This window comes from Ambystoma mexicanum, chromosome 1p, assembly GCF_040938575.1.
Source record: "Ambystoma mexicanum isolate Mex_15411 chromosome 1p, UKY_AmexF1_1, whole genome shotgun sequence".
Taxonomy (NCBI): domain Eukaryota; kingdom Metazoa; phylum Chordata; class Amphibia; order Caudata; family Ambystomatidae; genus Ambystoma; species Ambystoma mexicanum.
The window spans coordinates 4,717,482-4,789,570 of record NC_090921.1 but is presented as its reverse complement, the minus strand read 5'-3'; the positions used below and the strand labels follow the sequence as shown (position 1 = coordinate 4,789,570).

The 72,089-nt window shown below is 45.9% G+C and overlaps 1 long non-coding RNA gene and 4 other non-coding genes across 5 annotated transcripts; 4 read left to right on the top strand and 1 right to left on the bottom strand.

Moving 5' to 3' along the window:
• Window positions 1-10,587: 10,587 nt before the first annotated feature.
• On the bottom strand, window positions 10,588-11,813 carry LOC138563732 (uncharacterized). The gene is made up of 2 exons (XR_011299715.1): window positions 11,561-11,813; window positions 10,588-10,974 (listed from the first exon to the last, which is right to left on the bottom strand). It is a non-coding gene; the product is annotated as an uncharacterized lncRNA (long non-coding RNA).
• Window positions 11,814-31,770: 19,957 nt separating this feature from the next.
• Window positions 31,771-31,841, top strand: TRNAG-GCC (transfer RNA glycine (anticodon GCC)). The gene has a single exon. It is a non-coding gene; the product is annotated as a tRNA-Gly (tRNA).
• Window positions 31,842-52,736: 20,895 nt separating this feature from the next.
• TRNAG-GCC (transfer RNA glycine (anticodon GCC)) lies at window positions 52,737-52,807 on the top strand. The gene has a single exon. It is a non-coding gene; the product is annotated as a tRNA-Gly (tRNA).
• Window positions 52,808-58,906: 6,099 nt separating this feature from the next.
• TRNAG-GCC (transfer RNA glycine (anticodon GCC)) lies at window positions 58,907-58,977 on the top strand. Its single transcript has one exon. It is a non-coding gene; the product is annotated as a tRNA-Gly (tRNA).
• A 6,113-nt stretch (window positions 58,978-65,090) lies between these two features.
• Window positions 65,091-65,161, top strand: TRNAG-GCC (transfer RNA glycine (anticodon GCC)). Its single transcript has one exon. It is a non-coding gene; the product is annotated as a tRNA-Gly (tRNA).
• The last annotated feature ends 6,928 nt before the right edge of the window (window positions 65,162-72,089 follow it).

The following is a 72,089-nucleotide window of genomic DNA, read 5'->3' as shown; positions in this document are numbered from 1 at the left end:
GGCAGGCCTTGGACAATGAGCTTCTTTCGTTGCAACAAGGTAATCAAGACCTTTTGGCTTATATTGCGTCTTTCAACAGACTGATAGTGGAAACTCAATGGCCTGAGGACAAAAGGATTACGCTGTTTTATAGAGGTCTACGTGGAGAGCTCAAAGATGTGTTAGCCCAAGTAGTGAATCCCCCTCAAGATTGTTCGGACTATATAGACTTAGTTGTTCAAATAGATCACAGACTGCAGAACAGGAAGGCCGATCGTTCCAAGTTTGATGCTCGAGTATTTTCCAAACCGCCAACTCCTTCCAAAGGAGTAGACTCCGGGGAACCCATGCAAATAGGGGGCCTGAAAGGTCCTCTAACACAAAAGGAGCGGGAAAGGAGAAAACAGTTGCAATTATGCCTCTATTGCGGAAACTCAGGGCACTTTCTTCGAGACTGTCCGGTGAAACCTGCCAAGAAGGCAGTAGGAGCTGCAGTTACCAAAGTTACAAACTCTGAGCAGGGAAACGACCTCGCCCGACAAGAATAGAGGTCCTCTTGCCGAGCGTGAAAACCAGTTCTGTGGCCTCGCATTTCGTGATACCTATGGTCCTCATTAGCCCTGATAATCCGGATCGATTACATGCAATTGAAGCTTACGTCGACAGCGGTGCCATCGGCAATTATGTGGATCATGAAATGGTTTTGAGGATGAATCTAACTCTTTGTCCCAAGGCTGTAAAGGACGTCATTACTACGGTGGATGGAACGGAGATAGCCTCCGGACCAGTAACGCATACCACTCAAGAAGTGACGCTAGTAAGTCAAGATGGACACCATGAGAAGATCGTGTTCGATGTGATCAAGGCTCCTCAGTTTCAGATTATTCTAGGAATACCTTGGTTAGAGAAACACAATCCTCTGATCGATTGGCGAGCAAGAACGGTCCAGTTTCCAGAATGTGTCTCTACTTGTCACCCTCCACCTGGTGTTGCACTGGCAGCAATTTCTTCAGAAACTCCCCAGTTACCTCCCGAATACCTAGAATACCAAGATGTTTTCCGGAAGGATCAGGCTAACTCTCTACCTCCTCATAGGTCTTATGACTGCCAGATAGACCTGATACCTGGATCTACTCCTCCTTGTAGTAGAATTTATGCCCTCACCGAGCCTGAGAACCTTCACCTTCGACAATACCTGGATCAATACCTGGCAAATGGGTTTATTCGTCCTTCCAAGTCCCCTGCTTCTTCAGCTTTGTTCTTCGTTCCAAAAAAGGAAGGAGACCTTAGAACTTGTATAGATTATCTCTCCCTGAACCAGATCACCGTCAAGAATAGATATCCGTTACCTTTGATCCCTGAACCCCTGGACCAAGTCAGAAAAGCATGCATATATACAAAGCTGGATCTTAGAGGAGCCTACCACTTGGTACGAGTAAAAGAGGGCGATGAATGGAAGACGGCCTTCCGCACCAAATATGGGCTATTTGAATATCAGGTCATGCCCTTCGGACTTTGCAATGCCCCGGCCGCCTTTGAATATTTTATGAACAATGTCCTCAGAGAGCTCATAGATGTGTGTGTTGTTGTTTACATTGACGACATCCTCGTTTATTCTTCATCGGAATCTGAACATCGGAAACATGTGAAAATGGTCCTCGAAAGATTGCGTCAACACAAACCTTTCGCTAAGTTGGAAAAATGTTTTTTCAACGTGACTGAAGTTGAATTCTTGGGATTCATATTATCACCTAGCGGAGTGCGTATGGATTCAAAGAAGGTCGATGCAGTTCTCAAATGGCCATCACCATCCTCCGTAAAAGGTGTGCAAAGCATGTTAGGCTTCGCTAACTTTTACCGCAGGTTTATCCCCGAATTTTCTCGAATAGTCCAGCCCATCACTGCCTTGTTAAAGAAAAACAAACGTTTTGAATGGTCTACCGAGGCGGAACAAGCTTTCCAGGATTTGAAGACTAAATTTATCTCTGCACCAATCTTAAAACACCCTCGCCCGAACTCCCCTACATCGTGGAAACTGATGCTTCAAGCCTTGTCATGGGGGCAGTTCTATCACAAAAGGACCCGGTAACCAATTAGTTGCATCCCGTGGCATTTTGGTCCCGTAAATTCTCGCCTCCTGAAATCAATTACACGATTACTGACAAGGAACTTCTGGCTATCAAGTCTGCCTTTAAGGCTTGGCGGCATTATCTGCTGGGGGCCCGACACACCGTTACTGTGATTACGGATCACCGAAACCTGCAATATTTGAAAACCGCAAAAGCCCAATCCTCTAGACAACTCCGTTGGGCATTATTCTTTGCCGAGTTTGACTTCATAATTACCTATCGACCTGGTACAAAAAACGGTAAAGCTGATGCCCTTTCTCGGATGGGAGTGGAAGAACACTTGATCAACCCTAAACCTGTACCAATCATTCCCGAACAAAGAATTCTGGGTGTAATCGCCACACAATCCATAGAGGAAGTTAAGGATAAAGCCAGGCAACTTGTAACTCCAGCAGACATGCAGAATTGGCATCTGCAGGGAAAGGACTTTGCAGTAAAGGACAACTTATTGTATTTCCAAGAACGATTATACCTGCCCAGCACAGATTTACAGAAAAAAGTAATCTCTTGTTATCACGATTCTTTAATGGAAGGACATCCCGGTATGGCCAAGACCTCAGAAAAGATCAAGCGCTACTTCTGGTGGCCGTCTTGGAAAAAAGATATCAGAGACTTTATAATGTCCTGTGGAGTATGCGCCCAAAACAAGAGTCAAAAGGAAAGACCAGCAGGCCTCTTACGCCCTATTGACATCCCACCTCGCCCTTGGCATACGCTTTCTATGGACTTCATCACCGATCTACCTCCATGCTCCGGATACAATACGATTCTAGTAATCGTGGACTTATTCTCCAAGATGGCGCATTTCATTCCGCTCAAAGGCTTGCCAACAGCAACAACTCTGGCCCGAGAATTTCTCGAAAACATCGTCCGACTGCACAGTTTTCCTTCGGTTCTAATTTCGGATCGAGGTAGTCAATTTATTTCTCATTTTTGGCGAAGTTGCTGTCGGTCGGCTCAAATTGATGTGAGACTATCGACCAGTCACCACCCTCAGACCGACGGACAAACCGAGAGGACCAATCAAACTCTGGAACAGTATTTACGCTGCATGCTGCAACAAACTGAAAAAACTTGGAAAGACATCCTTTGGATAGCCGAATATGCCTACAATAACTCTGTCCATTCGGGAACTGGGAAAACCCCGTTTTTTCTTTTAAACGGCAGTCACCCTCGAACCTCGGAGTTGGATCCCCTCCAAGATCTTTAAACACCAGCAGTAGACTACCTGCATTCTACAATCACCCAAGCCTTTAAGGAAGCTGTTTCTCACCTTCAAAGGGCTAAAGAACAATACAAGAAAGGAGCAGATCAACATCGGAAGGAAGCCCCTCAATATCAAGTAGGGGATCAAGTCTGGTTATCCACCAAATATCTACCTCCTAAAAGGGCCACGCACATTCAACCCAAGATACCTTGGTCCCTATTCCATCACTACCATAGCAAACCCAGTAGCGGTCAAGTTGGACTTGCCCCCGCACATGAAGATACATCCGGTCTTCCACGTCTCTCTATTAAAACCCGTGCAACCTCAAACCCGACTAACTAAATCTCCAAAACCCATCCTAGTTGATGGAGAACTCGAGTTTGAAGTCAAAAGCATTCTGGACTCCAAGATCTCCAAATCTAAACTATTTTACCTAATTGACTGGAAAGGCTACGGCCCCCAAGAGAGATCCTGGGAACCTGCTGAATATGCCCACGCTCCTCGCCTAATCAAAAGATTTCACCGAACATTTCCTGACAAGCCAAAAACCCCGGAGAAGCCCGGTTTGGGAGGGGCCTTGAGGGGGGGTACTGTCATGATCTCTGCTTCCAAAAGGTCAGGGTTTTCCCAACTCCCTTGGAAGCAGATCCATAACCCAGGTTCCGAGTGCCAACCAGTCCCAATTGGGACCTATTGGACCCAGTCCTGGCGCCAGTGGCACCAGGCTCATAAATATGCCCAGTCCCAGCGCTGGAAGCGCCGGGCTCATAATGCTTGGGTGGACTTACCTGCAGCAGACCATGCTGCTTACTTGCCTGCCAGTTGAGCCTCTGATCCTCTTCTGTTTGGAACTACTTTTCCTGTTGGGTGGGGCAGGAGCCACTCCCTAGGTTCAGAACACTGGAACTCTTCTGGAAAGCAGGAACTCTTTTCTTACCTAGGCGTGGCTGTGGAAGGAGACACCTAGGCACTACAGGAGGCTATTTAAACCACACCCGATGGATGAATCTTGCTTTGCGTTATTCTGCATCCTCTGCAGCAGAACGCTCATCGTGTCTTCTGCATCTGATCCTGGGCCTAAGGAAAAAGGCTTACCATCCTGAATCCAGTCATCAGCAACACCTATAAAGACAGGAAAGAACAGGTTAGCATTACGGTCTTCAGTGACAGCGCTTCACTTACCTGGTCCATCGGCTGTCACCAACGCCTCGCGCTGCATTCCGGCATCTGAAAGACAAAGGCTTACCTACTCTTCGTGCGCTCCGGAGGTCTTCGCACTGCATTCCGGCATCTGAAAGACAAAAGCTTACCAATTCTTTGCACGCTCCGGAGGCCTTCGGCGCTGCATCCCGCATCTGAAAGACAAAACAAGGTGCGTTTAAAGACATTGGGGAACTTTAATACTCACGTGCCATTACTCCTATCCACATCTAACCCAGTGGGTATTCCGGCACACTGCAGCCGCTCCGAACTTGTACCTGCAAAATAAAAAGACAGTTAGAGCGCATCGTGAAGCAGGCAACAAGCGCTTACTTACGTGCTTCCAGGCGCTTCTATTCATCACACGGGCTCCATCTTCAACTCACTTCAGTCCGTCATCCGCCATCGCCAGAACCCTGCAAAACAAGAGACATCATTACTAAAGACTTTTAAAGACATTAGAATTACTCGAAACTTACCGTTCGTGCAGTAAACGACGGACAGCAGACCTCTGAAGTCAAGAGGCCTGCTCCCCTTATCCAGTGAAGAAACTGGTTACAGCACCCTGCCCCGAGGCAGATGGAGAGCACGGCGTTCACTTACCTAAGGTGAGAGCGTTAACCTTTGGGGTTCTACAGGAGCAGAGAAAGGGAAGAAGAGAGAGACATTCAATAACCCAGTTCATTAATCCCATATTTTCTATCTGCAGACATCTTACCCTTCGAGTCAGACATACAGTGCACAGAGGTCCAGCCCAAAGAGCCAGCCGTGTGTTACACATCACCTTTGAAGATACCGTATATGCCCAGTCAAGACCGGCGCCTCTACGGGAATCAGGTGAGCGTTACATCAATGTACTACATAAACAAGCAGGGGGGAACAAAGTCTCCCCCTGTCGTGCATCTGGCCATTCAGATTTGGGAGTAGGCCATGCTTCATGGGGTCTGGCTGCTTGCAGTGCACATCCCGGGCCGGCTGAATGTCACCGCGGATGCCCTCAGCCGACGGACAGTGGTCAGCTACGAGTGGGAGTTGAAGGCGGAGATCCTATCATGGATTTTCTCGCGTTGGGGCACACCGGAGGTGGACCTCTTCGCCACGGCAATGAACAAGAAGCTTCCTCAGTACGCCTCCAGAGGGGGGCTGGGAGCCTCCTCTCTGGGGGACGCACTCGAGATCCCATTGAACAACATGAGAGCTTACGCCTTCCCGCCTCTTCCTCTGGTTCATCGAGCAATTTGGAAGTTGAAAAGTTCTGTCAACTGTTCTCTTCTACTGATAGCTCCTTGGTGGCCGGACAGGTTTTGGTTCTCAGAACTTCAACACCTGTCGGCGTGTCCGCCGATCAGGTTACCAGTAACTTCCAATCTTCTTCACCAAGGGGAACAGCAGATGTGGCATCCCTCCCCACAATCGCTCAACTTGGCGGCATGGTGCCTGAGTTCACGGCGCTAGAGCCTTTGGGTTTGTCTGCGGATAACATGCGCATTATCCAGGCAGCCAGGAAGCCCTCGACCAGATCCCAATACAAGAGTAAATGGCTCAGGTTCTGTCATTGGTGTTTGAAGAAAGAATTGGACCCGAGGGTGGAGACGATTGACACGGTGCTGTCCTTTGTCTCCTCCCTAGCAGAGTCAGGGGTTCATGTCTTGTCCTGCAGGACTTATCTCTCGGCGATTTCCGCCTACCTCTCTACAGACCGGTGTTCTTATTCGTTAACTAACCTGGTGGTGAAGAGACATTTTGCTGGTTTGACATGCATCTACCCTCCGGTTCGTACATTGCACCCGCCCTGGCACTTAAACGTAGTCCTGACGGCGCTGTGCCATAAACCTTTCGAGCCAAACGCTACGGTTGACCTCAAGTACGTGTCCTGGAAAGTGTCCTTTCTGGTCGCCGTTACGTCAGCGAGGAGAGTGAGTGAGCTCCAGGCATTGTCGGTGGAGCATCCTTTCTTGGTTTTTCACAAGGACAAGGTAGTCCTTCGGATGAACCCAGCTTTCCTACCAAAGGTAGTGACCGAATTCCATCTGAATCAGTCGATTTCCCTTCCGGTCTTTTTTCCGAACCCTGCCTCGGAGGCGGAAAGGGTTCTACACTGCCTGGATGTCCGAAGAGCTCTTAAGTTCTACCTGGACAGGACTGCCGAGCTTCGGAGCTCTTCCAACTGTTTGTGACCTTTGGTAAACCCCAGGGCAGGCCGGTATCTAAGGCATCCATTTCCAGATGGATTGCTGCCTGTATCACCGAATCTTTCACCGTCCAAAAGCTAAAACCACCTAAGGGTATTCATGCGCATCAGGTGCAAGGCAAGGCAGCTGCGGTTGCTTTTCAGAAGTATGTTCCCTGGGAGTCCATCGCTAGAGCGGCTACCTGGGCCTCCCCATCTGCTTTCTGTAAGCATTACTGCCTCGATATGAGCTCTAGGGCCGACGCTCAGTTCGGCCAGGCTGTGTTGAAGAACCTGTTTCAGTAAGGGGTATTTCCATCCACCCATAGATCCTGTAAGGAGTGCTTGGAAATCTCCCATAACTATGGAGGAAAGGGGAAGGGACGTAGGAGTATTACCAGGTTACTCACCGTAGTGACCACCTTACTCCTAGTCCATAGTCCCCTTTCCTCCATACGCCCGCCCGCCGTCCCCTCTAATAAGGTTCCTCTGTTATTGCTAATGGGTCTTGGACCCTCCGATGGAAAAGGACTGATTGGCATAAGTTTGAAAAAGGAAAAACAACCTTTTACTGGTATTTTTGTATATCACGCGGCCGTAACCCCGCCCACCTTGGCTCCGCCCCGCGCAGGAAAGAGAGGCGGGACAAATTTTTGAAAAGAATGTGGATGCATTTTACAAAGTGCTCCGGTCCCGTCCCATAGGACGGAGAGATGTCCCATAAGTATGGAGGAAAGGGGACTATGGACTAGGAGTAAGGTGGTCACTACGGTGAGTAACCTGGTAAAACCCTAATGGTGGGTCCCCTTTTATATTCCGCCTTAGGTTTTCAACGTACGAATGAACACATGTTCTGGAACCAATGGTATCATCTGCCCTGAAGATAGACTGATTGATAGTCTGAAACGCGTTGGCAACAAATTACATACATAGACCTGGTACCATTTGGGATTGACAAACCTCAATCAGTAGTATTTTTGTACTCACACTGATGGACAGATCCACAGTGTCCTTGAGACAACAGGACCCTATACCAATAATCAGCCAAAGAAAGCAAGTTGCACTGTGATTCATGTGATACTTTTTAAGGAAGAATTTTTTGACAGTGGACTGTTTTCAGCAACACGAATGGTGTAATTGCTTTGCTACATAAATCCTAAGTTATTTTTGTCCTAATATATCTATAAAGATTATTGCTTAATTCTTTTTTGATATCCAAAAATACCAGTAAAAGGTTGTTTTTCCTTTTTCAAACTTATGCTTCTGTTTGAATTTCTTTGTTGATAATATTGAAAGTATACATTGAATGTTGCAATTGGAATCATATAAATTAGACAACCTACGCTAACTACTTGCTAAACTAATAGACTGGGGGGTTTCTTCTCCCATTGGAGTGCACTGTGGGCAGACAAGTAGCAATACATGTCTCTTTCTCTCTTCTGTTCTTTTGATAGTTCCGAGTGGCCCCGTTACATTTGCTACAGTGCACCTGAAGTTTTGTTTTCAATTTACACTTACTATCTGAATTTAGTTATTGAAAACTTTGAAGCACCCTGAATTAAGTGTTTAGTGCCTCCTTCCCCCTTAATACGTCTTGCATAACAATCTATGCCACTAAAACCCAAATTATACAATTTGGGAATCCTAGGCAAAGATGCAGAACTTATTAATGGATACTGCAGAATAGCACTCTAAGCATCGTTACAACTTACTCTTATTTGGGCATTTTAACAACTAATCATCCATCTGACTTACCCTATGAGGAAGTCAAGAAGGCCAAACTCCACAATGCTATATCACAAGCCAGAATCATCAGGCAGAAATGTTGCAAATTTTCGATATGCCCCCTTATAGCATATTACAAACAAAAATTGTCACGGGTATTGCTATATGGAACGGAAACCAAACAATGGCGCTGTATACCTACTGGGCCAGAATGGAAGGAGCATATTGGAGAAAAATGCTGCAGCTACCCGACTCTGATCCTCTGCTTTTAATTCGATATGAATTGGAATTAATACCCTTGCATGGCAGATATAAGTGGCTGTGGTGTTCTCTGTACCGCAAAGTCATAATGGGTAATCTGCAAAATGGCTTATCTCGATTTATGGCAAGCTACGCTGCAGAAGAAACCCACAATGACTTTATGAGAACATGGAGGCTTAGAGCGCTAAAGTTGCTTGATGATGCTGACATATCTACACATCTGTTAATTAACAATCCTTGCAAAGCCAAAGAGAAGCTGTGGCAACATGATTGGATCCTTACAAACACACAATGTGCTCGATACAAAAAATTTCAAGTAAATCCATTCGAACTAAAAAGGTATGGTCAAACAGCCCGATATTTGCTGGTATCCCCTAATCCACAGCATCGTCGGGCCTTTTTGCTCTTTAGGCTCCAATTGTGCTCTACAGCAGATCTTCTTTGCAAACGCAATATGCTGCCGAAGGACGAAAACAAGTGTAGGTTTTGTCAACGTCTGTCGGAGACTCTGCGCCACTTATTGGTTGATTGTAAGCACTTGTCAGATTTGAGAAACAAATTGTTTAAACCTTTCTTTGAAGGACATATTAATGTAATGTACGAACAACTATGGTCTACATTGTTTCATACAGACAAGAAGTCAATACAATATGTGATAATTGACTTCTTGAAAACTGCAAAACTCTGAGTATGTCGCTACTAAGTTGCCTGCGCTGATTCTGCCTCTAATTGCTGGAGGTATCAATTGTAGATCGAAGCAGACTATCTGCTGGAGCAATTTTCTGTTTCTCCTTTTTTTTTTACTCTATTTTATTCTATTCTGATTTTCTTGAAGATGAGTAACTGTTTTGTATTGTTCATTGTAACATTTCTTTTTAAAGCTCAGAATTGTTATTATCCATTTGTTTTGCAAATACTTTTATCAAATGACATAAATATGAAAATGTAATGTTGAAAGGTTGGGAACATTTATTTTTCTATAGCCAAAACAACAAAAAATAAAATAAAAATATATCTATGTCCTGCAATTTGCAGGCATCTCTTTATTAGGGTGAATATTGCGACCAATCAAAACAGCAGAGTCAGTTATTCACTTAAAAGGGTTTCTTACTGAATAAATATAAGACATAGTTAACATTTTAAATTGTGGACATGATGTTCCCATAATGCTCTTTGCTTTTATGCAAATTGCTAGGATTGGGTTCAATGAAGTGATACTGAGTTGCGCAACCTGGCGGGGGGGCCACACTACATTAACCTCACCCCCACCTTCCCCCCACAGCCCTGCCCCTCCAAGGAGGTGGCAGTGCCCCCAATTTTTTTTCTCCATTTCCAGCACTACCTGAATGCAGGTGTCAGCACTTCAGAAGTACTGACATCTGCAGACAGCCAGTTTACCCATGGCTTCGGTTACACATTTGAAAGATAACTCTGAACTCTGAAACAGGAGGAGGACTGGAGGGCCAGTCTCTTCGAAGTCATCTTGCAGCATGAAATCTTTTAAATGAGGATTCATGATGCGTGATGGCGCCTTGAATGAAAGGGCAGCCTGCTCTGTGTGAGCGCTGGGGCACACTGGTGTCACACCTTTGGTGCGCCCCAGCCTTTCAGCAGCCGCCCTATGCTCTATTGCTAAAGGCGGGGCTCTCATTAGGAGGTGTGGCCTAAGTACTTTTGCCTCGCCTCCTAATGAGAGCCCCCTCTCAATTTAGCATCCCACTTAACCCACTGGTGATCATATTAACTATAGTTATTTGTGTTCCCATGGAAGGGCAGGGCAGAGGGAGGGGGGCCCAGGCCAGACAATAAACCCATTGTTGTCAACTGGTAAATCCGAATGCACTCATGTGGAACACGTCCCTAATAAGCTCAATACATGATATCACATTTCCCAATGTATAATGAACGGTCACACATTTAATCAACAAATGATTTAATACCAAACAGTTATGACTATAATACAAGCTTTACTGTATGGTAAGTCTGAGTACATAAAATGTAAAATAAAGGGCTGTCTATCACCAATCTCACACCATAGTATCGTAAAAACAAAAACATATCCAACCACCACAGGTGTGTTGTCTATGGGTAAAGGTATACAGATTGTATGAAAATAAATTTAAAAATATATAAATCCTAATGCTATACAGAAGCAATCACTTAAAATCATGAAGCAGCATTATCATGGAATGTCCAATGTGAATGATGGCAGTTACAAACACTTCCAAATTGCCGTCGCGTTTTGGAACAAAAGATCCTATATCAAGGCTGTTAAACTGCAAATTTCTCAACATCATTAGCATCTGAAAAATCAAAAAAATACACATAAACTTCATGTCTCATAAAAACTTTTAAGCAATTGCACAATAACAAACCCAGTGAATTAACCACAGTGTTATGTACGCCTGACGTTCCGCCAACACGGTGATGTCGGGCGCTCTCAATAAAAGCCCCGCCCGGCCACGAGCGAGGCAGTTCGGGCAAGATTCAGATCTGGAATGTCTGTGTGAGTTATTGCGCTCTTCAGCCCGGCCTCTCCCACGGGCCCTCACGCGCTCTCTCACACAAGAGAATCGAATACACAGTTGATGCATATCAAACCCCAACCTTTCAGATGGCAGATCCTATCATTAGGGCAAAGCACCTACAAAGGTTTTTAAAACTCTGGTCAGACTCAAAAAGTCATACTTGTAAATAGCACGTGTATGCGGCCCCCCAGACGCAGGGATCTACTCATCCAAAGAAGAGCAGCCTGTTGTAAACTGTCAGCGTTGATAATGCTTCTCTTCGAAATACTTTCAGCATGATCTACAAATAGAGAAGTAAATACATACTCCCTCCTGGCTAACTCCCACTAGTCCCTACTTAAGGCTACCCACTTCATTGTACCTGTGTGGTTTGTGTTAAAAAATTAACACGGACATCAGGGCATCAGACCGGCGAAAGATCTGGCGCCCTCGTCCTTATTTAATGCAGAAAACAATGCTAGCAAGCTTTTCCGGGTCCGTAAAAGCAACGCCATGTTGGAATGGCTCCTGTATAGTCAGAAACATAGCAAAAACGCATTTCCAGGCTCTACAGGCGAATTATGGACATCTTCAGCACTGTCAATCCAACTGATAGAATGTAGACAAAAAATATTTACATCGATCTTTTGCCGCTCACGTATCAAAAGAACATGGTTGTGGTGTGCCAATGTTCTGTAATATTTGGTATCCCATACCGTTCCTGTATCCCCTGGTCTTTGGCTCATCGCTGATTGGCTGCATTAAGCCTAAGCACCGCCCCGTGAGCCTGAGCACCGCTCCTCTTCCGAGCTGCCACAGACAAAAGTAGCAGAGCAGCGAGCAAGCTGCTCCCGTTGCTGTACTAGATGAACACTGTTTATTCTGAGAGAAAGCTTTGTATTAAAATGTGAGGCTGCTTTTGAAGAAGCGGTTGATGTAAAGCTTTCTCTCAGAATAATAAACAGTGTTTAATCTATACCCATAATGGAACGAAGCTAGGAAGCCATTAATGACTCGGTTCATGAAATGTCGAGCTCCGTTCCGTTGCGGTAATGACAAATTGCAGATTATGAAATGTTTAAGGCTCACTATAGATTCTCTCCTAGTGGTGAAGAATATCCTATTGTGCAGAATCATTAAAGATGCAGGAAACTCAACTATTAGAGCTCTGTCCAGGCGCTTGGGCAAAATACATAAAAACCTCCTAATTTGCATATGGATTGCACCAACAGGAATTACTTCACAGAAAAGGACATTGCAAGGAGCATCATCAGTCTTTGATACTTGGTGGCAGCATGGAAGTGACATTAGAATACGTTGCCATAAGTAAGCCAAGTGGCAAATCATTTTGTGGTGTAAAATACCTAAATTGCACTGTTGTTAGATATGGAGCAAATGAATCACTTACAGAGCTGCAGGTAAGACACAGTGGGCCTCATCACGACTTCAGCGGTAGCCCTTAAATCCGGCGGTAGCGCTAATACCGCTGGATTTAAGGGTCTGCCGAATCAGGGCTTTGGCGGATTTCAACCCAGCTCTGAGCTGGTGTGAAATCCACCGAAAATTCGCGCTCTTACCGCCGGCGGGAAATCATAAGCATTGTGCAGCCTTCTCACTGCTGATCACTACCCCCCATGCACATTTCTAAAGGGACAAAAGTCCCTGCTAATTGTTCCCCCTCGCTCCTATCAGTGCCTAATGGCTCACATTGAAATGCTCTGTTGACACAGAGCAACTTGAGAGCCCCTCTGCTGCTGCCGGGAGCACCTTGGGACATTATCATGGCAGAGGTTTCGGAAAGGGTAAGGTGTCCTACTGCCAGGACAATGACCGTGCTGAGCAGGAATTGCTCAGCACACATTGTCCTGCCAGCAAGACACCTTTCCTGTTGGGCACCCTCATTGAGGCGCCGAACGGGAGAGGTGGCCCACTGTGTCCAGTTGTTCTCTAGCAGGTCAAGATATGAAGCTTCACAGTCCCTGGTGCCACAACTATGAGTTTATGAACACCCTTGTGCATTCAACCATCCTCCTGATTGAGGGGCTTAAACACACCACATAAGACAGTGTGAAGTGGGCCCTAGTTGATGAACACTCCTGCGCTAAGCTCTTGATGATTTGTATTGGTGTTCTTCTTAATGCGAGGTCACAGGTGGTTGAGGTGAAGCCCACACCTCTGGTATGGACCAAAACACAACGGCCAAGCATACGCTGCTGGGACTGATAGCACACAGGCCCTTGAATCAAACGACACTAGACGACACAGATACCTGCCAACACCACAAGGGGACCCCAACGGTGGCCAACGCACTAACTTCCAACCTAGCCTTGATAAAGACCCACGAGGTCGAAACGCGTGTCAGCTGACCACCACTAGGACTATGAGTCCGCATTGCAATAAAAAACTATGCTGCACCAACCTCAATTAGCATGGAAATCAGTTTATCCAAAACATACCACTGCAAGGTAGCCAGGACTTTCCCCCTACACCACATAAGACTTCCACCATTAGGTTCTACACTTTTTTTGTCAAAATCGTATATTCAACAAAGAGCGTGAACAGTAATTTCAACAAAGTGATACAGCCTCGTCATATATAGCCACAGATTCCTTACATAAATAATGAAATGCATCTTTCAAATACAATTTTCCATCAAAGAGGCACAAATAGAAACAACCACAAAGAGCAATACATAAGGAAAGTCGGTGGGTACAAGGTGTGTCTGTGACAGCCAGCAACAGGAACCTCGACAAGACGGAGAACACTGACACAACAAGCATTAGTAATGACAACAGTTGGGGCTTTTGTGTAGGCATGGAAAAAGCACTTGCCAGGCACATCCGTATTGGTATTAACTGGCCATTGATAGTTGCATGTGCAAAATGGTGCTGTACCTATTTCTATTTCTATTTGTTTGTAATGTGCCGGTTGCCCGCAGGCATCAGGGCGCAACAGATAGACGCTAGACAGTTGGACATGTAAAGACAGGACAACTAGTGGACCGAAGTGCCCTTATCTGGGCATCTAAGCAGTGCCTAGCAAGTGCCTAATATTATACACAAGCCTAAACTGTTGGCCTTGCCAATGCTTGTTCTTAACAGGACTTTAATGAAAGAAACACAGTGCTTTTAAATCAAATGGCTGAATTCAGACCAGGCTTCAGCATTTTTATTACACCAGTAGCGTGTTTACAGCACAATTAAGTTTGCGGTCGCATCCCTGGGGGGCCGTGAGAAAATTGGAAGAAATGACCAGGGGTGGCTCAAATGGTTGGGCTGAAGCATGACACTGACTCAGGCACCAATGAAAAAGTGGCCTGCAGTTGTAAATGAATATTCATTCACAGACTTTGAATAGTACCCAAGGGGGTGCTTTGTGTTAAAATGTAAGTACATTGTGATATTTATACAACATATTTATACAACATTTATTCAGCAACAATGGTCAAAATTACTAGCTGCATAGTGAAGTAACTCAGCAAACTGGCCCACAATAGCCAAAAAGGTGGCACATTTTGACTAGCCCACACTAGCATTTTGTATTTTTGGTACAGGCTTTGCCCTATAAGCCAGTCCGATCCTGGCGGCTCATCCATAATAGCGAGTGGGCGCCCACCCAATGGCCCCCTCACCCATTATGGAGGAGCCAGAGAAACGATGAGCACTCCCTCAGCTGTTTTTTGCAGCTGAGGGAGTGCTCCTAGGCTGGCTGAACTGTCAAAGGGAAACCTTATTTCCCTTTGACAGTTGAGTTCAGTTCCCCAGCCTCACATGCACACTGAGCCATGCAAGGCAGGGGCGTTTCGCTTTGCCAGCATTGCATAGCTCATTGAAAATGCTGGCTGGGTGACTGCATGTCTGTATGTGCGAGGGGGAGCTCCTGCGCCTCCTCACACATACGGACAGAGCAGCCTGGAACAAGTCGTTTCAGTACCCACATGCAGGCCAATGCAGAAGGTATGTTTATGTTCATTTTTTGATTGAAACATGTGTATGGATGCGTGTATGCTTGTGTTATGTGTGAGTCTATGGTGATGGATGCTCGTGTGAATTATAGAGTGATTGCTGTATGAATGTGTGTGTGTGTGTGTGTGTGTGTGTGTGTTTATTTTAGTCCATTGAGCTGATTTTGGCAAGTGGTGGATAAATGGGGGAAGGAGGGTTGTACAACAAAGGCATTTTAAAAATGCCTAAATGCTTTTGTTGCCCAATCCCTCTACCCACCTGCCAAAATCAGCTCTCCTTCTGAGGTGCTGTGGAGCCCAGGGGACAGGGATGGTATTTTTTTTTACTGAATTTCTATCATACATGTCCACTGAAAAATACCATGCGTTCCCCCTTGGCACCCCAGCGCCTTGCATACACACATAATCATGTTGATTGTGTTATGCTTAGTGGGGCCCAGGGGACAGGGATGGTATATTTCAGCTGGGCATCTATCATAGATGACCAGTAAAACATGTCATGCCTGCCCCCTGGGCCTCCACAGTAGCAATTTCAAACTGTTTGGATATTTACCAATTTTTTTTAAAGAATGCTCTACAATGCAACATTTTAATCCATTGTTTTATTAAAAAAGTCATGGGGGGAACCCCCCGAACCCTCCTTGATTGGTTCGGTATCCCTCACAGCGCTCGGTTGCTATGGCTTTTTTGGGGGAAATACTTATGCCCACCACGTAACAAATTCACCAGCCACCACTGGCTCTCAGACTGTTTTGGGAACAGGTTGGGGAAGCCCAGGAACTGTGGTGGGAGCAGGATGGGTGGGGACCATGCGATAGTGGTGGGAGCAGGGTGGGGAGAGCCCAGGGTTTGTGATGGTGTGGGGAGAGCCCAGGGACTGGGTAGGAGTGGGATGAGGGAGCCCAGCCACTGTGATGGGAGCAGGTGGGGGAGCGCAGGGACTATACTGAGCGTAGGGTGCAGTGACGGTGCGCAATACATACTGTCCATTTGGTATTTTTGGGGGGGCCCGGCCTGCCCAAGTTTTGCTCGGGGGGGGGGCAGGCCTAAAAAGTTTGAAGACCACTGGCCTAGTTGATTTATGATGTGAGGCAACTTCTTTGATTGGCATGCTCATCAGAGTCTCATATACAAAACAATCCAGTGTGCTTGTGTATGGACATCACACATTTAGCAGCTACCTCTATAAAAATAAATAACACCAACACAGAGGGGCGGGGTAGGGGGGTCCCGAACTATTTATTGTTTGCTCAGGGCGGCCTTGGCATAAACAGTTTGAAGACCACTGATCTACAAGCTGTGTGGCCCTCCTCATATGCCGACGCCTAAAGGGTTTCTGTCAAAGAGGCTGATACCTTAAAAGTAAGTACTGGGACAAAGAAGAGGAACATGGAGGTAATGTGCCTGAGAGATATGTGTAGAAATTAGTATTTCTACACATAAAGTTGACTTCCTTAAATAAAGCAACGAGTCTTGTTATTGTTCACAAGATGCTGTTTTATTCTTCATAAGGCATCTATACTGCTATGACACCTGGCTGGTGTGCAAAATGTAGTTCGCTCCACCAGCAGGAGGGCCCCATTGGAGCAACCTCTCTGCCTGCCACTGCGTGCTTTTCTGTGCAGCGCCCTGCGACACCCCCATACTCCTTCCTGCACCATGAGCGGTGTGCCCTTGTGGCGTGGGACGGAGTAATGTGGGCAACACAGAGCGCAGCACTACAGTATGCTGTGCAGAAATATGGACGCAGCAGCATACATGTTGTGCTTCTCACCCCTTACAGCATCTGCAGGTAAGAAGCCCTCAATTCAGAACACGATTGGGACACTGCTTTGGTGCATGGGTGCAGCAGGCATGCATTATGTTGTCTCCCTTTTACAATGGCTTGGGCTCACAGAACCAGAGTCAGAAGATAAGTGAGATATGCTGCTGCAAAGTGCCACCTCTTCTCTCCTGCATGTCCTTTGGTTTCACCTCCTTAGTTCTGGAAATGTGCATGAGTGCAGTACTGTACTGATGTATTCCTCTTTTGTGCAGCTCAATATAGAAGCGCTGCCGGATTTTTTGTCAGTGGGCCTCATTACAAGTTTGGCGGTAGCCCTGCCGGTAAAACCGGCAGACTGCCGCCAAACCTACGAAATTTTCTGGCGCCCATGTTTGGCCAATCACTGGGTCATTACGGCCCTGCCGGACCCGTAATTGCCCATTCGCGGGCGCCGCAATGAAATGCTCCACATTCCCATTTGAGCCCTGTAGGGCCCTGTAGGGCTCAAATGGGAATGAGGAGGTTGGATGCACCGTCCGGCACCATTCAGAATGGTGCCGGTGCATCCGACATGCTCTGCTCGCGGGTGCCGGTATGCCCTCCAGGTCAGACCTTGCGGGCGGGAAAGCACCCGCGAGCAGAACTCGTAGTTTGCCGGTCCGGTAACTACGGACCGGCAAACTTGTAATGAGGCCCAGTGAGTAGGATTGATGCAGCCTTCCCTTCTAAGCCCCACTGCCACAAGCTTGTTAAATCATGTTAACTGCTTCTAGTGTGGTTCTTGGTGTAATCCCCTGGTTTAGCAAAGTCTGCCATACCAGAAGATACTCTTAGAAAATTTGAACAGTTCCTATTTCAACAACCTTGCTGCCGTGGATGCTGTCAATGTTTTCAATGCTGTGAGACCTCATTAGAATATCTTTCACCATTAAGATATTTTAAATAAATAAAACAAAAATGTTACCTACTCCTGCTCACATTCAGATCACTGAAGCAAGCGTATTAATCCTCTCCACGGCAATACTACCAGTCTAGCTAGTTTTTAGGCTGTGTATATCATTCATTTGTTAACAAAGAGATGCATGCAGCAGGTGCAGGCATTAGGTAAAAACAGATTAATTGGCATTGATATTAATGGCGCTCAAGGGTGCCCCTGGGATTGGTGGTGTTCCAGAGGTGGGGATTATACTTATAACATTTTTTTATCCCTTCCATGATGATTTTCAGGATGCCACATTGGGTGCTGGAATGGTAAAAGTTTGTCTTTATCTCTCTCTACCTGGCTCTCTCACATAATCTTTGACAAAACACCCTCTGTAAATTAAATGTACTCTTGCCACTTCAATAATACACCGTGACCATTAACCTCATATAATTTCAAGGTGTTTGATAGACAATGAAAGTATAAAAGGCTCAGTCTAGAAGTGATCCTCAGATCTCTGTGGTGGGTACTCGACCCAAGGAGCAACCATACTGCCTCAACACATGGCTATAGACGGCCAAGGTCCACAATCGCCGTCCATGATCGGCAAGACTTGACCATGATTGGTGATGCTTGGCAATGGTTGGATCGGCAAGACTTGACCATGATTGGCGATGCTTGGCAATGGTTGGCTATGTTTGGGGATGGTGGGCCATGGTTGGCAATGATTGGCTTGGGGATAGGCAACCGTGGTTGGTTTGGATGTTGGCGAAAGTCAGCAATGGCCGACTGTGTTTGCCAATGGTCGCCTGATGTCGGATCCTAAAAAAACATTTGCTAATATGAATAATGCCAAATGCAAAACCTTTTAACTGCAGATAACCAAGCCAAAACACAGTTCAGCCAAAGAAACGCCAGACTCTATATCTGCCTCAACCAACCCTTATCTCCTACTCATCCATTAGAGCATTAATTTTGGCTCACATGCAGACGGGAACTAAACCTCCACCTCGTGGAGCCAAAACCTAACAATTCAACATTTAATCAGTACTCTGATAATTCTACTAAAATAAAAAGTCAAAAACAAAATGAATCAAATAAGAGATAAGAATTTGAGTCCCTGTTATATAGCCAAAGCTGTTAATGTCTCTGTTGCAGAGATATACTTGTATCCTACGGGTCAGAATTTCCCATTCCCACTTATGGTTAATATGCCTGCTCTGAATTGTCTGTTACACGCACTGCAAATTCCTACCATGCTAAACAACGGAAGAGCTGTGGCCCCTGCAGCCCACCCCCGAAAAACTGAAAAATGTATTACGATTTGCTGCTCATAAAAACAAACGTCTCTTCTTAGAAAGGCAGGTGGCTCGTTTCAACAAAAAAGGTTATTTCTAGCAGCACTCTGATGAAACCATTTTGCTGTTAACATGTAACAAAATCGTATCATTTTTATGTCTCTGGCCCTCTGGGTACTAAGGAAGCGCCAACCATAGGCGTAGGTGACCTGGCTGGTTGGCCGGGATGCCACATTAAACTAATTTACATTAGGCACCCTAGCCTCTGCCCCACCAGCATGGAGGGGCCTTTAAAAAGCTCCTTTGTGCTGGTGCGGCAGAGGCTGATGCACCTCATGTAAAATAAAAGGCTCCACTGTGCTGGGCGGCAGCAGCGTACAACTTAAGTGAAAAGGTCCTCCTCCCAGCTGGGAGGACTTTTCACTTAAGTTGGGCGCTGGTGCTTTCCACCGTGGCAGAGTAGCTTTTCAAAGGGTGGGGAATGCCACACCAGCTCTGGGTAGTATTTCAAGGGCTCCCCCAAGCTGGTGTGGTCAAAGCACCCTATTTAAATGAAAAACACCTGCTCTCGTGCTGGCACTGGGTGCTCCATAGCTTATACCCTATGCCTGTTTACCCACCCTCCCCATTTTCTTCTCTCTGCCCCCTCATCCACAGAACTTCCTGACAAGAGTTAATATCTGCCAACTAGATTTGTGCCACCACACGTAGGTAATGGCGCTATGGGTCTATAGGAGGCACAATTAGTGGGTTCTCTCCTGGGCTTCAGGATAAATGTAATCATGGCTTCACCATAGTAGGAGGGAGGGAGCCTTGCTGTAAAGCTTCTTGCCAGACTTTCAACAAATGCAGGACACCTTTAGGACCAAATCTGTTAAAGAATACAGCCGTTGGACCATCGGATACCAGGACTTTTGAGGTGGGAAGCGCTGAAATGGCATTCATTATATCTTTTGCCGTGATTGGGGTATTTAGGAGTATAGGGTGCTCTGATTTAACTTGCGCATTGGTATATCGCGTAGGTTTGTTTTGAGTTCCATAGAGGGACTTGTGTATTCTTCCTAGTATATAGTGTCTTGCAATAAGTATGAAACATATTCACTATATCACTCAGATCTGACATGAGTGTCCCTTCATCGTTCTATATGGTCGCTATGTTTGTAGGCCGCCATTCAGAACTCAGAACAAACGTGGTGATGGCTGGAAGGTTTAGAATTAATCTTAACCTCTGACATTGCTCTGGGCAACCCTCGAGACAATCGTTTTTCTCCTGCCAAGCCATTACAAAAGGTGAAAGACCATATGCAAATCAGGCTTGGTCCCACCCCAAAAGGGTCAGTCCAGCCCGAACTACTAGGTCACATCCCTTCTGCACGAGACCACAAGCATCCCCAAACATGGTTTGGCCTTATTGGGCCTCATCAGTGAGGAGTAGCTTGAGAGTCTCGGGCCAGCAGTCACAGGACCCACGTCTGGGCATACCCGTCCCACTGGGGGTGACTACAGCAAAAGAGGTGAGGGCTCTTTCAGAACACACCCGTAGCAGGCAGCAGGTCTTCTGTCCTCTCCATATTCCGGGTCTGTATCTGTGCAGAAACTAATTTCACCTCCTGATCTGCCAGTGATCGGAATTGGTCCAGTTTAACTTTTATGGATGGAAGCAGGAGGTTATTGCCGGACTTGACCCATTTCAATCTCAAGTTGTCTGATATCTACCTCGAGTTCTGTCAAACTCCTCCTTATGGTCTTATGGATTCCATTCTCTATGCCTATGCAGCACAAAAATAAACTTTGAATGTCTCCCATATAGTAGACATTCAGGGGGACCGAGCCAATATTAGTTTAAAAAATGTGTTAATGACCATGTTGATGTCACTTTTAAATGCTACATTCGACAGTGCATGCAATTTAAAATGCGAAAGAAGTTGCTCAATTACATTCTCCTCAAGAAGAAATGTCCACAATAAGTGGGGTGTCTTGATAGAGTCCTAGGGAGGAGAGTATACTCCCAAGATCTATGTAGCACCGGTCCCGATTAAGATAACTTCAATCCGTGACTTTATATCATGGACTGAAGAGTAATATGAATATTTCCCCTCACTTGGATAGAGTGTCCTCCACAAGTCTAAAAGTTCAAGATCTTCCATGGCCGTGTGAATTTCCTGTGCAGACAATGAAAGAGTTCTAAGAACCCTGATGGATCTACCTAGGGAGGTAGATCAATATTCGGGGCGTATCTATTGACAATGGTCAAGTTAGTTTGGGAAAGTGTGCCTGTAACTATTAATTAGCTGCCCTCCAAATCTTGCTCAGGAATATGTACTTTGAATCTAAGGGACTTATGAATTAAGGTGAGGACTCCACGTGAATTAGAAGAAAACGATGTATACATATTTTTTTAAGCATTCATTGGTTTAAATTTAAAACCTTTTATGCTGTAGTTACATAATGGAGAACATACCAATCTGAAAGAATCAGAAGTGCAAAAGCAGTAAAATAAGAATGAAGACAAGAAAGGGAATCAGGATGAGGAGGGGAAGGGAAAAGGAAGAGCAAAGTGCATGATTGAGATTCAGAATGTTCAATGCTTTACAGATGTCCAAAGGTTTATGGAAATATTGCAGCATCTATAACCGACTCAGTCCTTAACCATATGTGGACCTCTCTTGCCCTCCTTATCTATATATATTCAAATAGGGCCTTCAGGAAACTTAATGGGGCAAGAGTAATTGAAGTTCTTTTCCCCTGGTTCAGAATTTCCTACCATTGTTCAAGCGTAGCCAAGGATCGCTCATCAAAGAAACTGTCTAGGTACTTTATTCTTAGCGAAAGCAATGACCGGCACTCCAACGTTAAGTGTCTCAGACTTTCAATAGGACAGTTGCGGAGTCTACAAGATAAGTCTCTTTGATCCGGTTGTTTTATCCTTCTCTGAGTTACTTTTCGCGTTGGGGGAAAGATTAAGCCGGAATCTCATGAAGTTTTGTCTCCCCGCCTGAGATGGAAACACACTGATGTATTGATGCACAAAACCTCTTTTCCTGCATTAGTTGTTAAGCCTATCTCTGGATTTTAGTCTATTGATCCTTTCTTTGGTTGTGATCCAATCTAGGTCAAATCGTTTTTTTTTTTTTTTTACATATTCTGGGTTGTTGAGCAGAGTATCTTCTATGAGTTCAATACTATTCAGTATTGCTAGACAATACTCCGGTTTGCTCCAGGCCCTTTTCAAAGTGGTGAAACCACCCTCTCCAGGTGGATTCAAGCATTTTCGAAAAAGTGCCAATAATTTCCATACCATTTTGGCATATAGGGAGACCAAACCTAATTCCCTCCGAATTATGTCCATTGGTATGGATTGGAGCAAAGCAAGGAGTCTCCTCCAAAATACCCCCTCGAGTTTAGGCCATTCTGAGCTGGACAGAAAAAGGCTGGCTTCCACCCCATAAGTAATAGTAGGTGAAACCTTCAGTTTGTAAAAGTCAATCAATGGAGTTAATGAAAGTTTGCAAATTAACAAGGGGGGTCCTGGGAGTCCCTCTGCCAGACATTAATCCTGGTTACAACAGACTTACCCAGAGTCTTTAGCTCACTATCTTTCACAGAGAAGAAATATCCCAAACATATCAGTCTTTGTCCTGCCCTGGGGCAGTCTAGCACCGAAATGCTAGGCTATTTGCCTCGGAACAAGAGTACCAACAGCATCCCCAGACACGTGTTTCGGTCCGGTTGGACCTCATCAGTAGGGAGGAGCTGTGCCTCTCTAAGAATAGGGAGCAAGGGGTCCACGCCTGGATATGCAAATTAACAAGGGGGGGTCCTGGGAGTCCTTCTGCCAGACATTAGTCCTGGTTACGAGAGACTTAGCCAGAGTCTTTAGCCCACTATCTTTCACAGAGAAGAAATATCCCAAACATATCAGTCTTTGTCAGCTCTTTTCTCAGATTCAAGCCCCTTGTTATGTTCATTAGTGAATTGGGATGATGTTCACAATTAAGCTCTCAATCTTTGTTGAAGCTTTCCATATTAACGTCACCACAGACCAAGATATCTGGGTTATCCCAGGTGACCCTTGCCTCGTCTATTTGACCTAATACAAGATCGCCATGGTTCGTTGCAAAATGGGAGGCTGTGTTCAACTACACGTTACATAACCAGAGTCCACAAACTCCTCTCCTGCAAGGAATTTGATTTTATTATTGTGAATTGTAACAGCGGGCTTGGAGTTATAGAATACAGAGACATAAGTCACTTGATCTTTTAATGGCCATGATCAAACCGGTCATTGGACGCCCCGTGTTTCCTTTTTGTGCCAGATTGAGGAGGATTTCGAACCCTTCAAGTGTGGGAGCTTCACGCAGCCACGTTTCTTGGAAACGTAAGACGTTGTAATCTTCGAAAGCTGATGTCGGCGCTTCCAAATAGGTAAATCCCATAGTGTTCTAGCATCCGAAGGAGAGTCCAGGGGCAGGAACCTCCACCTTGTGCTGCGGGCGTTATGATTTAGCTGCTAATGCGCCTGCTAGCCAACTCCAGTCATCTGCCAGTAAGTCTTTTGCTTCAACCTCTGTTAAATTGTAGGCTACATTCTTCCCCTCCTTCTTTTCCACAGCAAATGTTATGTTCCTCTTTGATAATGATCCACCGGGTTCCCTGAGAGAATGTGTTATCCTGGGAACCCTGGAAGGTCCATGAATTGTTAGAGTATTGGAGTCGTGTGACTGTTTTTGGCTCAAGTCTTTATTACGTTTGTTTGGTTAGACTAAATCGTCCTCATACTCTTTCATTGTAAAGCCCAGATGGTTGAGCCGGTATCCTTCCTTGTCTAAGAGTCCCTTTATTGTACTTGAAGTCGTGCCTCTGATCATTTGGGAACTCTTATAAAGGTGCAAGTCTTAGGATTGAATAGAGCTCAATTCTGGGATTGATTGCATGAGCCTAATGACATTGGCTCTGTTTATGATCAGTTTTCCTCAATCCTCAAGACCCTTTGCAGTAACATTCTATAAGTTTATCTTGGGTCACTATTTTCAAGATTAGTCATAGTCCTTTGCAGTGTTTTCTCAGGTGATACTTGTCTTCTAGGAAGCGCAGTGGGTTCTTTTGTATGGTCCACCAGACCAATTCTACGTTGCTTTAGAGTCTTTGATACAGGACTTAAAAGGCCTTTATTGCCATGTGTGCTTTCCTTATAGTAGAATTCTCTGGCGTTGGAGTTCCGATTGTTTTCCACCCCTTCAACTGAGGCCTCAAACTCATGGGGTACTCATTATCTCCCTGATTTGCAATTTTTTTGGGCACCTTTGCAGGTTCTACCTCAATACACACTTCATCATTTGTACAGGCTTTTGGAGTCCGCGAAAACCTCTCCCTCATCGTCAACCTCACTTGTCACAGAGGTGTTGTTGGTGGAGATGGATTTGTCCTGATCTTCCTCCTCTGAGTGCGCAGAGAGATTTAACAATATCTTTTTCACTTCCTGACTGTCAATGTCAATGATTGAGTCCTCCAGGTCTGACTCTTCCAGCCTTTGGCACGCTTTGTTTGGGTTTTGTTTTTACTAGAGTTTGACAGAGAGTTAGATGACCTTTCAAAAATGAATGGTTTTTCTGGTTTGGATATATTTCGCTGTAAAGTAGAAGTTTTATTTTTCAATTTGGACCACAGTGTGACTTTGGCAGGATCTTGAAGCCCCAACTACTGCGTTATTTTGTGTTAGATTATTTTTAACAACTTTTCTTCTTGTTGTTGATACATACTTAGCTGCCATAGTGCCCATTTGACCCCCTCCAGATTTATTAAAGATTTGATATTGGACAGGGGACAGTGGGGTGCTCTCGTGTTCGACAGTCAAGGCCACAACTGGTTTCAGGCATTCGAGGTTGATGGATGCTCCTAAAGCATGTGGACCCTTCGTAAAGATTTCACCTGCACTTTGATTTACCGTGACCGCGGAACGTACAAGGTTGCTTGTAACATCGTCACTTAAAATTGTTCATTCAGGACCCCTACCGACGTCAATTGGGCTCACCCTGGGGTACAATGAATCTGTGGCAACCATGAGGTCGGATTCTTTAGATTTAGTAAATACTTTATGTACCAATCCCTCCGTACAGTGGCCTGGTAGTTGAGAGCTAAGGCTTAGTCTGGCAGATTTTCTTTTTTCTTTTTCCAGGATAATGGGGTCAAGTATACTTTTAAAGATGTTCGTTATTTGTTCCGCGTTGTTATGTAGGTTAGACTGAAGTGCGGTAATAAATCCTTCCAAAAAGATGAGCTTTGAATGAAGCATGGCTATGATGGTAGTCTGATCTTTTAACTGGTCGTTTTGGTTTTCGGTCAGTTTCATGAAGGGAGCCATGACGATTGTGAAAGTCGCAATCATCCCTGCATCAATTTGGGCTTTAGTTTCCCTCTGGTCCTCCACTTGAGAGGCCGCCATATCCATTACCAAGTCTTCATCTGTAGGAGATGGTTCAAACCTTGACGTTTGCCAGTTGTCGTGTAATGGATGTCTGTAGAAGGTATAGTAGAAGTGGTGTTCCTCGTGTTGATCTCGTTCGCCCATTCCTGCAGATCAGTTTCAAATCTGGTTCTGGAGTTTAGCCAAGAAGGTGGCAGAAGGTCAACGGCCTTTCAACCCCTTGTCCCTTTTGTCTGGAGAATTGCCCCTGTGAAGCCAACTGGAACAGCGGATTGTGTCAAGCCTTTGCCTCCTACTCGAGGTTCAGAGTCATCCTTATTCAAGGCTAATTTTACGGTGGGTGCCAAGGTAGATATTGATTCAGTGCTGCCTCTTGGATCAAAAGTTTCGTCTTTCCGTGTATAGAAGAAACGCTGGGTACCTTTCAGTGAAGAAGGTGTTATTCCTTTTTACTTTCCACTTTGTTGCGGCTTTTAGCTGTAGGAGTGCATTTAAGTACGCTTGGTTCGGGTGGACTCCGAATGTATAAATGTCAGGGAGTACTACTCCTTTGTTATGGTCCTCCTCCTCCTCCACCACCTCCTGGGAGACAGCGTCTCAAGAAAGGGCTCCTCAGGCAGTCCTGTAGCCGAAGCGCTGCACAGTTACACGGACTGCCTGCAGGTGTCATCATGCAGCATGAGGCCTTTTAAATGAGGCTTCATGAGGAGTGATGACTCGTTACAGGAAAACAAACGGAGAGACTGGTCCCTGTTTCAGAGTAGTCATCACGCAGCAGGCAGCCCTTTCATTCAGGGAGCCTGTGGTTGTTATCCACGCGGCACCTTGAATGAAAGGGCTGCCTGGTGCGTGTGAGAGAGGGGCACACTGGTATCACACCTTTGGTGTGCCCCAGCCTTTCACCAACCCCTCTACCCTGCATTGGCGAGTGGGGGTGCTCTCATTTGGGGTGTGGCCTAAATACACACATACTTTGGCCACGCCCTCAATTAAAAGCCCCCCCCTCAATGTAGCACCCCACTTTATCCACTGGTGAACATATTAACTATAGTTAGTGTTGTTCCCATGGAAGGGCAGGGGGGCACAGGCCCCCACTTTGATCAAGCTTGGCAGCACAACCTATTCCCGCTGTAGTGAGCTGCAGGTGGCCCACCCTGCCCGGTGCTGGGCGCATGCACAACACAGAAACTGCGAGAAACATCACAACATGATGAGTTCGTTTCTTGACTTTAGTCAGCTGAAAAGTTCGCACTTTGCAATTAAAGTGGGCTGCACATGACATTGTTACCTAATTCATATTTTGGCTTTCTTTCGGTGGCCAATGTGCTGTATGCACAAGGGGGCAGGTAGGTCGTCAGGTTTGCCTGTACAGAGCAGGCAGACTGGCTTACCCAGGCCTTTAGTATCTTATCTGGAGTTAACTTCATTGAGTTATGTTTCTGTGGCCTACAATTTCGTGCATGCCGATAAACTCCACATTTTGATGTACTAACACCGAGATTCTCCCAGATCCAGCTAGAATAGTTGATATTATTCCACATTTACTTGCATGCAAACCCTCCCGATATGGTCGGGAGTCTCTCAATTATTTAATCACAAATTGCGCTCTTTTTTACCATCTCCCTCCTAAAATATTTCTAACCCCCATTCAATCCAATGGGAACATTCAATTCTCCCGAGCTCTGTTACTAAAACTCCCTCCCAGCTGTAGCAAAGATGTTGTCATGTATGTTTTGATGTGACGGATTGTCATCTGCAAAGGTGTGAAAGCCCTGGCTTTTTTTATTCTTATTTAAATTAAATGCTGCTGATGATTCTAAGGCTGTCTGTGTAATGAGTACATGTAATTGGCGAAGGTGTATAGGGGTAAAAGGGGGTCAGACCCCCTCATTCATGGTACTACGTCCTTTCATCGACACCCGTTTTTTCGACTGGTGTTTTTACGAATGGTTTTTGCCGAAAACACTCATCGACATTTTTTGGGGGGGAATGGGGAGGGCATATTAAGGGATGGGGAAAACAGAAAATTGGTAGAGGAGGGGGAGGGGAGTAACCCCCCAAAAATGTATTGGACACAATTTTGATGAGTTTTTTCGGCAAAACTCTTCGTAAAACCACCCGTCGAAAAAACGGCTGTCGATTAAATGACACAGAGCCCTCATTCATAAATGCGCCTTGGTAAAATGATTGTACACATGACTTGCTGTAGCCAGTCTCCTAACAGTTAGAGAGCCAGTTCTGCCATGGCACAGAGCAGGCTCAAAAGTCACATATGCATCTCTGACAGTTGCTGTGATGCAAAGTCCATGCAGGCAGAGGTGGCATGGCATTTTTTTGAATTCTTTTTTTTATTTCAGCACTTAGGTGGTTGAACAAACAGTACAAAAATAAAGCATCAGGAGGCAAGGCATATACATTACATGGTGCATGATTACATTGTATATCAGTGGTTAAGCCATATCTATTCTCAATCTGCCACAGAGTCGGTGCTTTGGTCATGTTGTGTATCAGTCAGTTTTCGAACATTATATAGTCCTTAAGAGCAGCCTATTTGTCTTTGGGATGACACCCCGCTGGGAGAGGGTAGCATACAGTACTTCCATGTCGTTGGCCAATACCATATTTGACATCGACATATTGGGCATGGGAGGAGAGTTGTCCTTCCATTTCTAATATATAACTCATTTAGCTACGAAAAGACCTAGATTTAACAGTCTATGGATGATAATAAACATTTTGCCCACAACGTTAAACAAAACATACATGTACGGGAAAGCACGTCCACCCGAAAGCCAGTAATGTCCACTAGGACCTTGCACACCTCTGACCAGTATGATCCCAGCATCGGGCAGGCCCAGAGAATATGCAAAAAGTCTGCATTTGGGGTCCGGCACATCGGGCACCTGCCCTCAGATTCTGAATTGAATAATGTGATTCTGGATGGGGTATAATGAAGGCAATTTACGATGTTAAAGTAGATGAGCTTAACCTCTTTTGCATGTCTACAAAATGCTTGTCCATTGCTCAACACCATCTGCAAGTCCTGACTCCATTTGAGTCTAGCTTTTGACTCTATCTGCGGTGTATTCTGTTGTACTAGATTATATAGCGCAGATATCCCTCTCCTCACCTCCTGGAATTCATTATGTGTGACAAGCAAGGATAGGGAACTGGTTCCCACGGGAAAGAAGGCCAGTGCGACCTAAATGATGCGTGCATGCGTTTAAATTGCAATATTTATAATGGCCCACTGTCGATCTGAGCCTTGACTCCATTCCAATCTTTGAAATGACCCTCAACAAACATGTCTCCCAGCGTGTGAAACTGTGCTTCCAGCCAGTCTGTGATGATCCTGCAGTCCATGATGGGGCTTAGGGCAGGATTGTTTATCGTAAGGGGCGGCAATCTCCACCTGCCAGAACAGTTTCCTCCACGCAAGAAGTGTGGATCCCACTGAGTCTACTGGATTGTCCCATTTATAGCAGTCAACAAGCAGAAGAGTTTGTAGATTGGCATCACTAGCTGTCTCGGTTTCCAGTTTAACGTGGGGATGTGCCATATCAGTCCCGAACCAGTATGCTGCAAACTGAGTCTGTGCAAGCAAGTAGTATAATTCAAAATGTGTAGCCGCAAGGCTACCAGACTCATACCGCAGCGCTAAGACTGCTCATTGCATTGTAATTGGGCCGGGTGTCAACACAAAATCGGTGCACAGGCACACCCATTCAGTGAAAAAGTCTCTGCCTCGCCATAACAATATCTTACCGAACAAATATAGCAGCTTGGGAAGGACGATAACCTTCAGGCTGAAATTCTACCCATTAGCGACATTGGTGATTTGCTCTATCTCGCCAAGTTCCGCCGCAGTTGTATTATATATGCTCCATGGATACCGTCAAAGACTCCAATGTTTGAATGTGGAAATAGGGTACCGAAGTATTTAAATGGGGTGCCGGACCATTTGAGGCCAGCCATGTTGGCGGGTCTCTTGGTTTTGGAGCTTAATGGAAACACTTTGGATTTAGCTCTACTAATGCAGAGTCTTGAGTATTTACTGAAATCAGTCACCACTTGGATCAGGATCATGGGCTATATGCCCTGCCCGGATTCCTCACAAGTAATTGAATAGCATCAGCGCAAAGCAATATCATTTCAGGAGTGCCCCCCAGTCTGATGCCCTTATCTTGGAAATGATCGCTAATGATGTCTGCCAGCAGTTCCACCACCAATGCGAATAGTAGTGGGGAACGAGGGCTGCCTTGCCTCGTACACTTAGCTAAATGGAGAATTGAGGAGAGTATGTCATTCGATCTCCGCCTGGCGAATGGCTTTGTTCATAACAATCTAATCCAAGATGGAAAAATCAGGGCCAAAACCATATTTCTCTAGGACTTTGAAGAGGAATTGCCAGGACACAGAGTCAAATGCTTTCTGCATGTCTAGAGAAACAGCCACTTCATGCACCTCTGGGTCCACTCAGATCAACATGTTGAATAGTCTTTGCAGATTTAGAGTCATCCCGACTGGTCCAGGTGCATTAGAAAGGTCGAAGCCTAGTTGGTATTATTTTGGCGTACCTTTTAACGTCCACCTTGATAAGAGATAGTGGACGGCAGAAGACGCAATCCTGCGCAGGCTTATTAAGTTATAAAAGCAAGATTATTATGAGTTCTCGCATTGATTCGGGTAATGTCCCTTTTGAAAGGGACTCCTCCCAAAGCTGTAATAGATATGGGGTAGGAGGTCCGGAAATTCTTCATAAAATTCTGGCATAGCCCATCTGACCTGGGTGCATTACCATTGGGCACCTCGCAGATTGCTGTTTTGATTTCTTCTTGCGTCATGGGACTTTTGAGTAGGGCACTGGCTTCTCTGGAGAGCAGAGGGATCGGGATACTGTCTAGACATTGCTCCATTTCGGCATTGGCTGTTTTCTTCCTCGGGCCAAATAGTTCTCAATAAAAACAGTAGAAAGTGCCATTCATGTCTGTGCTGCAGTGTATTACTGTCCCCCCTTTAGATAATATGAACAAGATAGTGTTACTGCAGGTGTCTTTCCTAACCAACTGGGGCAATATTTTCCTGGTGTGCCTGCCTGGATGGAGGGTGGCCTGGGCGGACCCAAGGCACCCGTCTGATCTGGGGGGGCCCAGACCAGCAGGGACCGGCAGGACTGTGATCACACGGTATGGGCCTGTAGGTCCGAAATGAGAGACAGTTACATTGGCAGATGGCAGTCGAACATGGTTGTCTTCCCAAGGCAGCAGGAGGCTGCCCTCGGTGTCTTCCTCTTTCAGGCGGGAGCTGTTTACTCGATGAGACAGCGGTCCTGGCCGGGTCTAGCTTCCCCTTTCCTTGCTAGGAGTCGCGGCAGGGCGGCTGGCCTTGGTGGCAGTTTGTTGGCCAGCAGGTGACCGCCAGCAGCACTTTGTAGATAAAGGGCCTCTATCTTCCTTAGGTTTAATCACACAACAGCAAACATCTTGACAAAGACGGGGGAGGGATGATCTAATAATTGCGACTATACCAATACTTACAGATATACCGATAGCGAAATAAAAAGTTTATCAAAAGTGAAATACACTGAATAGTGCCACCTCTCCCTAAGGCTCGAAACACGTGACGGTGTTGATTGGTATACAAAGAAAAGTCATTGGTGTTGATTAATTTCATCTAAACTCATTATGCTTGCGCCAAGAACCGTGCACTTCGAATCAATGTATGGTGAGAACTGAGAATTATTGGGCTGAGTTAACTTGTTTTTGGTGTTAATGGCATCCGCTTTTCTAGTTTCTTTGCAGAATTCATGAAGAATAATCTTTTGTCTAGAGGCAATGATATCATTGTGAAATAGAAGATATGAGCATTAATGAATGTATTCAATTTACAATGAAATGAGAAATTTGATTTTATTATTGAATAATATTTTCTAAAAGTCTTACCCATGAATCTGACCGGACATATTAATGTTGTAAGCAATAATGAGTTTGAAGGAATTGAAGTGGTTGACAAGGTTTCTCTTATTTCCCTGCGAACTACAGTAAGGCAGAGAGTAAAACTTGAAAAAGGACGTAGCAAAGTATGAATGAAGATTTCACCAGAATGTGAGCTCTCTGCTTTTGAATTGAAAGTGCATTGGTTTCCTGTCACCCTATCCAATCCTTCGGCATTCATGAATTGTGCTCAACTGCACATTTTTCCAGGGGCTTGAACATGCAAGCATTGGTGGTTCAGTGGTAGAATTCTCGCCTGCCACGCGGGAGGCCCGGGTTCGATTCCCGGCCAATGCAGCAAAGTTTTTTTTTACTTCTAAAAATCTGTTTGCATGCTGCTGACATTTTGAAAGTGAAATCAGAACATTATGCACATTCTTCTGCAGCTCTAACGTAAACATTCATCCCTCTACCGCCCCCTGGAGCTCTCATGAAAGCATCCAAACGTCCCAGCCACGTCTACGAATTTGCTCACAGATGGTTTACTGGTGTATACTTGTTGAAGAAAATACCGCAAAGAAATTACCATAGCAAAATCCGCATGTTTCTAATATGTGCTCGCACAATACATTATCTATTTAACTCTGAACTTTTAATTATGCCACTTTTTATTAACCACAGGGCAGAACTCCCGACTATAAACGGAGTGCTCTTCACTGCAGCATAAATCACGTTCTGTTGTGTAATGACTGCACGTAATTGAGGAGGTGTATACTATATGGGTGATCATCAGGGCTTTAAGTGGGCCGGTGTTAGCCTGGGCCACGCCTCGGCAGTCTCAAGAAAGGGCTCCTCAGGCAGTCCTGTAGCCGAAGCGTTGCACAGTTACACGGACTGCCTGCAGGTGTCATCATGCAGCATGAGGCCTTTTAAATGAGGCTTCATGATGAGTGATGACTCTTTACAGGAAAACAAACGGAGAGACAGGTCCCTGTTTCAGAGTAGTCATCACGCAGCAGGCAGCCCTTTCATTCAAGGAGCCTGTGGTTGTTACCCACGCGGCACCTTGAATGAAAGGGCTGCCTGGTGCGTGTGAGAGAGGGGCACACTGGTATCACACCTTTGGTGTGCCCCAGCCTTTCACCAACCCCTCTACCCTGCATTGGCGAGTGGGGGGGCTCTCATTTGGGGTGTGGCCTAAATACACACATACTTTGGCCACGCCCTCAATTAAAAGCCCCCCCCTCAATGTAGCACCCCACTTTATCCACTGGTGAACATATTAACTATAGTTAGTGGTGTTCCCATGGAAGGGCAGGGGGGCACAGGCCCCCACTTTGATCAAGCTTGGCAGCACAACCTATTCCCACTGTAGTGAGCTGCATGTGGCCCACGCTGCCCGGTGCTGGGCGCATTCACAACACAGAAACTGCGAGAAACATCACAACATGATGAGTTCGTTTCTTGACTTTAGTCAGCTGAAAAGTTCGCACTTTGCAATTAAAGTGGGCTGCACATGACATTGTTACCTAATTCATATTTTGGCTTTCTTTCGGTGGCCAATGTGCTGTATGCACAAGGGGGCAGATAGGTCGTCAGGTTTGCCTGTACAGAGCAGGCAGACTGGCTTACCCAGGCCTTTAGTATCTTATCTGGAGTTAACTTCATTGTGTTATGTTTCTGTGGCCTACAATTTCGTGCATGCCGATAAACTCCACATTTTGATGTACTAACACCGAGATTCTCCCATATCCAGCTAGAATAGTTGATATTATTCCACATTTACTTGCATGCAAACCCTCCCGACATGGTCGGGAGTCTGTCAATTATTTAATCACAAATTGCGCTCTTTTTTACCTTCTCCCTCCTAAAATATTTCTAACCCCCATTCAATCCAATGGGAACATTCAATTCTCCCGAGCTCTGTTACTAAAACTCCCTCCCAGCTGTAGCAAAGATGTTGTCATGTATGTTTTGATGTGACGGATTGTCATCTGCAAAGGTGTGAAAGCCCTGGCTTTTTTTATTCTTATTTAAATTAAATGCTGCTGATGATTCTAAGGCTGTCTGTGTAATGAGTGCATGTAATTGGCGAAGGTGTGTAGGGGTAGAAGGGGGTCAGACCCCCTCATTCATGGTATTACGTCCTTTCATTAACACCCGACACCCGTTTTTTCGACTGGTGTTTTTACGAATGGTTTTTGCCGAAAACACTCATCGACATTTTTTGGGGGGGAATGGGGAGGGCATATTAAGGGATGGGGAAAACAGAAAATTGGTAGAGGAGGGGAGTAACCCCCCAAAAATGTATTGGACACAAATTTGATGAGTTTTTTCGGCAAAACTCTTCGTAAAACCACCCGTCGAAAAAACGGCTGTCGATTAAATGACACAGAGCCCTCATTCATAAATGCGCCTTGGTAAAATGATTGTACACATGACTTGCTGTAGCCAGTCTCCTAACAGTTAGAGAGCCAGTTCTGCCATGGCACAGAGCAGGCTCAAATGTCACATATGCATCTCTGACAGTTGCTGTGATGCAAAGTCCATGCAGGCAGAGGTGGCATGGCATTTTTTGAATTCTTTTTTTTATTTCAGCACTTAGGTGGTTGAACAAACAGTACAAAAATAAAGCATCAGGAGGCAAGGCATATACATTACATGGTGCATGATTACATTGTATATCAGTGGTTAAGCCATATCTATTCTCAATCTGCCACAGAGTCAGTGCTTTGGTCATGTTGTGTATCAGTCAGTTTTCGAACATTATATAGTCCTTAAGAGCAGCCTATTTGTCTTTGGGATGACACCCCGCTGGGAGAGGGTAGCATACAGTACTTCCATGTCGTTGGCCAATACCATATTTGACATCCACATATTGGGCATGGGAGGAGAGTTGTCCTTCCATTTCTAATATATAACTCGTTTAGCTACGAAAAGACCTAGATTTAACAGTCTATGGATGATAATAAACATTTTGCCCACAACGTCAAACATACATGTACGGGAAAGCACGTCCACCCGAAAGCCAGTAATGTCCACTAGGACCTTGCACACCTCTGACCAGTATGATCCCAGCATCGGGCAGGCCCAGAGAATATGCAAAAAGTCTGCATTTTGGGGTCCGGCATATCGGGCACCTGCCCTCAGATTCTGAATTGAATAATGTGATTCTGGATGGGGTATAATGAAGGCAATTTACGATGTTAAAGTAGATGAGCTTCACCTCTTTTGCATGTCTACAAAATGCTTGTCCATTGCTCAACACCATCTGCAAGTCCTGACTCCATTTGAGTCTAGCTTTTGACTCTATCTGCGGTGTATTCTGTTGTACTAGATTATATAGCGCAGATATCCCTCTCCTCACCTCCTGGAATTCATTATGTGTGGCAAGCAAGGATAGGGAACTGGTTCCCACGGGAAAGAAGGCCAGTGCGACCTAAATGATGCGTGCATGCGTTTAAATTGCAATATTTATAATGGCCCACTGTCGATCTGAGCCTTGACTCCATTCCAATCTTTGAAATGACCCTCAACAAACATGTCTCCCAGCGTGTGAAACTGTGCTTCCAGCCAGTCTGTGATGATCCTGCAGTCCATGATGGGGCTTAGGGCAGGATTGTTTATCGTAAGGGGCGGCAATCTCCACCTGCCGGAACAGTTTCCTCCACGCAGGAAGTGTGGATCCCACTGAGTCTACTGGATTGTCCCATTTATAGCAGTCAACAAGCAGAAGAGTTTGTAGATTGGCATCACTAGCTGTCTCGGTTTCCAGTTTAACGTGGGGATGTGCCATATCAGTCCCGAACCAGTATGCTGCAAACTGAGTCTGTGCAAGCAAGTAGTATAATTCAAAATGTGTAGCCGCAAGGCTACCAGACTCATACCGCAGCGCTAAGACTGCTCATTGCATTGTAATTGGGCCGGGTGTCAACACAAAATCGGTGCACAGGCACACCCATTCAGTGAAAAAGTCTCTACCTCGCCATAACAATATCTTACCGAACAAATATAGCAGCTCGGGAAGGACGATAACCTTCAGGCTGAAATTCTACCCATTAGCGACATTGGTGATTTGCTCCATCTCGCCAAGTTCCGCCGCAGTTGTATTATATATGCTCCATGGATACCGTCAAAGACTCCAATGTTTGAATGTGTAAATAGGGTACCGAAGTATTTAAATGGGGTGCCGGACCATTTGAGGCCAGCCATGTTGGCGGGTCTCTTGGTTTTGGAGATTAATGTAAACACTTTGGATTTAGCTCTACTAATGCAGAGTCTTGAGTATTTACTGAAATCAGTCACCACTTGGGTCAGGATCATGGGCTATATGCCCTGCCCGGATTCCTCACAAGTAATTGAATAGCATCAGCGCAAAGCAATATCATTTCAGGAGTGCCCCCCAGTCTGATGCCCTTATCTTGGAAATGATCGCTAATGATGTCTGCCAGCAGTTCCACCACCAATGCGAATAGTAGTGGGGAACGAGGGCTGCCTTGCCTCGTACACTTAGCTAAATGGAGAATTGAGGAGAGTATGTCATTCGATCTCCGCCTGGCGAATGGCTTTGTTCATAACAATCTAATCCAAGATGGAAAAATCAGGGCCAAAACCATATTTCTCTAGGACTTTGAAGAGGAATTGCCAGGACACAGAGTCAAAGGCTTTCTGCATGTCTAGAGAAACAGCCACTTCATGCACCTCTGGGTCCACTCAGATCAACATGTTGAATAGTCTTTGCAGATTTAGAGTCATCCCGACTGGTCCAGGTGCATTAGAAAGGTAGAAGCCTAGTTGGTATTATTTTGGCGTACCTTTTAACGTCCACCTTGATAAGAGATAGTGGACGGCAGAAGACGCAATCCTGCGCAGGCTTATTAAGTTATAAAAGCAAGATTATTATGAGTTCTCGCATTGATTCGGGTAATGTCCCTTTTGAAAGGGACTCCTCCCAAAGCTGTAATAGATATGGGGTAGGAGGTCCGGAAATTCTTCATAAAATTCTGGCATAGCCCATCTGACCTGGGTGCATTACCATTGGGCACCTCGCAGATTGCTGTTTTGATTTCTTCTTGCGTCATGGGACTTTTGAGTAGGGCACTGGCTTCTCTGGAGAGCAGAGGGATCGGGATACTGTCTAGACATTGCTCCATTTCGGCATTGGCTGTTTTCTTCCTCGGGCGAAATAGTTCTCAATAAAAACAGTAGAAAGTGCCATTCATGTCTGTGCTGCAGTGCATTACTGTCCCCCCTTTAGATAATATGAACAAGATAGTGTTACTGCAGGTGTCTTTCCTAACCAACTGGGGCAATATTTACCCGGTGTGCCTGCCTGGATGGAGGGTGGCCTGGGCGGACCCAAGGCACCCGTCTGATCTGGGGGGGCCCAGACCAGCAGGGACCGGCAGGACCGTGATCACACGGTATGGGCCTGTAGGTCCGAAATGAGAGACAGTTACATTGGCAGATGGCAGTCGAACATGGTGGTCTTCCCAAGGCAGCAGGAGGCTGCCCTCAGTGTCTTCCTCTTTCAGGCGGGAGCTGTTTACTCAATGAGACAGCTGTCGGGGGGAAATTCTGCCAGGGTCGGCCGGGCTGTCCGCAGACCTCCAGGCAGGGAGGCCCCAACTCCTCCCGTGTATATCCCAGATGAGATAGAGTATGAGACAGACACAAGGAGCAAGGTGACTCTGCTGTTTATTAGACAAAACGGCAGGGATGGGTCAAGGAGCGTACGCGTCCGTCCTGACACACACACAATCGTGGGGCTCGCAGGCCCTTTTTACTGTATTATGACGCGCTACTTGCGTCACTTCAGAAAGTTAACAAAAAACCTATCGCCACTCTTAATTGGTTGCTCGAGTGGTAGGGTTAGTATAGCACACATATAGAGAACGATGTTAGTGGACAAAGGGTAGTCAGGTGGTATATCTGGGTTGTCCCTACAATTAGATACATGAAAATTGTTACATGAAGACTCCTGGGGATTGGTTAACATTACTGGCGTCAGTGATAAGAGCCCCATGTTCTGATTGGTGCGCCCGTGAGCTTCCCAGCCTGGGCCCACCGCTGTTCCCAGCTCTCGGTGTACCTGCAAGTTGCAACAATGTTTCACTATGGGTACGTGCAGACAATGTGAGGATTTATTCATAGCTGGAAGGCTGACCGCTCCCACTGTCGCAGATGTCCATTGAGCCTTTTATGTGTATCTGCCTGTGTCCCGTAGCGAGAGATCCAGACGCCTCTTCTCTCCTGGGTTTGGCATCTCGTCAGGTTCGGCTTGGTCACGTGGGGAGGGACCGTGAAAGAGGCAGAATTCTGCACAATTAATATTGCTTTTCCACTGTGCGTCTGGTTTAATTTGCCGGTGTGACTTTAACGTTGGTGCGCGGAGTACGAGGTTGCAACATCGTGCCTTTGATGATTTGTTCTTGGAATGTAGGTTTGCAACATTGCGACCTTGGCTGCTTGCTCCACCGGGCTCTTTCTGCAGGATCAGCAACCTGACTCTTGCTTTGTTAATGTCCACGGGAGCTCTTGTTCGAGGCCTACTCGGGCCTGGTGCATAAGTAGTCCGTTTGGTGCATAGGTGCTTTAGGTTATAGTAGCATATAGTTCCATGACCAGTATCGTGTCTTCATTATACCTCTCATGGTAGTAACGGGTTTCAAGAGAAGCGTGAGCAAGCTTTATAGATGAGTTCATGACGCGTCTTGCGTTTCTGCATTCTGAAAGCCTATGTAAAAATAATAAAGATGCACGTCCGTGAATATGCCTGTCGCCTACGTCATAGCACTGAGTATATTCTTCGTGTAGATTGGTGTGGGAATGTCCAGTGTGTATATTTGTACAGATGTGCTTCCCGTTGTCTAGGTCGTCATGGCATCTCTAACGACGTGTAGATTTTAGTCTAGTTGATCCGTGCCGCAGGTGTCGGCATGGCCAGTGCGGGCTGCTGGGCAGGCAGATGGACACATCCGTATGTTCCTGTACCAGGGTATCTGGTCGTCTGGTAAATGGACAAACTCTTCTCGTGGCGGGTGTCTGGGTCGTGACCCTCTAGGCCAAGCGCGAGAGGTGAAGGACGGGAGCCTGGTCTTCCATTCTCCCACTTCAGTCCCCCCTCTGGTCGACTTGTCGACCACAAACATATCCTTCTCGTTATCTCCTCTTACTCGCCATATCTTAGTTATTCCTCCGAGATGTCCATAATGGTTTACATGATCTTCAAATGACCAATACATATATTCACAGGTTCCTCCAGGAGTACAGTATACCCATCTTCCTATGTAGCTCCTGGGGTTTCTTGGGTTCTCGACCTTCACTGATGGTGGGTCTAGATGGTTGGTGATGATTTGGGTGCGCAACTTCTCACTCTCCTGTATTATCACACCTGTATGCTGGCCGTCATCTGCTGGCATCAAGGGGTGCATTCCCACCATTTCCAGCAACTCGTCAGTAGTACGTGCCTTCCGGGCCTTCCAAAATCTAATTATGATCAGCGTAGCTCCAGCCAAAATAGTACAACCCACTATTATTTTCAGTCCATCTGACAGCCAGGATGGCATCCATGACCATAATAGTGAAAACCAGCTCTTATCCTTGTTTACACCGTTACTTTCATCCATCATTTTGGAGTGCATCTGGGCCAATTGTGAGACTGCTTCTGTCAGTGTACCATTGTCAGCATCGTTGGCAGGTATGAACGTGCAGCATGATTGTCCTATCTTTGCACAAACTACTCCTTCCATTGCTGTGAGAAGGTCCAATACATATCTGTTCTGGAGTGCTACCATCCTTACAGCTCGCAGCTCCTCTTTTATTGCGTTAAACCCATTTACTGTAGAATTGATGGTCATCATTAGTTCCCATCTAGTTATTTGGAGCCATTTTGCGTTTGCGTAAGCCTGCAGTCCCGGGTGTATTATTGAGGAGAAGAACATTGCTGCTCTGCTGAATAGTCTGTGTTCTGGCGGTATTGATGTTAGTGCCGTTTCCGACCTCCCCCACAGGTAATTTCCTGTCAGTGGCTCTCCTTGTCTTTTTCTCCTATTTAGGACAGTATCATTGCTGTTGGTCCTGTTCCCTTGCTCCTCCTGAAATGGTGCAGATCTCTTTTTTCTCTTATCCCCTTCATCCATTTTAGGAAAGTTCGCCACATTGACATGCTTCTTAGGTACCGCTAGTGATGGTACATTGACTTGTACCATTGTGCACACACCATTCCACAGGGGAGGCAGTGTATGGTATGCCTTTTCTCCACAGGCCCAATAATGGTCCATTATTACTGCTGTTCCCGCTCCCCCCTCAGGTAACTCCATCACACTTGCACAATTGGTGTTATATCCTACGTCCACCTCTCCTTTATGCTGGTAGCATACCTTGGGCGCAGTCAACGGTAGTATTGTTATTGGGTCTTCATCTTCTTCTACCCACGTGAGCATTGGTACATACTTGATCCACGTCGTCCAACATCGGTGATTGTGTGTCTCGATGGGTGAGATAGTTTCTTTTGTTACCATGTTGCTGCCAATCACTCCTATCTCCCAGCTGTTGTCCAGATACACCTTTCCTGTTATCGTCACCAGCGGCCTCTCCCAGCATCCTTGTTTACCCGGAACTTCAGTGGCGTACCAATCACATGGTAGATACTGCAGTGTTAATTTCTTTGTTTCTCCTTTTGCAGGGCCACTTGTTATGTATTTGAATGCTTCAGCATGTAAACTGCTCTTGTGGTAACTCAAATAGGTCTTGAGGAAGTTGTTTTCATATGGGTATGAGTCTCGTGTTTTCCATGTCATGTGCACTACTGTTCCTTGAAATCTTCCTTTCGTTTGGAACAGTGCCAAGTATATTATGCACTGTGCTGTCTTTTCATCTATTTCTGTGGCAACAAATGTTCGTGAAGCACTCATGGCGTATGGTATTAATGAGCAAACGTAGCAGCTATCCTCAGTTGTCTGCTTACCAATACGGGTCATGTGTTGGTACCATATGTTGTTTGTGACGTGTGCTGAATCTTGTATATAATTATCAATACCTTTATTGTCTGAGTATGTGCTGCGTTTAACTCTATTTTGCTTGGGTGCAATGTTACTATTACCACCTGACGTAACACCTGTTGCAGCAGGGGACGGGGGTATATTAGGTTTGGGTGCAGCAATAAAATTGATAGCATAGCTGTACTGCCAGACAGAGGCAGCCAAGAACCCGGTGATCATCAAAATCCCTATTATTTTTATTACATATGCTAATCTCACCGGCATTTTGCTCTTACCTTGCTGCAGTCCTGGCAGCGTATTCTTGCGACGTTAAAGTTGCCCGCCTAAAAATTCTCAAAATGCTTGTTATTAAATGTTAGTTTTGTTTCCTTTAAGCTCTCCCTATCAAATAGTCATTCAGTGCCCAGGCGAAGAGCTGCTTCCACGCTACTCTAAGTGATCGGTCTCTTAGGACCGGCAAGTATGGGCGGAGGTGGGGCATGGAATATTCTATGGCCAGGAGGAAGGCTGTGTAGTAGACACGTACCCTTCTCCTTTTTAGGTATGTTGGCCTTTTTATTTCGTATACAAATTGGTGTGACAATTCTGCTGGGTAGTTATCGTCTGGGAGTACCATCTACACCTGGACAGTGAACTTGTTAGTTAGCTTTTTTCTTAACAATACAATAATACGCAGTTCCTGTATGTGCGAGAGAAAAAAAAAGAGAACATTCACGTGTTTACATGTGTATTTGTGCAGGCAATGTCTTTCAGTTTAAGTTATAACTGTACTTGGGAGTCAATGGGCAGGGGGTTTGGGCTCAGATGGCGGAAGTATTTTTACTCTTTGAACGTGTGACCATGGGGTGGGCAGTATGGGGATCACCCCTTTCTTCGTCAGTTATTGTCTCCGGGGTAGCTGGGTAGTGACACGGTAAGGGAACAATTGGGTCGTTGTCTGTGGTAGAACTTCCTTCCGCTGTCGGGGATGTTGTTGCTGTTCTTCCAATGGACCTGTCGTTGGCGCTGGGGCGGGTCTGCAGTTTGTAGATCTTTACATCATGTAGGTGGTTCCAGGCACGCTTGTCCTTTAGTTTTATTGCTCTTGTTGATACGTCCTCTACCAGATGGGGGCCAGTGAACCTCTTATCGTTCCATTTTCTATTGAAATTGCGAAGTAGCACGTGGTCAACTTTGGCAACTTTGCACAAGTTCTCCTTTTCCAATTCTGTACTGACGCCTTCTTCTTGATTTCTGGTAGACCCGCCCCGTGTGCGCTCGAGCTGTTGAGACACAAACACAACACTAGTAATCAAAGAAGACACATATTGATACATTTCATCACCTAACACACTTGCTGAACTTTCGTGGTCAGTGAATGCCCTTGACGTTGGCGTTAGGGGAAGGCGCATTTGACGTCCAGTAACCACCTCGTGAGGGGTGAGGTGGTGGTCGGACCCTGGCCTATTCCTTAATTCAAATAGGGCTAATGGAAGGCAATACAACCAACTTTTCTTTGTTGTTTGTTGTATTTTTGCAATTGCCTCCTTCAATAAGCCATTCAGGCGTTCACATACACCGTTAGCCTGTGGGTGGTATGCACATGCAAATTTGTGTTTTATGCTCAGCAGGGATGAGATATGCTAGAACATTTCGTTTGCGAAATGCGGGCCATTGTCTCATCTTAACACCTCGCACACTCCCCACCTGGGGAAGACCTCCCTTACTAGGAATTTGGCTGCTCTAAATGCATCTGGGTGTGAACAGGGCCCTGCTTCAATCCACCTAGAAAATGGGCATACTACTACAATCATATACCTATTACCTTGACATATGTTGATCATATCAACATAGTCAATGTGAAGGTGCCGAAAAGGTCCTTCTGGCCGGGGTATGGTACCTCTTATCACTTTTAGGGTATGACCGGCCGTAAACTGTTGACATGTGAGACAATTGCTGATAAAATTTGACACATGAGAATTTAACTCGGGACAGAACCAATCTTCTCTAATTCGTGCTGCAATTATTTCCTTGCCTGTATGGGCTGGGTGATGTAATTGGCTCAGGGCGGTATTTAAAAGTGCCAACGGTATTACAACTTTTCCAGTGCCACCCTGGCGCCATAGTGCGTCGGTTGGTGACATTGTACATCCTCTTTTTACCCATATTTCTTTTTCGGCCATTGGTGCAGCCGCTTGTAGCTCCATAATCTGTGTGGCTGGGAGATGGGTGTACCCTTCTCTTATTAACATCTCCCTAGCCATTCCCCTCCCTCTCCCTCTCTGTGAGTCTGTGGGGTTCCATATCTCACCAAAGTATGCAGCATATTTCGCATGTGCGTCTGCTGCTGCATTCCCTTTTGAGACGTGGTCTTCACCATTGGTGTGTGCGGTGCATTTGACTAGGGCTAGTTCTTGGGGGTCGTTTATTACTTCAATTAGTTCAGCCAACAAGAGGGCATGTTGCACTGGAGTGCCATCAGCTCTCCTAAACCCTCTTCTTCTCCATTTTGATAGCCCTGAGTGGACAGTGGATGTAACATATGCACTGTCGGAATATATGGTTACTCGTTTGTCAAAACTTTCCTTCAATGCCAATATTAGTGCAACCAGTTCCGCGGCTTGAGCAGAGTAATGCTGTGGTAATTGTACACATTTCATAGCCACACACACCGGCGCCTCCATCATTTTTACTACTGCTGCCCCAGTTCTCCGTATCCCATCTCCTTGATCAATAGGTGATGACCCATCAATAAACAAAAGCTCACCTCCCTCTAGTGCGTTTTCTTCAACTTTTCTAGTACATGAGTACATTTCAGTTATTTGGGTACAGTCGTGGGCGTAATCTCCCTCCTCAATTACTTCTGCTAGGAACCTTGCAGGGTTAACCGTGCTACATCTAACAATTGCTAGTTCAGCTCTAGACAAAATGATCTCATAACCTGATGCCCTCTGTGTCGTTAGTGTGGACTTGGGTTTATTCAATATTGCAAATAGTGCATGTTCCACAAACAGTGTAGTTGGACACCCCATGGTTATTGCTGATGCTTTTTCCACTGCAAAAGCAGCTGCAGCGAGACCTTGTTCGCAAGGGAAGTGGCCTAACATCACAGGGTCTAAGTGACCGCTGTAAAATGCTACTGGTTTATAGCCCATGCTCGTTTTTTGGGCCAATACTGCTTTCATCACTGCTGAGTCGCAATGTGAAAATATAAAAAATCGTCGCTCATAGTATGGGGATGCCAGTACTGGAGCAGTTGATATCGCGTCTTTCAATTCGTCAAAGGCCTCCCTCATTTCCATAGTCCACCCCAACCTTTTCTCCCCTTTATTGGCTTCCCTCAAACCCTCAAGCAGGGGTCCTATGTATGAACTGTAATCAAATACCCATGCTCTACAGTAGTTGCACAGCCCCAGAAATTGCTGCAGTTCTCTCACAGTCTGTGGCATAGGAGTGCTTGAAATGGCCTGTGCTCTTTGTGGTGCAATCTTTCTTCCATGTTGGGATATCAGTTGGCCAATGTAAAGTACCTGTTCCTGACAGTATTGAATCTTTTCCATGTCTACCTTGTACCCCTTTTCAGCCAGTATCGTCAACATTTTTAAGGAGTCCTCTCTACATTTACTTTCGTTTGTACTGCAAATTATTATGTCATCCACATAATGCAACACCGTGCTTTCCACCTCAACGTTACCCAAATCCATTTGTATTACTCTATTGAAAATTGAGGGTGATTCACAATACCCCTGTGGTAATCTGGTATGTTTCCACTTTGTATTTCGGTAAGTGAAGCTTGTCAAATCTTGTGAGTCTGGGTGTAATGGTATTGAGAAAAAAGCATTTTTCAGGTCAATCACTGTAAATCGTGATGCTTCTGCTGGAATGCCACACAATATTGTGGCAGGGTTTGCTGTTACTGGATACTCTGCTTCTACTATGTTGTTCAAGGGCCTGAGGTCCTGTATGAAGCGCCAAGACCCCCCTTTAGCCTTGCGCACCGGGTACAGAGCCGTGTTACATGGTGATTCTGAGGGGACCAATATGCCATTGTTTATAAGGGCCGTTATGGTTTCATATATGCCCTCATCTGCCTCTTTTGACAATGGGTACTGTTTCACTCTTGGTAGTATGGCACCTTTTTTCAATTTTATCCTTACACCCCCTATGCTTTTTATGCATCCCACGTCATAAGGGCTAATAGTCCATAATGATTTGGGCACCTTTGACATATCCTCCTTAAAGAATGGGACTGGGGTGCATGCGGGTGCCTCAAGTGCCATTGCAATTTTCTGTGCTACTTGTTTGTGAGCCACTCTTAGCCATATTTCTACACTCATCATGAACACCATTTCACCTTCCTCCTTTTCTTCTGAGAACAGCTCCTCACCTGACACCTGGGTCAGCCTACATCCTTCTGCTAGTGCTATCACTGCCCTCCATGCTCTCCCTTCTTTATCTTGGGCGTGCACAGCCACATAATCAGCTGTTGCAATAATGCTCTCGATGTCCATTACAAACACCTTTCCTTCTGGTTCATTAACAGGTGTTTCTGGTCGGAACAGATAGGCTGCTGGCCTACTCCATATTTTCCCTTCTATCCCTGGCATCCATGCAAATGCCATGTCTGTTCCATACTGGAATAGCTCGCCATCTACTGGCTCCGCCCTAATCGCTGTCTGTCCACAGTATGCTTGCATAATCTGTCGTGCTGCGAGCATGTTAATCCCTGGAGTAGAGCAAATTATGCCATCCTCTGTAAAGGAGATCGTCATATTCAACCTGTTCATTATGTCCCTCCCCAGTATATTTACTGGTGAGGCACTATAATACGAAAGGGGAACCGACAGATCATAATCTCCAATAGATAAGGGAACGTTATCAGTAAAGGGAACCAACCCTTTAGCCCCAGAAAATCCTTGGGTGTTCATGGCTTCGCCTGACATCTTAAATTTACCTTCCCTTATGCAAGACCGGGTTGCCCCGGTGTCAACAAGGAATGATAATTTTTTGTCACCTATCGTTACCTCTATGCGTGGCTCCTCCGCACTATTAGGTGTTACTGACAGGATGGGACACACCAAGGCCGTCTGTGGGCTGTCCTATTGAGGGTACAATGATTGGCCATTCCCTGTGTAAGGGTTGTGTCCCAACACCGTCACCCTACCCAATTGCGTTTGTTGAGTTTGGGGTGGTTGTGTTAGCGCTACTTGTTGTTGTGGCAGTGGCTGTTGTTGTGTTATTTGTTGTTGTGGCAGTGAATATGTTTGTGGCTGTTGTTGTGTTATTTGTTGTTGTGGCAGTGAATATGTTTGTGGCTGTTGTTGTGTTATTTGTTGTTGTGGGTCACTTCCTTGTTGTAACATCTGCTGTTGTTGTATGCCCTGCTGTTCTTGTGAGGTCCTAGGTTGTGCTTGTTCATTCCATGCTGGTGTTCCTGGCCTGACCCTACACGTACGTGACATGTGTCCTAATAGTCCGCAACTCCAACACACGGGTGGTTCCCTGCTTTGCCATGGGAAGCTCCCTGTGTTGTCCTGGTATACTGGTTGCCCTGTGGGGTAGGAATTTCTAAGTCCCCCCACCTGCTGTTGGGTATTATATCCGTATCCTCTCCCTCTCATAAATCCTCCTCTCCCCCTGTTATAACTATAATACCCAGCTCCTTGCATTGGGTACCCTCCTCCCATGTTTGGTGCGTGTAATTCCAGAGGCGGCACTTGCTGTATTACACCTTGTGGAGGTGCTATTTGAGCGGGATCTTGTGCATCCACTAATTGTGTGGGGCTTTGGGCCATTGGTGTGGGCGTAGTTATTAGTGCCCCTTCCATTGTGTATTTAGTAAGTTTTTTCTGTACTAGTTTGGCCTCTTCTGTTTTCCTGTCCTCTTCCTTTTGTTTCATTTTTCCTTGCCATGTCCTGCAGTGATGTACTATAGTCAGTTGTATTTCTGGCCATGGTTTTGCTTCCATTCCCACTACTTTCTTTAGTTGTTTCTGAACTCCTTCTGGGAGCCCTTGTACTAGTATATGATAAAATATGGCTGGTGTTTTGTCCCATTGTTCTCTAGTTTCCATGCACCACTTCTCTTGGATATCCTGGATATAATCAACAGGATCCTCATTCTCACGCATCTTACGGGAAGTAATTGCTCCTATGTCTGATGTGTCTGGGTACTGTACTCTCAGTGCCTGCCATAGCGCATGTCTGCAGTTTGCAAATGGTGCCCCATCATGCGATGTGTTCGTTATTGTTACCCCATGGAATCCCGCTCTCTTCCAAATGTCATCCGCTCTATCCCCTAATATTGATATTAACAGGCCCTTCACATCTCCTACTGCTAGTTTCTGTCCTGGGTGTGTTTTTCCATTTCATATATCCACTTACCCGCACCTCCACTTAGTGATGGGAGCCTACATTTTATATTTTCTTTATCCGTATGCTTCCAAGGTACATACTGTGGTCTAACCCCTCCTCTCTCCAACAGTGGCATTAAGTTGTGTCTTGTGTCACCCTTTACGTTCCATAATATCGAGTCCTCACACCCCTCCTCTTCTCCCGTTTCCTTTACCTCTTCAAGTTCGTCCTTATTACCCCTGCTCCTACCTCCTTCTCCGTCCTTTCCCCTTTTTTCGTCATTTCCTGTGTTTAATGTGGGCATGTTTATTTGTCTGTCTTGCCTGCGACTAGGGAGGTCTCTAAGCCGACATGCATAGGGAGTCAGTTCGTCCATGAAGGGCGCGAGCTTTATTGTGCGCAGCGAGCGTGCGGTGGTTGAGCATGTAGGGTGCGATGGGGGAGGGCGTGATGGAGATGGGGATGGTGTGGTTTCATGGGTTTGTTTTTCCACTAGTTGTTGCACCCCCTCCTCACTTCTCTCCAGCTCCTCCCTTCTCCTACTGATCCATGGCGAGTCTATGTTTGTTCGAGTGAGGTATAGCTTATCTAAGCTTTCCCTTTCACTCTTTCTTCCTCCCCTCTCTACTCCTTCTTCCTCTTCACTGCAAAAATCAGTCATAAATGGTATCCCCCACTCTGCCTTTTTCCCTTTTAATGTTACTGTTTCTAAGTCTATTAGGTCCATTTCTCCTTTTCCTTTGTTACCAACTGCTCCCCCTAGTGCTGATGTTGTTGCTTCTTCTCTACTTCTATATACATCCCCCCATTTTTCACTCTCCCTACTCCTCCCTTCTCTTTCCCCTTCACTTCTCTCCTCCATCTCCCTACTATTTTCCTCCCTTTTCCTTTTTAATTCCTCCATCACTTCGTTGCTCATCTGTTCCAATATTCTTTCATCCTCTTTCTTCCTTTCCCATTTCACCCTTTCTCTTTCTACTATACTTTGTATTACTTTCCCCTCTTCATATTTGTTAGCTGTCTCTGATAGTACGCTCCTCCTCCATATTGCCATTTCCTTTTCCTTTTCTTCTTCTTCCTTCTTCTTTTCTCTCAGCACTACTCTTGACACCCTGTCTGCTGCTGCTTTTACCCTTTCAGCTTCTCTCCTTTGCTCCTCATTTCGTTCCCTTAATTTTTCCAATTCGTCCTTACCTTCTTTCCTTTTCCTCACTCTCTCTCTTAAGTTGTTTGATCAATTCATTCTGCTCATCCCTTAGCTTTGCTAATCTTTCCTCCAAAATCTCTTCCTTTTGTCGTAATAGCTCCTCCCCCCTCATCTCACTCTCTCTTGCACTATCCTCGTCTGTTCTCTTTACTACCTCCCTCTCTTCTCCAGTTAGTGAACCTCGTAATTTTAATAATATCTGTGCAGCTACCCACTCATCATTTCCTATCTCTACAGTCTGCTCTTCTCCAATCCTCCCCTCCCCCACTGTCATCTTCCTATGAGCCACATATGGTGGAGGGCTGTATGCCGGGTTCGAGTATCCTTCAGCCGCCCTTAACTGTCCTTCTATTTCTCCTAATTCTCTTAAAGGGTACAACCCTCCTCCCTCTGTTTTCACTCCCGGTGTTATGGGTATCTCATTGCTCGGTTCCTTTTTTATGTCGTCTGATTTATCAATCTTTTCTCCTCCCTCTCCTCCGTTCCCCGTATTCTTTGTGCTTTCACACCCCTTTTCCCCATCCTTTCCTTCTTTCTTAATCTCCTTTTCTTCCGGTGTTTCCCCCATAGTGAACATTCCATTTGGTCCTGGTCGGGACCCCTGGAACATCCTCCATAAGTTAAACACCTCCACATGGTTTGCCAACTTCTTCCCCTTGTATGTATTGTGCAGATGGTTTAGCAGTGAATGTTGGGCATATGGATCGAAACTACCATTAGGCGGCCATGGTGTTAACATTTTGTTGTCCGTCCCCTGGGTCCACTCTATGCTGTACTTAATTAATTTCTCCCTATGGGGTGGCAGTGTGGTGCATATGTGTTGTAGTGGGGTAGTGCGGGTGTTCCCCCATCCTCCCGACCCTGTCCCGTATGACATAGTGGCGCTCCCCTTGTTACCCTTCCCTTCACTAGCAGTTTACAATATACAACCTTATATTGTTTACCTGGCCCCGCAAGTGTGGGGACTTACGACAATCCTTTGACAGAATATGCAGTAAAAATTATTAAAAAACATAAAAAACAAAAATATATATATGTATGATTTTATATTGTATATTCCTTCCCCTACGGCCCCCTGCGGCCGAAGCGCACGCAGCCCCCTGCGGCTGCATACCCCTTACGACGCTCTTATATAGTCGTCCTGTTTCCCCGTTCTCCTCCCCCTTTTACACTTGCCGTGGCCGGCGTTCTCCGTGCGCAGCCACGCCCTTCTCCCCTTCTCCTACTCCGATCCACTCGTCTATCGTTTATCTCCGTATCCGCTCCCTTATCATGTTTCTCTTCCCCACCACTCTCAAAACCAAAGTTCCTTGTGCTCGCGATATCCTATTAAATCCCTACTGGTGACGTCACCGATCTCTTCGAGCTACTGGTACATTCTTATTATGTTTTTTTAAGTTCAAAATACACTTGCAATCTACCCCCGCTAATCCCACAGCTGTCTTCCTGTCTCTCCTGGAACAAGGTAATCAAATCAATAATATAATCGGACACGCTGCGTCGCCTCGCGTGTGATACGCCCCTCAACAGGAGGGCTTAACCAGCCAATTATCTTCTGTATTGGGCAACTAGGCAACTAGCTACCGCCTACAGGGAAACGTCATCTACCTATCGAGTTTCTTGCTCGAACAATAGGGATCCTCGTCTACTCATTGATCAATAAATGCCAAATCGTAGGAAACCACACACACCCACCCTCACACGTAGTCGCGACTTAGGCCAATCAGTGTCTTACGAGCGGCCGCACGTGATGTTTTCGTGCCCCGCCCCCCTCTTTCGCGTAACGTAGCCGACTGCTCTCGCACTCGTTTCGCTACCATTCATTCCATTGGCAACACTAAGTTGTTAGACCTTAGCCGTGCATCTGTACAACACCTCCCTCCTCCCTTATTTACTTCCTCCCCCTCCCTCACAATTTCGCATTGCTTGTTGTGCGTGTCATGCTCACCAAGTTCTCTCGATGCAGGGCCGCTCGACTGCGTGCAGCCCTCCAAGCGGCTCGCCACCTCCCCTCGTCTGGACCACGTCTGGACACTCGCCGACCGCGGGCGGGATACTTCTCAACCGGCTCCCGAGGGCCAATATCCGGATTGCGCTGTCCGGTCTTCTCGCAGCTCCGCGATGGTCCTGTAGTCCTCAGAAGGGGGCAACGGCAGAGGGGGCCGCGCCGCCGGGCCTCCTCGCAACGGGAGTGCCTGGAAAAAGTAAAAAATAAAAAGTCGATCTTAAACAGATCTCAGCAGTGCCTCCAACTTGTCGGTGGGAAATTCTGCCGGGGTCGGCCGGGCCGTCCGCAGACCTCCAGGCAGGGAGGCCCCAATTCCTCCCGTGTATATCCCAGATGAGATAGAGTATGAGACACACACAAGGAGCAAGGTGACTCTGCTGTTTATTAGACAAAACGGCAGGGATGGGTCAAGGAGCGTACGCGTCCGTCCTGACACACACACAATCGTGGGGCTCGCAGGCCCTTTTTACTGTATTATGACGCGCTACTTCAGAAAGTTAACAAAAAACCTATTGCCACTCTTAATTGGTTGCTCGAGTGGTAGGGTTAGTATAGCACACATATAGAGAACGATGTTAGTGGACAAAGGGTAGTCAGGTGGTATATCTGGGTTGTCCCTACAATTAGATACATGAAAATTGTTACATGAAGACTCCTGGGGATTGGTTAGCATTACTGGCGTCAGTGATAAGAGCCCCATGTTCTGATTGGTGCGCCCGTGAGCTTCCCAGCCTGGGACCACCGCTGTTCCCAGCTCTCGGTGTACCTGCAAGTTGCAACAATGTTTCACTATGGGTACGTGCAGACAATGTGAGGATTTATTCATAGCTGGAAGGCTGACCGCTCCCACTGTCGCAGATGTCCATTGAGCCTTTCATTTGTATCTGCCTGTGTCCCGTAGCGAGAGATCCAGACGCCTCTTCTCTCCTGGGTTTGGCATCTCGTCAGGTTCGGCTTGGTCACGTGGGGAGGGACCGTGAAAGAGGCAGAATTCTGCACAATTAATATTGCTTTTCCACTGTGCGTCTGGTTTAATTTGCCGGTGTGACTTTAACGTTGGTGCGCGGAGTACGAGGTTGCAACATCGTGCCTTTGATGATTTGTTCTTGGAATGTAGGTTTGCAACATTGCGACCTTGGCTGCTTGCTCCACCGGGCTCTTTCTGCAGGATCAGCAACCTGACTCTTGCTTTGTTAATGTCCACGGGAGCTCTTGTTCGAGGCCTACTCGGACCTGGTGCATAAGTAGTCCGTTTGGTGCATAGGTGCTTTAGGTTATAGTAGCATATAGTTCCATGACCAGTATCGTGTCTTCATTATACCTCTCATGGTAGTAACGGGTTTCAAGAGAAGCGTGAGCAAGCTTTATAGATGAGTTCGTGACGCCTCTTGCGTTTCTGCATTCTGAAAGCCTATGTAAAAATAATAAAGATGCACGTCCGTGAATATGCCTGTCGCCTACGTCATAGCACCGAGTATATTCTTCGTGTAGATTGGTGTGGGAATGTCCAGTGTGTATATTTGTACAGATGTGCTTCCCGTTGTCTAGGTCGTCATGGCATCTCTAACGACGTGTAGATTTTAGTCTAGTTGATCCGTGCCGCAGGTGTCGGCATGGCCAGTGCGGGCTGCTGGGCAGGCAGATGGACACATCCGTATGTTCCTGTACCAGGGTATCTGGTCGTCTGGTAAATGGACAAACTCTTCTCGTGGCGGGTGTCTGGGTCGTGACCCTCTAGGCCAAGCGCGAGAGGTGAAGGACGGGAGCCTGGTCTTCCATTCTCCCACTTCACAGCGGTCCTGGCCGAGTCTAGCTTCCCCTTTCCTTGCTAGGAGTCGCGCCAGGGCGGCTGGCCTTGGTGGCAGTTTGTTGGCCAGCAGGTGACCGCCAGCAGCACTTTGTAGATAAAGGGCCTCTATCTTCCTTAGGTTTAATCACACAACAGCAAACACCTTGACAAAGACGCGGGAGGGATGATCTAATAACTGCGACTATACCAATACTTACAGATATACCGATAGCGAAATAAAAAGTTTATCAAAAGTGAAATACACTGAATAGTGCCACCTCTCCCTAAGACTCGAAACACGTGTCGGTGTTGATTGGTATACAAAGAAAAGTCATTGGTGTTGATTAATTTCATCTAAACTCATTATGCTTGCGCCAAGAACCGTGCACTTCGAATCAATGTATGGTGAGAACTGAGAATTATTGGGCTGAGTTAACTTGTTTTTGGTGTTAATGGCATCCGCTTTTCTAGTTTCTTTGCAGAATTCATGAAGAATAATCTTTTGTCTAGAGGCAATGATATCATTGTGAAATAGAAGATATGAGCATTAATGAATGTATTCAATTTACAATGAAATGAGAAATTTGATTTTATTATTGAATAATATTTTCTAAAAGTCTTACCCATGAATCTGACCGGACATATTAATGTTGTAAGCAATAATGAGTTTGAAGGAATTGAAGTGGTTGACAAGGTTTCTCTTATTTCCGTGCGAACTACAGTAAGGCAGAGAGTAAAACTTAAAAAAAGGACCTAGCAAAGTATGAATGAAGATTTCACCAGAATGTGAGCTCTCTGCCTGCTCCCTGCTTTTGAAATTGAAAGTGCATTGCTTTCCTGTCGCTCTATCCGGTCCTTTGGCATTCGTGAATTGTGCTCAACTGCACTTTTTTCCAGAGGGGTCAACATGCAAGCATTGGTGGTTCAGTGGTAGAATTCTCGCCTGCCACGCGGGAGGCCCGGGTTCGATTCCCGGCCAATGCAGCAAAGTTTTTTTTTACTTCTAAAAATCTGTTTGCATGCTGCTGACATTTTGAAAGTGAAATCAGAACATTATGCACATTATTCTGCAGCTCTAACGTAAACATTCATCCCTCTACCGCCCCCTGGAGCTCTCATGAAAGCATCCAAACGTCCCAGCCACGTCTACGAATTTGCTCACAGATGGTTTACTGGTGTGTACTTGTTGAAGAAAATACCAAAGAAATTACCATAGCAAAATCCGCATGTTTCTAATATGTGCTCGCACAATACATTATCTATTTAACTCTGAACTTTTAATTATGCCACTTTTTATTGCCCACAGGGCAGAACTCCCGACTATAAACGGAGTGCTCTTCACTGCAGCATAAATCACGTTCTGTTGTGTAATGACTGCACGTAATTGAGGAGGTGTATACTATATGGGTGATCATCAGGGCTTTAAGTGGGCCGGTGTTAGCCTGGGCCACGCCTCGGCAGTCTCAAGAAAGGGCTCCTCAGGCAGTCCTGTAGCCGAAGCGTTGCACAGTTACACAGACTGCCTGCAGGTGTCATCATGCAGCATGAGGCCTTTTAAATGAGGCTTCATGAGGAGTGATGACTCTTTACAGGAAAACAAACGGAGAGACTGGTTACTGTTTCAGAGTAGTCATCACGCAGCAGGCAGCCCTTTCATTCAAGGAGCCTGTGGTTGTTATCCACGCCGCACCTTGAATGAAAGGGCTGCCTGGTGCGTGTGAGAGAGGGGCACACTGGTATTACACCTTTGGTGTGCCCCAGCCTTTCACCAACCCCTCTACCCTGCATTGGCGAGTGGGGGGGGCTCTCATTTGGGGTGTGGCCTAAATACACACATACTTTGGCCACGCACCCCCTCAATGTAGCACCCCACTTTATCCACTGGTGAACATATTAACTATAGTTAGTGGTGTTCCCATGGAAGGGCAGGGGGGCACAGGCCCCCACTTTGATCAAGCTTGGCAGCACAACCTATTCCCACTGTAGTGAGCTGCATGTGGCCCACGCTGCCCGGTGCTGGGCGCATGCACAACACAGAAACTGCGAGAAACATCACAACATGATGAGTTCGTTTCTTGACTTTAGTCAGCTGAAAAGTTCGCACTTTGCAATTAAAGTGGGCTTCACATGACATTGTTACCTAATTCATATTTTGGCTTTCTTTCGGTGGCCAATGTGCTGTATGCACAAGGGGGCAGGTAGGTCGTCAGGTTTGTCTGTACAGAGCAGGCAGACTGGCTTACCCAGGCCTTTAGTATCTTATCTGGAGTTAACTTCATTGAGTTATGTTTCTGTGGTCTACAATTTCATGCATGCCGATAAACTCCACATTTTGATGTACTAACACCGAGATTCTCCCATATCCAGCTAGAATAGTTGATATTATTCCACATTTACTTGCATGCAAACCCTCCCGACATAGTCGGGAGTCTCTCAATTATTTCATCACAAATTGCGCTCTTTTTTACCTTCTCCCTCCTAAAATATTTCTAACCCCCATTCAATCCAATGGGAACATTCAATTCTCCCGAGCTCTGTTACAAAACCTCCCTCCCAGCTGTGGCAAAGATGTTGTCATGTATGTTTTGATGTGACGGATTGTCATCTGCAAAGGTGTGAAAGCCCTGGCTTTTTTTATTCTTATTTAAATTAAATGCTGCTGATGATTCTAAGGCTGTCTGTGTAATGAGTACATGTAATTGGCGAAGGTGTATAGGGGTAAAAGGGGGTCAGACCCCCTCATTCATGGTACTACGTCCTTTCATCGACACCCGACACCCGTTTTTTCGACTGGTGTTTTTACGAATGGTTTTTGCCGAAAACACTCATCGACATTTTTTGGGGGGGGAATGGGGAGGGCATATTAAGGCATGGGGAAAACAGAAAATTGGTAGAGGAGGGGGAGGGGAGTAACCCCCCAAAAATGTATTGGACAAAAATTTGATGAGTTTTTTCGGCAAAACTCTTCGTAAAACCACCCGTCGAAAAAACGGCTGTCGATTAAATGACACAGAGCCCTCATTCATAAATGCGCCTTGGTAAAATGATTGTACACATGACTTGCTGTAGCCAGTCTCCTAACAGTTAGAGAGCCAGTTCTGCCATGGCACAGAGCAGGCTCAAATGTCACATATGCATCTCTGACAGTTGCTGTGATGCAAAGTCCATGCAGGCAGAGGTGGCATGGCATTTTTTGAATTCTTTTTTTTATTTCAGCACTTAGGTGGTTGAACAAACAGTACAAAAATAAAGCATCAGGAGGCAAGGCATATACATTACATGGTGCCTGATTACATTGTATATCAGTGGTTAAGCCATATCTATTCTCAATCTGCCACAGAGTCAGTGCTTTGGTCATGTTGTGTATCAGTCAGTTTTCGAACATTATATAGTCCTTAAGAGCAGCCTATTTGTCTTTGGGATGACACCCCGCTGGGAGAGGGTAGCATACAGTACTTCCATGTCGTTGGCCAATACCATATTTGACATCCACATATTGGGCATGGGAGGAGAGTTGTCCTTCCATTTCTAATATATAACTCGTTTAGCTACGAAAAGACCTAGATTTAACAGTCTATGGATGATAATAAACATTTTGCCCACAACGTCAAACATACATGTACGGGAAAGCACGTCCACCCGAAAGCCAGTAATGTCCACTAGGACCTTGCACACCTCTGACCAGTATGATCCCAGCATCGGGCAGGCCCAGAGAATATGCAAAAAGTCTGCATTTGGGGTCCGGCATATCGGGCACCTGCCCTCAGATTCTGAATTGAATAATGTGATTCTGGATGGGGTATAATGAAGGCAATTTACCATGTTAAAGTAGATGAGCTTAACCTCTTTTGCATGTCTACAAAATGCTTGTCCATTGCTCAACACCATCTGCAAGTCCTGACTCCATTTGAGTCTAGCTTTTGACTTTATCTGCGGTGTATTCTGTTGTACTAGATTATATAGCGCAGATATCCCTCTCCTCACCTCCTGGAATTCATTATGTGTGACAAGCAAGGATAGGGAACTGGTTCCCACAGGAAAGAAGGCCAGTGCGACCTAAATGATGCGTGCATGCGTTTAAATTGCAATATTTATAATGGCCCACTGTCGATCTGAGCCTTGACTCCATTCCAATCTTTGAAATGACCCTCAACAAACATGTCTCCCAGCGTGTGAAACTGTGCTTCCAGCCAGTCTGTGATGATCCTGCAGTCCATGATGGGGCTTAGGGCAGGATTGTTTATCGTAAGTGGCGCCAATCTCCACCTGCCGGAACAGTTTCCTCCACGCAAGAAGTGTGGATCCCACTGAGTCTACTGGATTGTCCCATTTATAGCAGTCAACAAGCAGAAGAGTTTGTAGATTGGCATCACTAGCAGTCTCGGTTTCCAGTTTAACGTGGGGATGTGCCATATCAGTCCCGAACCAGTATGCTGCAAACTGAGTCTGTGCAAGCAAGTAGTATAATTCAAAATGTGTAGCCGCAAGGCTACCAGACTCATACCGCAGCGCTAAGACTGCTCATTGCATTGTAATTGGGCCGGGTGTCAACACAAAATCGGTGCACAGGCACACCCATTCAGTGAAAAAGTCTCTACCTCGCCATAACAATATCTTAGCGAACAAATATAGCAGCTTGGGAAGGACGATAACCTTCAGGCTGAAATTCTACCCATTAGCGACATTGGTGATTTGCTCTATCTCGCCAAGTTCCGCCGCAGTTGTATTATATATGCTCCATGGATACCGTCAAAGACTCCAATGTTTGAATGTGGAAATAGGGTACCGAAGTATTTAAATGGGGTGTCGGACCATTTGAGGCCAGCCATGTTGGCGGGTCTCTTGGTTTTGGAGATTAATGTAAACACTTTGGATTTAGCTCTACCAATGCAGAGTCTTGAGTATTTACTGAAATCAGTCACCACTTGGATCAGGATCATGGGCTATATGCCCTGCCCGGATTCCTCACAAGTAATTGAATAGCATCAGCGCAAAGCAATATCATTTCAGGTGTGCCCCCCAGTCTGATGCCCTTATCTTGGAAATGATCGCTAATGATGTCTGCCAGCAGTTCCACCACCAATGCGAATAGTAGTGGGGAACGAGGGCTGCCTTGCCTCGTACACTTAGCTAAATGGAGAATTGAGGAGAGTATGTCATTCGATCTCCGCCTGGCGAATGGCTTTGTTCATAACAATCTAATCCAAGATGGAAAAATCAGGGCCAAAACCATATTTCTCTAGGACTTTGAAGAGGAATTGCCAGGACACAGAGTCAAAGGCTTTCTGCATGTCTAGAGAAACAGCCCTTCATGCACCTCTGGGTCCACTCAGATCAACATGTTGAATAGTCTTTGCAGATTTAGAGTCATCCCGACTGGTCCAGGTGCATTAGAAGGGTAGAAGCCTAGTTGGTATTATTTTGGCGTACCTTTTAACGTCCACCTTGATAAGAGATAGTGGACGGCAGAAGACGCAATCCTGCGCAGGCTTATTAAGTTATAAAAGCAAGATTATTATGAGTTCTCGCATTGATTCGGGTAATGTCCCTTTTGAAAGGGACTCCTCCCAAAGCTGTAATAGATATGGGGTAGGAGGTCCGGAAATTCTTCATAAAATTCTGGCATAGCCCATCTGACCTGGGTGCATTACCATTGGGCACCTCGCAGATTGCTGTTTTGATTTCTTCTTGCGTCATGGGACTTTTGAGTAGGGCACTGGCTTCTCTGGAGAGCAGAGGGATCGGGATACTGTCTAGACATTGCTCCATTTCGGCATTGGCTGTTTTCTTCCTCGGGCCAAATAGTTCTCAATAAAAACAGTAGAAAGTGCCATTCATGTCTGTGCTGCAGTGTATTACTGCCCCCCCTTTAGATAATATGAACAAGATAGTGTTACTGCAGGTGTCTTTCCTAACCAACTGGGGCAATATTTACCCGGTGTGCCTGCCTGGATGGAGGGTGGCCTGGGCGGACCCAAGGCACCCGTCTGATCTGGGGGGGCCCAGACCAGCAGGGACCGGCAGGACCGTGATCACACGGTATGGGCCTGTAGGTCCGAAATGAGAGACAGTTACATTGGCAGATGGCCGTCGAACATGGTTGTCTTCCCAAGGCAGCAGGAGGCTGCCCTCTGTGTCTTCCTCTTTCAGGCGGGAGCTGTTTACTCGATGAGACAGCGGTCCTGGCCGGGTCTAGCTTCCCCTTTCCTTGCTAGGAGTCGCGGCAGGGCGGCTGGCCTTGGTGGCAGTTTGTTGGCCAGCAGGTGACCGCCAACAGCACTTTGTAGATAAAGGGCCTCTATCTTCCTTAGGTTTAATCACACAACAGCAAACATCTTGACAAAGACGCGGAGGGATGATCTAATAACTGCGACTATACCAATACTTACAGATATACCGATAGCGAAATAAAAAGTTTATCAAAAGTGAAATACACTGAATAGTGCCACCTCTCCCTAAGGCTCGAAACACGTGTCGGTGTTGATTGGTATACAAAGAAAAGTCTTTGGTGTTGATTAATTTCATCTAAACTCATTATGCTTGCGCCAAGAACCGTGCACTTCGAATCAATGTATGGTGAGAACTGAGAATTATTGGGCTGAGTTAACTTGTTTTTGGTGTTAATGGCATCCGCTTTTCTAGTTTCTTTGCAGAATTCATGAAGAATAATCTTTTGTCTAGAGGCAATAATATCATTGTGAAATAGAAGATATGAGCATTAATGAATGTATTCAATTTACAATGAAATGAGAAATTTGATTTTATTATTGAATAATATTTTCTAAAAGTCTTACCCATGAATCTGACCGGACATATTAATGTTATAAGCAATAATGAGTTTGAAGGAATTGAAGTGGTTGACAAGGTTTCTCTTATTTCCGTGCGAACTACAGTAAGGCAGAGAGTAAAACTTGAAAAAGGACGTAGCAAAGTATGAATGAAGATTTCACCAGAATGTGAGCTCTCTGCCTGCTCCCTGCTTTTGAAATTGAAAGTGCATTGCTTTCCTGTCACTCTATCCAATCCTTTTGCATTCATGAATTGTGCTCAACTGCACATTTTTCCAGCGGGTTGAACATGCAAGCATTGGTGGTTCAGTGGTAGAATTCTCGCCTGCCACGCGGGAGGCCCGGGTTCGATTCCCGGCCAATGCAGCAAAATTTTTTTTACTTCTAAAAATCTGTTTGCATGCTGCTGACATTTTGAAAGTGAAATCAGAACATTATGCACATTATTCTGCAGCTCTAACGTAAACATTCATCCCTCTACCGCCCCCTGGAGCTCTCATGAAAGCATCCAAACGTCCCAGCCACGTCTACGAATTTTCTCACAGATGGTTTACTGGTGTATACTTGTTGAAGAAAATACCGCAAAGAAATTACCATAGCAAAATCCGCATGTTTCTAATATGTGCTCGCACAATACATTATCTATTTAACTCTGAACTTTTAATTATGCCACTTTTTATTGCCCCCAGGGCAGAACTCCCGACTATAAACGGAGTGCTCTTCACTGCAGCATAAATCACGTTCTGTTGTGTAATGACTGCACGTAATTGAGGAGGTGTATACTATATGGGTGATCATCAGGGCTTTAAGTGGGCCGGTGTTAGCCTGGGCCACGCCTCGGCAGTCTCAAGAAAGGGCTCCTCAGGCAGTCCTGTAGCCGAAGCGTTGCACAGTTACACGGACTGCCTGCAGGTGTCATCCTGCAGCATGAGGCCTTTTAAATGAGGCTTCATGATGAGTGATGACTCTTTACAGGAAAACAAACGGAGAGACAGGTCCCTGTTTCAGAGTAGTCATCACGCAGCAGGCAGCCCTTTCATTCAAGGAGCCTGTGGTTGTTACCCACGCGGCACCTTGAATGAAAGGGCTGCCTGGTGCGTGTGAGAGAGGGGCACACTGGTATCACACCTTTGGTGTGCCCCAGCCTTTCACCAACCCCTCTACCCTGCATTGGCGAGTGGGGGGGCTCTCATTTGGGGTGTGGCCTAAATACACACATACTTTGGCCACGCCCTCAATTAAAAGCCCCCCCCCCCTCAATGTAGCACCCCACTTTACCCACTGGTGAACATATTAACTATAGTTAGTGTTGTTCCCATGGAAGGGCAGGGGGGCACAGGCCCCCACTTTGATCAAGCTTGGCAGCACAACCTATTCCCACTGTAGTGAGCTGCATGTGGCCCACGCTGCCCGGTGCTGGGCGCATGCACAACACAGAAACTGCGAGAAACATCACAACATGATGAGTTCGTTTCTTGACTTTAGTCAGCTGAAAAGTTCGCACTTTGCAATTAAAGTGGGCTGCACATGACATTGTTACCTAATTCATATTTTGGCTTTCTTTCGGTGGCCAATGTGCTGTATGCACAAGGGGGCAGATAGGTCGTCAGGTTTGCCTGTACAGAGCAGGCAGACTGGCTTACCCAGGCCTTTAGTATCTTATCTGGAGTTAACTTCATTGTGTTATGTTTCTGTGGCCTACAATTTCGTGCATGCCGATAATCTCCACATGTTGATGTACTAACACCGAGATTCTCCCATATCCAGCTAGAATAGTTGATATTATTCCACATTTACTTGCATGCAAACCCTCCCGACATAGTCGGGATTCTCTCAATTATTTCATCACAAATTGCGCTCTTTTTTACCTTCTCCCTCCTAAAATATTTCTAACCCCCATTCAATCCAATGGGAACATTCAATTCTCCCGAGCTCTGTTACTAAAACTCCCTCCCAGCTGTAGCAAAGATGTTGTCATGTATGTTTTGATGTGACGGATTGTCATCTGCAAAGGTGTGAAAGCCCTGGCTTTTTTTATTCTTATTTAAATTAAATGCTGCTGATGATTCTAAGGCTGTCTGTGTAATGAGTGCATGTAATTGGCGAAGGTGTATAGGGGTAAAAGGGGGTCAGACCCCCTCATTCATGGTACTACGTCCTTTCATCAACACCCGACACCCGTTTTTTCGACTGGTGTTTTTACGAATGGTTTTTGCCGAAAACACTCATCGACATTTTTTGGGGGGGAATGGGGAGGGCATATTAAGGGATGGGGAAAACAGAAAATTGGTAGAGGAGGGGAGTAACCCCCCAAAAATGTATTGGACACAAATTTGATGAGTTTTTTTGGCAAAACTCTTCGTAAAACCACCTGTCGAAAAAACGGCTGTCGATTAAATGACACAGAGCCCTCATTCATAAATGCGCCTTGGTAAAATGATTGTACACATGACTTGCTGTAGCCAGTCTCCTAACAGTTAGAGAGCCAGTTCTGCCATGGCACAGAGCAGGCTCAAATGTCACATATGCATCTCTGACAGTTGCTGTGATGCAAAGTCCATGCAGGCAGAGGTGGCATGGCATTTTTTGAATTCTTTTTTTTATTTCAGCACTTAGGTGGTTGAACAAACAGTACAAAAATAAAGCATCAGGAGGCAAGGCATATACATTACATGGTGCATGATTACATTGTATATCAGTGGTTAAGCCATATCTATTCTCAATCTGCCACAGAGTCAGTGCTTTGGTCATGTTGTGTATCAGTCAGTTTTCGAACATTATATAGTCCTTAAGAGCAGCCTATTTGTCTTTGGGATGACACCCCGCTGGGAGAGGGTAGCATACAGTACTTCCATGTCGTTGGCCAATACCATATTTGACATCCACATATTGGGCATGGGAGGAGAGTTGTCCTTCCATTTCTAATATATAACTCGTTTAGCTACGAAAAGACCTAGATTTAACAGTCTATGGATGATAATAAACATTTTGCCCACAACGTCAAACATACATGTACGGGAAAGCACGTCCACCCGAAAGCCAGTAATGTCCACTAGGACCTTGCACACCTCTGACCAGTATGATCCCAGCATCGGGCAGGCCCAGAGAATATGCAAAAAGTCTGCATTTGGGGTCCGGCATATCGGGCACCTGCCCTCAGATTCTGAATTGAATAATGTGATTCTGGATGGGGTATAATGAAGGCAATTTACGATGTTGAAGTAGATGAGCTTAACCTCTTTTGCATGTCTACAAAATGCTTGTCCATTGCTCAACACCATCTGCAAGTCCTGACTCCATTTGAGTCTAGCTTTTGACTCTATCTGCGGTGTATTCTGTTGTACTAGATTATATAGCGCAGATATCCCTCTCCTCACCTCCTGGAATTCATTATGTGTGTCAAGCAAGGATAGGGAACTGGTTCCCACGGGAAAGAAGGCCAGTGCGACCTAAATGATGCGTGCATGCGTTTAAATTGCAATATTTATAATGGCCCACTGTCGATCTGAGCCTTGACTCCATTCCAATCTTTGAAATGACCCTCAACAAACATGTCTCCCAGCGTGTGAAACTGTGCTTCCAGCCAGTCTGTGATGATCCTGCAGTCCATGATGGGGCTTAGGGCAGGATTGTTTATCGTAAGGGGCGGCAATCTCCACCTGCCGGAACAGTTTCCTCCACGCAGGAAGTGTGGATCCCACTGAGTCTACTGGATTGTCCCATTTATAGCAGTCAACAAGCAGAAGAGTTTGTAGATTGGCATCACTAGCTGTCTCGGTTTCCAGTTTAACGTGGGGATGTGCCATATCAGTCCCGAACCAGTATGCTGCAAACTGAGTCTGTGCAAGCAAGTAGTATAATTCAAAATGTGTAGCCGCAAGGCTACCAGACTCATACCGCAGCGCTAAGACTGCTCATTGCATTGTAATTGGGCCGGGTGTCAACACAAAATCGGTGCACAGGCACACCCATTCAGTGAAAAAGTCTCTACCTCGCCATAACAATATCTTACCGAACAAATATAGCAGCTTGGGAAGGACGATAACCTTCAGGCTGAAATTCTACCCATTAGCGACATTGGTGATTTGCTCTATCTCGCCAAGTTCCGCCGCAGTTGTATTTTATATGCTCCATGGATACCGTCAAAGACTCCAATGTTTGAATGTGGAAATAGGGTACCGAAGTATTTAAATGGGGTGTCGGACCATTTGAGGCCAGCCATGTTGGCGGGTCTCTTGGTTTTGGAGATTAATGTAAACACTTTGGATTTAGCTCTACTAATGCAGAGTCTTGAGTATTTACTGAAATCAGTCACCACTTGGATCAGGATCATGGGCTATATGCCCTGCCCGGATTCCTCACAAGTAATTGAATAGCATCAGCGCAAAGCAATATCATTTCAGGAGTGCCCCCCCAGTCTGATGCCCTTATCTTGGAAATGATCGCTAATGATGTCTGCCAGCAGTTCCACCACCAATGCGAATAGTAGTGGGGAACGAGGGCTGCCTTGCCTCGTACACTTAGCTAAATGGAGAATTGAGGAGAGTATGTCATTCGATCTCCGCCTGGCGAATGGCTTTGTTCATAACAATCTAATCCAAGATGGAAAAATCAGGGCCAAAACCATATTTCTCTAGGACTTTGAAGAGGAATTGCCAGGACACAGAGTCAAAGGCTTTCTGCATGTCTAGAGAAACAGCCACTTCATGCACCTCTGGGTCCACTCAGATCAACATGTTGAATAGTCTTTGCAGATTTAGAGTCATCCCGACTGGTCCAGGTGCATTAGAAAGGTAGAAGCCTAGTTGGTATTATTTTGGCGTACCTTTTAACGTCCACCTTGATAAGAGATAGTGGACGGCAGAAGACGCAATCCTGCGCAGGCTTATTAAGTTATAAAAGCAAGATTATTATGAGTTCTCGCATTGATTCGGGTAATGTCCCTTTTGAAAGGGACTCCTCCCAAAGCTGTAATAGATATGGGGTAGGAGGTCCGGAAATTCTTCATAAAATTCTGGCATAGCCCATCTGACCTGGGTGCATTACCATTGGGCACCTCGCTGATTGCTGTTTTGATTTCTTCTTGCGTCATGGGACTTTTGAGTAGGGCACTGGCTTCTCTGGAGAGCAGAGGGATCGGGATACTGTCTAGACATTGCTCCATTTCGGCATTGGCTGTTTTCTTCCTCGGGCCAAATCGTTCTCAATAAAAACAGTAGAAAGTGCCATTCATGTCTGTGCTGCAGTGCATTACTGTCCCCCCTTTAGATAATATGAACAAGATAGTGTTACTGCAGGTTTCTTTCCTAACCAACTGGGGCAATATTTACCCGGTGTGCCTGCCTGGATGGAGGGTGGCCTGGGCGGACCCAAGGCACCCGTCTGATCTGGGGGGGCCCAGACCAGCAGGGACCGGCAGGACCGTGATCACACGGTATGGGCCTGTAGGTCCGAAATGAGAGACAGTTACATTGGCAGATGGCAGTCGAACATGGTGGTCTTCCCAAGGCAGCAGGATGCTGCCCTCGGTGTCTTCCTCTTTCAGGCGGGAGCTGTTTACTCGATGAGACAGCGGTCCTGGCCGGGTCTAGCTTCCCCTTTCCTTGCTAGGAGTCGCGGCAGGGCGGCTGGCCTTGGTGGCAGTTTGTTGGCCAGCAGGTGACCGCCAGCAGCACTTTGTAGATAAAGGGCCTCTATCTTCCTTAGGTTTAATCACACAACAGCAAACACCTTGACAAAGACGCGGGAGGGATGATCTAGTAACTGCGACTATACCAATACTTACAGATATACCGATAGCGAAATAAAAAGTTTATCAAAAGTGAAATACACTGAATAGTGCAACCTCTCCCTAAGACTCGAAACACGTGTGGGTGTTGATTGGTATACAAAGAAAAGTCATTGGTGTTGATTAATTTCATCTAAACTCATTATGCTTGCGCCAAGAACCGTGCACTTCGAATCAATGTATGGTGAGAACTGAGAATTATTGGGCTGAGTTAACTTGTTTTTGGTGTTAATGGCATCCGCTTTTCTAGTTTCTTTGCAGAATTCATGAAGAATAATCTTTTGTCTAGAGGCAATGATATCATTGTGAAATAAAAGATATGAGCATTAATGAATGTATTCAATTTACAATGAAATGAGAAATTTGATTTTATTATTGAATAATATTTTCTAAAAGTCTTACCCATGAATCTGACCGGACATATTAATGTTGTAAGCAATAATGAGTTTGAAGGAATTGAAGTGGTTGACAAGGTTTCTCTTATTTCCGTGCGAACTACAGTAAGGCAGAGAGTAAAACTTGAAAAAGGACGTAGCAAAGTATGAATGAAGATTTCACCAGAATGTGAGCTCTCTGCCTGCTCCCTGCTTTTGAAATTGAAAGTGCATTGCTTTCCTGTCACTCTATCCAATCCTTTTGCATTCATGAATTGTGCTCAACTGCACATTTTTCCAGCGGGTTGAACATGCAAGCATTGGTGGTTCAGTGGTAGAATTCTCGCCTGCCACGCGGGAGGCCCGGGTTCGATTCCCGGCCAATGCAGCAAAGTTTTTTTTTACTTCTAAAAATCTGTTTGCATGCTGCTGACATTTTGAAAGTGAAATCAGAACATTATGCACATTATTCTGCAGCTCTAACGTAAACATTCATCCCTCTACCGCCCCCTGGAGCTCTCATGAAAGCATCCAAACGTCCCAGCCACGTCTACGAATTTGCTCACAGATGGTTTACTGGTGTATACTTGTTGAAGAAAATACCGCAAAGAAATTACCATAGCAAAATCCGCATGTTTCGAATATGTGCTCGCACAATACATTATCTATTTAACTCTGAACTTTTAATTATGCCACTTTTTATTGCCCCCAGGGCAGAACTCCCGACTATAAACGGAGTGCTCTTCACTGCAGCATAAATCACGTTCTGTTGTGTAATGACTGCACGTAATTGAGGAGGTGTATACTATATGGGTGATCATCAAGGCTTTAAGTGGGCCGGTGTTAGCCTGGGCCACGCCTCGGCAGTCTCAAGAAAGGGCTCCTCAGGCAGTCCTGTAGCCGAAGCGTTGCACAGTTACACGGACTGCCTGCAGGTGTCATCATGCGGCATGAGGCCTTTTAAATGAGGCTTCATGATGAGTGATGACTCTTTACAGGAAAACAAACGGAGAGACAGGTCCCTGTTTCAGAGTAGTCATCACGCAGCAGGCAGCCCTTTCATTCAAGGAGCCTGTGGTTGTTACCCACGCGGCACCTTGAATGAAAGGGCTGCCTGGTGCGTGTGAGAGAGGGGCACACTGGTATCACACCTTTGGTGTGCCCCAGCCTTTCACCAACCCCTCTACCCTGCATTGGCGAGTGGGGGGGGCTCTCATTTGGGGTGTGGCCTAAATACACACATACTTTGGCCACGCCCTCAATTAAAAGCCCCCCCCCTCAATGTAGCACCCCACTTTATCCACTGGTGAACATATTAACTATAGTTAGTGTTGTTCCCATGGAAGGGCAGGGGGGCACAGCCCCCACTTTGATCAAGCTTGGCAGCACAACCTATTCCCACTGTAGTGGGCTGCAGGTGGCCCACCCTGCCCGGTGCTGGGCGCATGCACAACACAGAAACTGCGAGAAACATCACAACATGATGAGTTCGTTTCTTGACTTTAGTCAGCTGAAAAGTTCGCACTTTGCAATTAAATGGGCTGCACATGACATTGTTACCTAATTCATATTTTGGCTTTCTTTCGGTGGCCAATGTGCTGTATGCACAAGGGGGCAGATAGGTCGTCAGGTTTGCCTGTACAGAGCAGGCAGACTGGCTTACCCAGGCCTTTAGTATCTTATCTGGAGTTAACTTCATTGAGTTATGTTTCTGTGGCCTACAATTTCGTGCATGCCGATAATCTCCACATGTTGATGTACTAACACCGAGATTCTCCCATATCCAGCTAGAATAGTTGATATTATTCCACATTTACTTGTATGCAAACCCCCCCGATATGGTCGGGAGTCTCTCAATTATTTCATCACAAATTGCGCTCTTTTTTACCTTCTCCCTCCTAAAATATTTCCAACCCCCATTCAATCCAATGGGAACATTCAATTCTCCCGAGCTCTGTTACTAAAACTCCCTCCCAGCTGTAGCAAAGATGTTGTCATGTATGTTTTGATGTGACGGATTGTCATCTGCAAAGGTGTGAAAGCCCTGGCTTTTTTTATTCTTATTTAAATTAAATGCTGCTGATGATTCTAAGGCTGTCTGTGTAATGAGTGCATGTAATTGGCGAAGGTGTATAAGGGTAAAAGGGGGTCAGACCCCCTCATTCATGGTACTACGTCCTTTCATCAACACCCGACACCCGTTTTTTCGACTGGTGTTTTTACGAATGGTTTTTGCCGAAAACACTCATCGACATTTTTTGGGGGGGAATGGGGAGGGCATATTAAGGGATGGGGAAAACAGAAAATTGGTAGAGGAGGGGAGTAACTCCCCAAAAATTTATTGGACACAAATTTGATGAGTTTTTTCGGCAAAACTCTTCGTAAAACCACCCGTCGAAAAAACGGCTGTCGATTAAATGACACAGAGCCCTCATTCATAAATGCGCCTTGGTAAAATGATTGTACACATGACTTGCTGTAGCCAGTCTCCTAACAGTTAGAGAGCCAGTTCTGCCATGGCACAGAGCAGGCTCAAATGTCACATATGCATCTCTGACAGTTGCTGTGATGCAAAAGCCATGCAGGCAGAGGTGGCATGGCATTTTTTGAATTCTTTTTTTTATTTCAGCACTTAGGTGGTTGAACAAACAGTACAAAAATAAAGCATCAGGAGGCAAGGCATATACATTACATGGTGCATGATTACATTGTATATCAGTGGTTAAGCCATATCTATTCTCAATCTGCCACAGAGTCAGTGCTTTGGTCATGTTGTGTATCAGTCAGTTTTCGAACATTATATAGTCCTTAAGAGCAGCCTATTTGTCTTTGGGATGACACCCCGCTGGGAGAGGGTAGCATACAGTACTTCCATGTCGTTGGCCAATACCATATTTGACATCCACATATTGGGCATGGGAGGAGAGTTGTCCTTCCATTTCTAATATATAACTCGTTTAGCTGCGAAAAGACCTAGATTTAATATGGATGATAATAAACATTTTGCCCACAACGTCAAACATACATGTACGGGAAAGCACGTCCACCCGAAAGCCAGTAATGTCCACTAGGACCTTGCACACCTCTGACCAGTATGATCCCAGCATCGGGCAGGCCCAGAGAATATGCAAAAAGTCTGCATTTGGGGTCCGGCATATCGGGCACCTGCCCTCAGATTCTGAATTGAATAATGTGATTCTGGATGGGGTATAATGAAGGCAATTTACGATGTTAAAGTAGATGAGCTTAACCTCTTTTGCATGTCTACAAAATGCTTGTCCATTGCTCAACACCATCTGCAAGTCCTGACTCCATTTGAGTCTAGCTTTTGACTCTATCTGCGGTGTATTCTGTTGTACTAGATTATATAGCGCAGATATCCCTCTCCTCACCTCCTGGAATTCATTATGTGTGACAAGCAAGGATAGGGAACTGGTTCCCAGGGGAAAGAAGGCCAGTGCGACCTAAATGATGCGTGCATGCGTTTAAATTGCAATATTTATAATGGCCCACTGTCGATCTGAGCCGTGACTCCATTCCAATCTTTGAAATGACCCTCAACAAACATGTCTCCCAGCGTATGAAACTGTGCTTCCAGCCAGTCTGTGATGATCCTGCAGTCCATGATGGGGCTTAGGGCAGGATTGTTTATCGTAAGGGGCGGCAATCTCCACCTGCCGGAACAGTTTCCTCCACGCAGGAAGTGTGGATCCCACTGAGTCTACTGGATTGTCCCATTTATAGCAGTCAACAAGCAGAAGAGTTTGTAGATTGGCATCACTAGCAGTCTCGGTTTCCAGTTTAACGTGGGGATGTGCCATATCAGTCCCGAACCAGTATGCTGCAAACTGAGTCTGTGCAAGCAAGTAGTATAATTCAAAATGTGTAGCCGCAAGGCTACCAGACTCATACCGCAGCGCTAAGACTGCTCATTGCATTGTAATTGGGCCGGGTGTCAACACAAAATCGGTGCACAGGCACACCCATTCAGTGAAAAAGTCTCTACCTCGCCATAACAATATCTTACCGAACAAATATAGCAGCTTGGGAAGGACGATAACCTTCAGGCTGAAATTCTACCTATTAGCGACATTGGTGATTTGCTCTATCTCGCCAAGTTCCGTCGCAGTTGTATTATATATGCTCCATGGATACCGTCAAAGACTCCAATGTTTGAATGTGGAAATAGGGTACCGAAGTATTTAAATGGGGTGCCGGACCATTTGAGGCCAGCCATGTTGGCGGGTCTCTTGGTTTTGGAGATTAATGTAAACACTTTGGATTTAGCTCTACTAATGCAGAGTCTTGAGTATTTACTGAAATCAGTCACCACTTGGATCAGGATCATGGGCTATATGCCCTGCCCGGATTCCTCACAAGTAATTGAATAGCATCAGCGCAAAGCAATATCATTTCAGGACTGCCCCCCAGTCTGATGCCCTTATCTTGGAAATGATCGCTAATGATGTCTGCCAGCAGTTCCACCACCAATGCGAATAGTAGTGGGGAACGAGGGCTGCCTTGCCTCGTACACTTAGCTAAATGGAGAATTGAGGAGAGTATGTCATTCGATCTCCACCTGGCGAATGGCTTTGTTCATAACAATCTAATCCAAGATGGAAAAATCAGGGCCAAAACCATATTTCTCTAGGACTTTGAAGAGGAATTGCCAGGACACAGAGTCAAAGGCTTTCTGCATGTCTAGAGAAACAGCCACTTCATGCACCTCTGGGTCCACTCAGATCAACATGTTGAATAGTCTTTGCAGATTCAGAGTCATCCCGACTGGTCCAGGTGCATTAGAAAGGTAGAAGCCTAGTTGGTATTATTTTGGCGTACCTTTTAACGTCCACCTTGATAAGAGATAGTGGACGGCAGAAGACGCAATCCTGCGCAGGCTTATTAAGTTATAAAAGCAAGATTATTATGAGTTCTCGCATTGATTCGGGTAATGTCCCTTTTGAAAGGGACTCCTCCCAAAGCTGTACTAGATATGGGGTAGGAGGTCCGGAAATTCTTCATAAAATTCTGGCATAGCCCATCTGACCTGGGTGCATTACCATTGGGCACCTCGCAGATTGCTGTTTTGATTTCTTCTTGCGTCATGGGACTTTTGAGTAGGGCACTGGCTTCTCTGGAGAGCAGAGGGATCGGGATACTGTCTAGACATTGCTCCATTTCGGCATTGGCTGTTTTCTTCCTCGGGCCAAATAGTTCTCAATAAAAACAGTAGAAAGTGCCATTCATGTCTGTGCTGCAGTGCATTACTGTCCCCCCTTTAGATAATATGAACAAGATAGTGTTACTGCAGGTGTCTTTCCTAACCAACTGGGGCAATATTTACCCGGTGTGCCTGCCTGGATGGAGGGTGGCCTGGGCGGACCCAAGGCACCCGTCTGATCTGGGGGGGCCCAGACCAGCAGGGACCGGCAGGACCGTGATCACACGGTATGGGCCTGTAGGTCCGAAATGAGAGACAGTTACATTGGCAGATGGCAGTCGAACATGGTGGTCTTCCCAAGGCAGCAGGAGGCTGCCCTCGGTGTCTTCCTCTTTCAGACGGGAGCTGTTTACTCGATGAGACAGCTGTCGGGGGGAAATTCTGCCAGGGTCGGCCGGGCTGTCCGCAGACCTCCAGGCAGGGAGGCCCAAACTCCTCCCGTGTATATCCCAGATGAGATAGAGTATGAGACAGACACAAGGAGCAAGGTGACTCTGCTGTTTATTAGACAAAACGGCAGGGATGGGTCAAGGAGCGTACGCGTCCGTCCTGACACACACACAATCGTGGGGCTCGCAGGCCCTTTTTACTGTATTATGACGCGCTACTTGCGTCACTTCAGAAAGTTAACAAAAAACCTATCGCCACTCTTAATTGGTTGCTCGAGTGGTAGGGTTAGTATAGCACACATATAGAGAACGATGTTAGTGGACAAAGGGTAGTCAGGTGGTATATCTGGGTTGTCCCTACAATTAGATACATGAAAATTGTTACATGAAGACTCCTGGGGATTGGTTAACATTACTGGCGTCAGTGATAAGAGCCCCATGTTCTGATTGGTGCGCCCGTGAGCTTCCCAGCCTGGGACCACCGCTGTTCCCAGCTCTCGGTGTACCTGCAAGTTGCAACAATGTTTCACTATGGGTACGTGCAGACAATGTGAGGATTTATTCATAGCTGGAAGGCTGACCGCTCCCACTGTCGCAGATGTCCATTGAGCCTTTTATGTGTATCTGCCTGTGTCCCGTAGCGAGAGATCCAGACGCCTCTTCTCTCCTGGGTTTGGCATCTCGTCAGGTTCGGCTTGGTCACGTGGGGAGGGACCGTGAAAGAGGCAGAATTCTGCACAATTAATATTGCTTTTCCACTGTGCGTCTGGTTTAATTTGCCAGTGTGACTTTAACGTTGGTGCGCGGAGTACGAGGTTGCAACATCGTGCCTTTGATGATTTGTTCTTGGAATGTAGGTTTGCAACATTGCGACCTTGGCTGCTTGCTCCACCGGGCTCTTTCTGCAGGATCAGCAACCTGACTCTTGCTTTGTTAATGTCCACGGGAGCTCTTGTTCGAGGCCTACTCGGACCTGGTGCATAAGTAGTCCGTTTGGTGCATAGGTGCTTTAGGTTATAGTAGCATATAGTTCCATGACCAGTATCGTGTCTTCATTATACCTCTCATGGTAGTAACGGGTTTCAAGAGAAGCGTGAGCAAGCTTTATAGATGAGTTCATGACGCGTCTTGCGTTTCTGCATTCTGAAAGCCTATGTAAAAATAATAAAGATGCACGTCCGTGAATATGCCTGTCGCCTACGTCATAGCACTGAGTATATTCTTCGTGTAGATTGGTGTGGGAATGTCCAGTGTGTATATTTGTACAGATGTGCTTCCCGTTGTCTAGGTCGTCATGGCATCTCTAACGACGTGTAGATTTTATTCTAGTTGATCCGTGCCGCAGGTGTCGGCATGGCCAGTGCGGGCTGCTGGGCAGGCAGATGGACACATCCGTATGTTCCTGTACCAGGGTATCTGGTCGTCTGGTAAATGGACAAACTCTTCTCGTGGCGGGTGTCTGGGTCGTGACCCTCTAGGCCAAGCGCGAGAGGTGAAGGACGGGAGCCTGGTCTTCCATTCTCCCACTTCAGTCCCCCCTCTGGTCGACTTGTCGACCACAAACATATCCTTCTCGTTATCTCCTCTTACTCGCCATATCTTAGTTATTCCTCCGAGATGTCCATAATGGTTTACATGATCTTCAAATGACCAATACATATATTCACAGGTTCCTCCAGGAGTACAGTATACCCATCTTCCTATGT